This window comes from Phalaenopsis equestris, unplaced genomic scaffold, assembly GCF_001263595.1.
Source record: "Phalaenopsis equestris unplaced genomic scaffold, ASM126359v1 Scaffold000297, whole genome shotgun sequence".
Classification (NCBI taxonomy): Eukaryota; Viridiplantae; Streptophyta; class Magnoliopsida; order Asparagales; family Orchidaceae; genus Phalaenopsis; species Phalaenopsis equestris.
Genome location: NW_018164739.1, coordinates 1,170,825 through 1,242,913, shown reverse-complemented (window position 1 = coordinate 1,242,913; position 72,089 = coordinate 1,170,825). Strand labels below are relative to the sequence as shown.

At 33.7% G+C, this 72,089-nt stretch overlaps 3 protein-coding genes and 1 long non-coding RNA gene across 4 annotated transcripts in view; all 4 read left to right on the top strand.

Moving 5' to 3' along the window:
* Positions 1-9,125, top strand: part of LOC110025416 (proline-rich receptor-like protein kinase PERK1) — a 12,408-nt gene extending 3,283 nt beyond the window's left edge. The window contains exons 5-8 of the mRNA XM_020725878.1: positions 253-329; positions 4,205-4,349; positions 5,286-5,447; positions 8,667-9,125. Of these exons, the coding sequence (XP_020581537.1) occupies positions 253-329; positions 4,205-4,349; positions 5,286-5,447; positions 8,667-8,975 (693 nt within the window). The 3' untranslated portion in view covers positions 8,976-9,125. The remainder of the gene's footprint in view (positions 1-252; positions 330-4,204; positions 4,350-5,285; positions 5,448-8,666) is intronic.
* Positions 9,126-15,628: 6,503 nt separating this feature from the next.
* On the top strand, positions 15,629-33,747 carry LOC110025358 (ras-related protein Rab7). Its single transcript, XM_020725801.1, has 7 exons — positions 15,629-15,892; positions 16,006-16,032; positions 16,131-16,230; positions 32,149-32,295; positions 32,371-32,451; positions 32,536-32,681; positions 33,366-33,747. Exons 1-7 carry the CDS (start codon positions 15,840-15,842, stop codon positions 33,430-33,432), a joined length of 621 nt encoding a protein of 206 aa, XP_020581460.1. The 5' UTR covers positions 15,629-15,839; the 3' UTR covers positions 33,433-33,747.
* A 381-nt stretch (positions 33,748-34,128) lies between these two features.
* On the top strand, positions 34,129-39,250 carry LOC110025244. Its single transcript, XR_002294108.1, has 3 exons — positions 34,129-34,241; positions 34,392-34,467; positions 38,989-39,250. It is a non-coding gene; the product is annotated as an uncharacterized LOC110025244 (long non-coding RNA).
* A 23,198-nt stretch (positions 39,251-62,448) lies between these two features.
* LOC110025382 (probable WRKY transcription factor 65) lies at positions 62,449-64,239 on the top strand. The gene is made up of 3 exons (XM_020725836.1): positions 62,449-62,784; positions 62,879-63,031; positions 63,601-64,239. The coding sequence occupies exons 1-3, from the start codon at positions 62,738-62,740 to the stop codon at positions 64,202-64,204; spliced, it is 804 nt and encodes a 267-aa protein (XP_020581495.1). The 5' UTR covers positions 62,449-62,737; the 3' UTR covers positions 64,205-64,239.
* Positions 64,240-72,089: the final 7,850 nt, after the last annotated feature.

Below are 72,089 nucleotides of genomic sequence, written 5' to 3'. Positions count from 1 at the left end.
ACATTTATATGCATATCACTCAAATCTTTAACATCACATCAAATAAATCAACATCACTATTTTTTAAAAGTGAAATACGCCATTTCATGCATAGGTTTATGACACCAAGGTATTATAACTGTAAATATCAATCTTTGGATGTTAGATATGTATATGCATAGGAATTGTGTGGTTTGTATGTAAATTTCCCTTTTTTAATCAACTTCTAGGAAGTATTTACTTACCACTTACAAACTGGAGGAATATGTGCAGGTTGCTGATTTTGGTTTAGCAAAGCTTGCGCCTGATAAAAGTACACACATTTCCACCCGGGTCATGGGAACTTTTGGGTAAAAATCATCTTCCTACTCGATTTTAAATTATCCCTGTGTTTGTTTTTGTTGTTGTTGCGAGATCTAGATATACCAGTTGATGTGGTATATATATAAACAAACAAGAGAACTATCGACGAAGTGAAAAATAGAACGAGAAAAAATCACACCATAAAAGAACAGACAGATTTACGTTGTTTGACAAATTGCATACGTCCACGGAGTTGCAGAGTATTTTACTACTTGAGGAATTTACACCAGTCAATCACCTCGACTTACAAGAGGAATCTCTCACTCTCATTTTATTACTCTCTCTTCTTCTCTCTCTGTTTTTCTCTCTCTACACCGAGATATACTGAAAAAACTCTACACTGAGATACACCGAAGAAACTATACACTGAGATACACCGAAGAAACTATACACTGAGATACACCGAAGAAACGAAGAAACTATACACTGAGAAAAAATAATAAAATAAAAATAAAAATAAAAATAATAAAAAAAGAGATGAAGAAGACAAACTTACAAGAGAAAATTTTTCTTTACCATTAAAATTTTTAATGAAAAAAACCACCACGAAGAAGCCTACGGAGAATAATCTTCTTCTTCTTTCTTCTTCCTTCTGCTGCAAGGAACTACTTATTGCACTTTCCTTCCTCTATCCCGAAGAAACCGAAGAAGAACTCAAAATGTGACTTCTTTTAAACTGAAAGGAAAGTCGTACGATACCTTTTATCACGAGAGTGGAGGCGGGCTTCACTTCGTGGGAACAGGGAGCAGGCGTCGGTTTGTGAAACTAAGGGAGGCGGGAACAGGTATGGGCTTTCCTTTTTTTTTATTCCTTCATAAGCTGCAAGTCTTCATCATGCTTTTTGAAAAAGATGGCGGGACCCGTTATTATCAAAACAGTAGGCGGGAGAAAGCAAAGAGGCGGCAAAGCAAAATTTCCAAGATTTTAACCACCCAGGCAACAGTGGGTCGGGCTCCACCGTTCCAACAATTCTCCCATTTGGAGACCGGTACGCAAACTACAACATCTCCTTCCACAAACGGATATCCTCCACTGGTTGTGTCGCCTTTTTCTTTAAACATGAATCCTCCACCATAAATCCTCCAACTTGAATCCTCAAAGCCTTTGTCTTCACTCCATAAAACCAACTGAAGCTGTGTACAACTTTAACTTCTTAAGAGTAACACCCCCAGTCAACATATCAGCATGCTCCACATAGTTTTGCACCTCCAAGCTATTTCCTGGGTCACTCTTGTCTCTTCTTACAATTCCCACTACATGGGGAACATCCTGTATTTACTGAAAGTCTTTTTCAACAAGTCTTGTCTTGTACTTTTGTACTGTCATCAAGCTCAGTCTTCACCCGGTACACCCACATGTTGTGTAATGTCTTCTTCCCAATGTCTTCTTCCCTGGTGGAAGAGTTCTGTCAGCTTTCACTTGCTCGAACTTTCATCTTGCAAGATTTCTTCATAACTCTGTGGTTTTCCACCATCTGTCTGTTGAACAATAGGAATGAGTGTCCCGGACCCACTATCTTCTTCACTTCCATCATCAACAAAACTATGAATTGTCAGCAACAATGCATCATGTGCTTCTTCAGATACCACTTTTGCATTATCATTCTCTATCTTCTTGGGATTCCTACAGTTTTTTTTTATGTAGTCAGCTTTGCCACAATTCCAACAGGTTGTCTGCTGACCAAGTTTTGATTTTGATCTCCCTTTATTTGAGTTCATGTCATGTAATCTCCCTCTGAAATCAATATTTAGTGTCGAACTCGAACCTGAAATCTCGCCAGAATCTTTCTTGTGAACTTCTTCAGCCAAAATCAAATCACGAATATCATCGTATTTCAGTTTAGATTTACCTACAGAACTGCTAACTGCTATTCTCATGGCTTCCCAACTTTTTGGCAACGATGACAACAATATCAGCACACACATCTCATCATCAAAATCAATTTCAACAGACGAAAATTGATTTGTGATAGTATTAAAATCATTTATGTGTTGAACAACAGAAACACCTTTTACCATCTTCAAGTTGAATAACTTTTTCATCAAGTACACATTATTATTCGTCGATGGCTTTTCATACATACCTGATAAGGTTGTCATGAGATCTACAATTATCTTTTACTTGATGACGATGCGTGTAACGAACCTCGATAGAGTCAATCAAATAACCCCCAGAACTTGTCGATCCAACAAATTTCATTCAGCCTCATCCATCCTTTTAGGTCTTTTCTCCAATAACGAAAGATGAAGTTTCTTCCTATAGAGGTAGTCCTCTATCTGCATCCTCCAATAACCAAAATTTGTATCATCAAACTTCTCGATCCCTGAAACCTTCACTTCTTCTGCAGTCATCATCTTCCTCAGATCCGAACATGTCTCTGATATCAGTTGTTGTTGTTGTGAGATCTAGATATACCAGTTGATGTGGTATATATATAAATCAAACAGGAGAACGATCAACAAAGTGAAAAATAGAACAAGAAAAAATCACACCAGAAAAGAACACACAAATTTACGTGGTTCAACAAATTGCCGACGTTTATGAAGTTGCAGAGGATTTTACTACTTGAGGAATTTACACCAGCCGATCACCTCGACGTACAAGAAGAATCTCTCACTCTCACTTTGTTGCTCTCTCTTCTTCTCTCTCTGCTCTTCTCTCTCTACACCGAGATACACCGAAGAAACTCTACACTGAGATACACCGAAGAAGACAAACTTACAAGGGAAATAAACTCAATTTCTCTTCTGCCACAAGCCACCACGAAGAAGCCTAGGGAGAACAATCTTTTTCTTCTTCTTTCTTCTTCCTTCTGCTGCAAGGAACTACTTCTTGTACTTTCCTTCCTCTATCTCGAGGAAATCGAAGAAGAACTGAAAACATGACTTCTCTTAAACTGAAAGGAGAGCCGTGCGATACCTTTTATCGCGAGAGAGGAGGCGGGCTTCGCTTTGCGGGAACAGGGAGCATGCATCGGTTCGTGAAACTAAGGGAGGCGGGAACATGTATGGGTTTTCCTTTTTTTTTTTGTTCCTTCATAAACCGCAACTCTTCAACATGCTTTTTAAAAAAGATGGTGGGACCCGTTATTATCAAAATCGCTGGCGAGAGAAAGCAAAGAGGCGGCAAAGCAAAATTTCCAAGCTTTTAACCGCCCAGGCAACAGTGGACCGGGCTCCACCGTTTCCAACAGTTTTGAAGCTAAGGAAATTAATAGGATGAACAATATATGAAGAAAAAAAATAACACAGATCCTCATGGAAAATCCAAGACGGGAAAAATCACGAACAGAGGAAAATAAAGTCCATTATCCTTGAAGTAGAGCACTTATTTAGCGGCCAAATCTTTTAATATGGGAAATCCTAATGAAAATATCATAAGTATAGGCATGTACAAAACCTAATAAAAATAACTTTAAAATTGGTTGAATCAGCCTGAAGACAAACTAAATAGGCCAAAATATTCCACAACCTTGGTAAGGTTAGTGGAGTGTTCAGGATCAGCATGATCCCTCTACTACCACCACAGATCTAAAAAAAAAATCCCATATTGTTCTTTCACTAATATGTCACACTGCGAGCTTTAAGGTTTGAATCAAACTAACTTGGGGGTACCATATTTAACAGAAGGTGCGAATAAAAAATTCTCTAGATTTCAAGTACCAAGAAATAAAAAAATAACAAAAATAGAAGGAAAAAGATTCAACAACTTGAAACAAATAAGAATTTTATACTTGTTCGCCCAATTGGTGATTATGTTGTTCTACTGTGATTATGAGATTTAAATTATGTTTTTATTTAGATCTGCCTGGTCATCTGTTAGCTAATGAACCTATTTATGTGACTCAAATGCTGACTGCAGGTATTTGGCGCCAGAATATGCTTCTTCAGGAAAACTTACAGATAAATCTGATGTGTTTTCTTATGGAGTCATGCTATTAGAGCTAATAACCGGAAAGAAACCCATCGACGCAGCTGTATCCTTGGATGGAAGCTTAGTTGATTGGGTTAGTTTCCTCTTCCTACCCCATTTTACCTGTACTGGCTGATGAATTCCGTACTTCAGCTGCAGTTTATCGGACCTTTTTTGGAATTTTTCAACATATTAAATTTCCTTAATTTATTTAGGCTCACAAAATGTTCATTAATGTTTTGAGGGAAACATCTTTGAATGCTGTTAGGTGCTTTAATATGGATCTGTTAGAGTTCTGCTCTTTAAAAATGTCTCTATATTATTATCATCAATCCTCAGTTCTTAGTCCAACCTTATTTATTCAACTCCTTTTCTGTTAGGATGCTAATAAAACTACAAACTTATCTCTTATTATTAGCAATAAGGTCTCAAAGTTATGTGAGATTAATAAACTGTATAGATTCAATGCATTCAAATATTCAAAGAGCATATACACTGGAATAATCATGTGAGAACCAGTTGAAAAGCTTAAATAAAACTTTCATCTAAACTCCTACATAAAGCAAGCAATCTTTCCATTTGCCCGTTATAAATCTTTCAAGCCAATGTTGAGTGTCTGTCTTCCATTATGTGATTGTCTTTATTTGAGAAAAGTTTCAAGATAGTCCTCGACTCTTTGCGTGAGGTCAATTTAGCCCCAGAGTCTATATAAGTATCAATTTAGGCTTCGGACTCTTTTAATACGGGCTGAAATAATCTCCGTGGAAGATTATTTCAGCCATAATTTAAAGATTTTGGGGATTCATTTGACACTTTTATAAATTTTGGTATGAAAATGACCCCATTTAAGTCGGGGGATTATTTTGGCACTTTACGCAATTTTATTTTTATTGTTGAACCTTGAAATTGACATATGGAGATGAATTATGGACATTTCATAGTTATACTTTGTTATACTTTCCAAGATTTACTTTGTCTTTCTACTAGTGATCATTTCAGCTATAATTTGTTTGTCTCCTGTTTGATATAGGCAAGGCCCCTATTAACAAGAGCTATGGAAGATGATTACTATGGTGATTTGGTTGACCCACGCCTTGAGAGAAATTATAGTATGAAGGAAATGAAACGGATGATCGCTTGTGCTGCTACTTGTGTCCGCCACTCCGCAAGACGTAGACCTCGAATGAGCCTGGTATTCCATTGATCAATATGAACATTTTTACAGCTAATACTTTTTCACATAATTTTTTTTTCTTATTTGTCATTCATCTAAAATCCATTTGATAAATTTAAATAGTTTATCTTAATATACAACACAAATAGTGATGAGATATTCATGGGCCATTTGAAATTACTTCAAATTTTTAATTTTTTGTTGTAATTTTGTTTAGTTTGTATTTTAATTTGAAATAAAATATGTTTTGCTATTTGATTAAAGTATGTTGTTTTTAAAAACACTCAAAACACCTAAAAGTTATTGCAAGTTTTTTCAAAAACAGGTTAATTTGTTTTTAGAATCAAAAAATAAAAAATATGCAAAAACACACAAAACCAACATTTTCAAAAACAAAAGCAAAAGAAAAAACAAAAACAAAAATCCAAATTGAACCAAAACAAACTCTAAGTTTCAGAAATTTTTATGCCATCAAGTCAAACATAAGTGGGTGAGTTATTTTGATAAACTTTTCAATGAGTTTCTGAAAATACAATCAACTTTAGTGATCTTAATATCTTTAATAATAAAAAAAATATTTCATTTTTCTTGTCGCATTATTAAAAGTGAACTTGAGAAAACTTTGAACAAAACTAAGGGTGGAAAATCTGTAGGACCTAATGATATTCAAATTGAAGTGGGGAAATATTTAGGAGATTTAGGAGTTTCTTGGCTTACTAAATAATATTTTTAAAAAAATTAAAAAGAAGTCTGAGAAGTGGAGGAAGTGTATTTTGATACCATTTTTAAGAATAAGAGGATGCACAAGAGTGTGCAAATTATAGATGAATTAAGTTGATGTGTCATACTTTAAAATTATGCGAGAGAGTAATTGAACATAAGTTAAGACGTATTACAAAGATTTCTCATAATCATTTTGGATTTATATCAGACAGTTATATTATGAAAGCCATACATTTACTGAGAGGTTTGATAGAGAAATATAGAGAGAATAAGGAAGATTTACATATGATTTTTATTGATTTAGAAAAAGCTTACGATAAGATTCCAAGACATATCGTTTGGAGAGTTCTAAAGAAGAAAGGTGCTGACATGACTTATATTCAAGTCATTAAATGTATGTATGCTAGAGTTGTTAATTGTGTTCAAACAGAAGGAGGATTGATCAAATATTTTCCTATTTCAGTTGGATTACATCAGGGATCTGCTTTAAGCCCATATCTATTTTGCTTTAGTTATGAAAGCTCTTACTGGACATTTACAGGAGGATTTACTGTGGTGTATGCTTTTCGTTGATGATATCCTTCTCATGGATAAGACTAGAGAAAGTGCTCAGGAAAAGTGCTCAGGAAAAACTTTCAGGAAAAACTTGAATTATGGAGGTCTACATTGGAATCTAAATGCCTCGTTTGAGTAGAACTAAAACTGTATGCATGGAATGTAAATTTAGTAGTAGTAGCTCTAGTGACATCGTTGTAACTATTGGTGGTCAAATTATTAAAATGTGTGAATGTCTTAGATATCTAGGGTCTATTGTTCAAAGTGATGGTAATATAGATGAGGATGTTATTAGTAGAATTCAAGTTGGTTGGTTGAAATGGAGGAATGTTTCGGGCCTATTGTGTGATAGAAAAGTATCGCTTTGACTGAAAGGAAAATTTTATAAAATGGTGGTGAGACCTGCAATGTTGTATGGCATGGATTGTTGGTCTTTAAAAGATAAGCATAAAATTAAGTATTGTCGAGATGAGAATGCTTAGGTGGATGAGTGACTCTACACTTAAAGACAAAATACAAAATGAACATATCCGTGATAGGGTTGGTGTAGCTCCTGTGGTGGAAAAGATTAGAGAGAGTTGTCTTAGATGGTCTAGTCACATTAAACATCGACTATCTAATGATCTGGTTAGGAGAATAGAGGTTTTAGATTTGACTTACGTTAAAAAAGACAGAGGTAGATCTAAAAAGACTTGGGTATATTCTATTAAAAAATGATCTTAATTTATTAGAATTAAATGAAAATATGACATTCAATAGGATGCAATGGAGAAAAAAGATTCATATAGCTGACCCACTTAGTGGGATAAAGACTTGTTGTTGTTGCAAGTCAAGCATCAAGCCTTAAAAAATAGCACTATAATGGATTACCTAAATAGTGAAATAAATATTTCATAAATTGTACAATATCGGGTATTCAAATCAATTAATATATATATATATTATAAGACGTCCATTATTTTGTAACATTAGAAAAATAACTACCAAGATTTTGGAGTGGATTCATAAAAAAAATAATAGCAGTGAATTTGGATAATCTCCAACAAATATAGATTTGGAAAATGAGATGCCTTTCTTCCATTACAAGTAGAGAAGATAGGAAGTGAAGAATGGTAATAAAGAATAAGGAAATAGTATCTGCTTTACTTGGAAAAATAATGGTTGTCGATGATTAGTCAGTTAATTATTATTGGCATGAAAAATTGTTGGGGAGAGATATGGGCAAGGGGGAGAGATATGGGCAAGGGGGAGCGATTGATGCTTTCTGCTGATCTAGGCTGTATTCTTGCTCTTTTATGCTCTTTGATGAATGGTTCCTTGATTTGCAAAATAAGTTAAATTTTATCAGAATATCCTGATACATTTTTATACAAGAATGAGAAAACAGATAAATCAAAATTATATGACAACCATTAAAGAGCAATGAACATTTAAAGAAAAACATAAAAAAAACAAAAGATAAAAAATAAAAAAACTAATTTTTGTTTACTTGTCCTCTGTTATGAATGTTTATGATTTAATTTTGAATATGTCTTCCTATCATAACAAAAAAGGAATCAATTTTTTACGCTTAATAATGTTTATCTTCACTGTTAATGTATAAAAGTTCACTTTTTGTCACTGGCTTAGCAATTAAAATAACATATTTTGTACATTAAATCAATCTTACATTAGATAAAGGTATTTACATACATACCACCCAATTCCAATATATTTTCATAACTAGCACCTTTATTTTTTACATTTCTCCCATCCAAATCTTTCATATCACAAAAAAAAAAAAAACCACTATTTCAACTTTTAAAAAGTAAAATACATCTTTTCATGCATAGGTAAGGTGACATATATGTCAAATTAAAGTTTAAATATTAGATATGTAAATACATATGAATTCAATGGTATGGAAGTAAATCTTCTTCCTATTAGATATTTCTTCTAATGACATAATGAAACCCACAGGTTCTTCGGGCTTTAGAAGGAAGTGTTTCCCTGGAAGACCTGAATGAAGGAATGCAACCAGGCCAGAGCAGTATGCATGACTCCTATACTACTAATACCAGTTCTGACTGCGACTCCCAAAGGTACAATGAAGCAATGCAGAAGTTCAGAAAAATGGCACTGCAGAGTCAAGTTTATACAAGTAGTGAGTACAGTGGAGGAACCAGCGAATATGGCCTTGCTCCCTCTCTAACAAGCAGCGAAGGCCAGAACACACGAGAAATGGAGATGGGAATGATGAAGAATATTCATAGCTTTAACAGTAACTAGCCGTTAAGACTGAACACTAACTTATTTGAAGAGCATTCATTTCTTCGGAATTTCCGAGGATAAGAAAACCGGAAAGGGTAGAGCAAGGGATGTTATTATTTCGGTGTTCTGTACAATCTCTGTGGAGTTATTTCAGAAGAAATTATTGAACAGCCAACAATTTGATTCATTTATATTACATGTAAATTGATGAGAAAAAACTTAAAACTTATTTTCTTCGTATGGATATTTCTCGGCTTCAGCTAATGCTGCCATAGTTTTACAGCATAAATTATTGGCTTGAGTTACTCAGAATATATTATGGGCGAGGATAATTTTTTTCTTGTTCAATTGTAAGAAACTTATTTCTATTTTTCAAGATCATCGTTATCCGTAAGAGAGGGATAACAGATATTTATAATACAAAACTAAAGAACATTCACCAGATGATTTGGGAGAGTTATTCCTCAATGGTCCTTTCTTTACCCCTGGTGCAATCTACTTTTCCTACTTTGTAACTTTACTATTGAAAATCAATGCATTGTTGGAATGTCATTCGGCTAATAAGATCAAATTTGTGGAATTATACCATAATAAACAAAAAATTAAGCAAGGAAAGATGCAGAGAATATAAAAGTGAAAAGAAGGAATAGGGTCTATGCTGACCACTTAAAAGAAGATCAAGCAGTAGAGGAATCAAGCTGTTCCAGCAAACTTCAAGCTTCTTTGCTTGCCCTAGGATTCTGAAGTTCATTGAGCAGTTAGGGATGTCAATTTATAGGCTCTAAATGTGTAATAAATTAAACCTTGCATAATCAAGCCCGGATAGAACAGGTCCGTCCCGACGCCGCGAAAATCGCGTTCTCCACCTACTCACGATTGAAAGGAGATGAAATTAGGGCATAGGATGTCCCTCTGGTTCCTTCGCACAGCCATCAACCTTCTTCCTCCTCCACCAATTGAGCAGTCACTCCTGAGCCTTCATCTCTTTCAGTGATAGGCTCGACTGCGCGCGCGATCTTTTCCTGCACCACTTCTTCCCTTTCAGGAGCGGTTCTTAGTTTATTCCAAACCCTGAGTCCGTAGCTACGATTTGTGTATTGGAATGTATTTGGAAGGGCCGAATTTATGACTAGTTATTTTTTTTTTTAGTTATTTTTAGGTTATTTATGGTTATTTTTCATAAATTTAAAAAATTTAGGTTATTTTCAATAATTCTGAAATAACACAAAAATAAACTGAAAATAACTCAGGAATAACCTCCGCGGCACATAGAGCTACATCAGAAGTTCGGACAAAAAATGCGCTCTTTTGACAGAGGTCGGTGTTTAATAAAATTATATTTTATTTATGTTCTCAAAAAATTGTGGTTGAAATTTACTTTTTTGTCATGCTAATTGCGATGGCCGCTAGAAGGCTAAAGTCTTCACTCTTTCAAAATTATTAATTTTATTGATAGTCATCTCAATTTTTTAAATAATTATTTATTTTTCAACAATTTCACAGCTACATCTTTAAACAGCTGCAGCTTTCTTAAAGAAACCCTCAAATTAGTATTTATCTGCACATATCTCATCTATGTGTAGGCTTTAACAAATAATAATTTACGTGACTAAGTCAAGCACAAAGATTATAAATATTGGTTTAATAAATTTTGAGATATTTAAAATTTCAAAATTATTTAAGAATTTATTTTAAATTTAAATATATTAGTTGGAACATGAATTTAATATTAGATGTTAGTGATATAGTTATTAAACTAATTAAATTTTAATTTTTACTTATAATTATGCTAATATATGATTATTTATTTATTTAAATATTAATTATTAATAAAAAAATTTATTATATTTATTATTAATTAACATTTCTTTAATTATCAATTTATTAATATTTATTAAAGTAATTAATAATTATTTAACTTTTATTAAATTAATTAAAAATAAATATTTAATTTATTTTAACTAAATACTTTTTAAATACTTGCATGTAACTTTATCTAATTATAATTAATTAGATAATATATAAATTAGTTACTAGTAAATAATCAATTAAATTAATAAAATTAACTTAAATAAAATTAAATTAAAGCCACAAACTTACCATCTCCTTCCCCTCCTGTGCCCTAAACTCTCACCTACATCTCTCCCTGCTCTTGATTTTGCCCAGAACCATCATATTTGTGATTGAACCCTCACATTATAGCCACAATTAGAGCAAAATTTTGATTTAAGAATATGTGAGATTTAAAGATATCAATTTTATAGAAAAGTATTACCTTCAAAATTGAATTGATATGTAAATAATAGGGTTTTTTCTACCTTTTATAATAAAATGGGGGCAATTGTTCATTTTTTTATTGTTGTGATTAGAATGATTTGAGTAAGAGCATGCATAATGGACTTATATGAGCTCCCTCTGTAAACTTTATGCACTAATATGACATGGATGATTCCCCGACAAAGAATAAGAAATGAATGTTGCGAATATGAAAATTGATATACTGTTCAAATTGACAGTTTTTCATGTTTGACAACAAATTGGATTTGATACTCAAAATTAATTGCTAAACTAATTGCTCTTAATTCCTTCCTTAAAATCTTCTACAGCTTTCCTTGCATGAATCCTACCATCTATAATTTGTTGCAGAAGAGAAATAAAATAATTAATGTGCTTCATTAATTATTTGATTTATTCCTCAATGGGCCTAATGACATGATTGAATTAATAAATAGACATGCTACAACTCCCATTGTAATCTCCCTCAGGCGTTGGTTTTACAGGGAAAGGAATTTCATGTTACGGCTTCCTCCTTCGGCATTGGTTCGGTGCTCTGCATAAGGGAAGAAAGAAATCGCAAGCTGATGTCTTTTTATTTCTTCCTCTGTGCGGCTTGCAGGTAGAGAGAGAAGGGGGAGAGATAGAGGAAGGTTGAGAGAGAGAGAGAGAGCTCTTCATTTTATTTGTCGAGGCGATCGACGGGTGTAATCCTCAAGTTAATAAAATCATCTGCAACACTGTGAACGTAGGCAATTTGCCAAACCACGCAAAATTATGTCGCCTTTTTCTGGTGTATTTTTCTCATTCTAATTTTCACTTTATTGTCGTTGTTTTCAGAACAACTGGTATCAGATCTGTGGTTTTGGATCTAAGGAAGAATGATGGTCGGAGACTTCAAGAAGTTTAATGACAAAGATTTTGGTTACTAGAGGGTGCAGATAGCGGACTACCTCTATGGAAAGAAAAATTCATCTTTTGTTACTGGGAAAGCAACCGGAGAATATGGACGAGGCGGTATGGAATATGTTAGGTCGACATGTTCTGGCGGTTATTGGATTGACCCTGTCAAAATCTGTTGCCAACAATGTCATTAAGGAGAGGACTACTGCAGATTTCATAACAGTTTTATCAGATATGTATGAAAAGCCATCGGCGAATAACAAGGTGCACTTGATGAAAAACTTATTCAACTTGAAGATGACAAAATGTGTGTTTGTAGCTCATCATCTGAATGATTTCAATACTATCACAAATCAATTGTCGACTATGGAAATTGATTTTCACGATGAGATACGTGCGTTGATATTGTTGGCTTCATTGTCAAATAGTTGAGAAACCATGAGGATGACAGTTAGTAGTTCTGCAGGTAAATTAGTTCTGCAGGTAAACTGCAGGTAAATTTAAACTGAAATATGATAATATTCGTGATTTGATTTTGGCTGTGGAGGCGCGCATGAAAGATTCTGGCGAGACCTAGGGTTCGAGTTTGACACTAAATGTTGATTCCATAGGAAGATCACATGATAATAATTCAAACAGGGGAAGATCAAAATCAAAGCCTGGTCATCAAGCGGTCTACTGGAATTGTGCAATCTTATCTTTATTCTCACTCTCTTTCCCCTCGCTCTCTTATATCTATATTGGTTTTGAACTTTCACTTGTATCCTCTTCCTTCTTCCCCACTATCCCTTGCTCCCCACCCTCACTCCTAATTGGATTCAGGGGATTCCTTTCATACATCTTCCCACCGGGAGTTGATGTGAAACATGTTGCAGGTGACTTTGGGAAGGTATATATGACTGATAGAAAAACTCTAAACGTGGTGGAGATGCGAGACATTGATATTGCACTCCCTAACAAGAGAAAATGGTCATTGCAAAAGGTCAGACACATTCCTGAGTTGAAGAAAAACCTCATTTCTGTTGGGCAGCTCAATGAGGGTGGTCATTCGGTAATGTTCTCGGATAGCACCTGAAATGTTACCGAAGGAGCATTAGTACTGACACAGGGTAAAAAAACTAACACACTATATATGACTAAAATTTTACTCAACACTGTTGATACTACAGTTGCAGAGAGCACTGCAGACATGTAACATTGAAGGCTTCTACACATAGTCAGAGGGGCATGAAAGAACTTCAGTCCAGAGACAAGCTACCAGAGCTGAAGTTAGTTGATCTTAGCATGTGTGAGAGTTGCATTATGGGGAAACAGAGAATGTTAGTTTCTCGCTAAAGACAGGAAAATTGGATCTTGTACACACATATGTGTGGAGACCTTCTCCAGTGACATCTCTTGGAGGCTCTCGTTACTATGCCATATTCATTGATGACCACAGTAAAAATGTAAGGTTTGTTGATTTATCAGATGTCACAGTGCAGGAAAATCAGACATGACAGCTGATAGAACTTATACCAGGGAAGAAGACATTGCACAACAAGTGTGTGTATCAGGAGAAAATTAAGTTTGATGGCAATAAGAGGTACAATACTGGACTTGTTAAAAATGCCTTTCAGCGGAGGCAGGATATTTCCTATGCAGTGAGAGTTGTAAGCCGATACAAGAGTAACCTAGGAAAGAGCTTGGAGGTACAATACTATATTGACGCTGATATGTCGACTAAGAGTGTTACTCTTGAGAAACTGAAATTGTGCTCAACTTCATTTGGTCTTATAGCTTGAATATAATGAGTTTTGAGTTGCAGAGGTGGCAGATATCACATTTATAGAAAAGGACGATGCAGACAGTGGATGATGCATCCAGTGTACCTGCCTCAAAGTGAGAGATTTGTTGCGAATATGGAAACCGACCCACTGTTCAAATTGACAGTTTCTCATGTTTGGTAGCAAATTGAATTTGATACTCAAAATTAATTATTAAATTAATTACTCTTAATTTCTTCACTAAAATCTTCTACAGCTTTCCTTGCATGAATCTCGCCATCTATGATTTGTTGCAGAAGAGAAAATGAAATAATTAATGGGCTTCATTTATTATTTAATTTATTCCTCAATGGGCCTAATAGTATAATGAAATTAATAAATAAGCATGCTACAACTCCCCTTGTAATCTCTCTCGGGCGTTGGTTTTACAAGGAAAGGAATCACATGCTACAACTTCCTCCTTCTAGTGTTGGTTTAGTGCTCTGCGTAAGGGAAGAAAGAAATCACAAGCTGCTGCCTTTTTGTTTCTTCCTCCGTGCGGCTTGCATGTAGAGAGGAAGGTAGAGAGAGAGAGAGAGAGAGAGCTCTTTCTTGTAATCGTCGAGGTGATCGACGGATGTAATCCTCAAGCTAATAAAATCCTCTGCAACTCCGTGGACGTATGCAATTTGTCAAATCAAGTAAATATATGTGTCGCCTTTTATGTGTATTTTTTCCATTCTAATTTTCACTTTTTTTCCGTCGTTTTTCACAACAAGGAACTCACCTAACAGTAGTGAAATACAAAATATAAACTCAATCAAGTCCTCATTCATAAATAATTATGAATAATATTTTCTTTGAAGAATATTCTTGTCCTTCTAGCTTAAAATGATTGGTATTATCTCAAAAAAACTCAACAAATTAAATTCCCAGCTCTGGGATGGCTGCATAGGCCAAGTATTATACCGATATGAAAAAGGCATTATTCCTTGGGAAATAAATTCATAATATACTACATCCTTAAGATTATTTAATAAGATGCAGATGCCCCAAACAGAACTTTAAACTCATAAAAGGGTGTCAATATTGATTACTAATATTAAAATATGCTAATGTCAGTATAATATGAAAGAGTAGCAATATCAGTTATAAATAAGAAAAAATACAAATATAAGTTATAATTATGAAAATGTGTCAAAGTGGGCATAACTGATCAATAAAGCCCCTAATAAAGAAAGAACAAATTAATAAGAATAATGACCTGCAGCGCCTCATTAAAATGAGGTAAACAAGTAATTTTATCACGAGTCTTCTATGATTATAAATAGAGAAAATTTTATGAATAAAAGGAACGATCTTTTCATCTGGACTATTCACCTTGAACTCCATTCTCTCTCCCTCTTCTTTCCTGCGTTATATCCCTGGAGACGTGTTCCAACCGACTAATCATGATTCAATACATAAAATCTTCATGTTGAAATATAGAACATATTAACTTCATTTCATCATATATTGTATTTCTAGGGTGTAGTTTTTTTGACCGGATGTGTCAGATGTTTCTTTAATTTTTGCTATGAGTGTTTTATAATGTCAAAGTATAATTAAAAATATAAAAGGTTTATTTATCCAGATTATAATATTACGAAAGATAACAAATTATATATATATATATATATATATATGAACTATTTTTATTATAAAATATGATTAAGTATTTGCGTAAGATGCATAAAGCATTTCGTAAAAGAAACTAATCATTTTTGAATCCCCGTTCTTTCCTCAAGTCGTCGAGCTCCGGAGTATCCGTAGTCACAGTCTAGCGCGTTCTTCTTGTTTCGTCTTATAGAAATTCTATCCCTATAATTTTTGGACAGAAACCCTAGATTACTTGGAATTCGAAGGCTCGATCTGTCGCTCAGATCTGATTATCTTGTGGCGTGACCATTTTGGATTAAAATCCATGGCATCGCGAAGGAGAATGCTTTTGAAAGTCATCATTCTGGGCGATAGCGGGTGAGCTTTACCATATTTTGTTTTCTTTCATGTAATCACTTCGTTGAATACTTCTTTTTTTTTTTTTTTTTTTTGATGTCTCTAATTTCCGGTTTTGACTTCGTTCTTGATAGGGTTGGCAAGACATCGCTTATGAATCAGTAATCTATCGTTAATCCGCTTTGATTTTCATTCAGAAATTAATGTATGATGTTTTAAATCATCTGATTGTTCGGCTGACTCCAAACCATGTCATCAGGTATGTTAGCCATAAATTCAGTAATCAATACAAGGCGACCATAGGTGCTGATTTCCTTACCAAGGAAATTCAGTTTGAGGACAGGCTTTTCACGTTGCAGGTAAGTCTTACAATTCTGAGGATGGCGTGATTTGTTTTTTTGTACCATCGTCAACACTTGTCCCACATATAATTCATAAAAAAATGTTGGACATGAAATTATAGCAAGTTCATTTGTAGTATTGGCTGTTGTATTTTCTACAATGTTAATTTTGGAATTCGTGAAGTCGGGAGAGGCCTTGCAATGTGGCAGAGAATTGGGGAGGTCGCATGGTAATACTCATGATGACTTTTTGAGCGCTTTTTTCGTTGGCCTAGCAGTAGAAACTTATACCTTATTTCGTGGAACAAGGAAAAGGTGTTCAATTAAGATGTGAAGTACTTTTATTTTACCACCATCTCGGGTTTCAAGATTGAAATTGGGATATTTGTAAGGGGGATCGAAATGATGGACAAATTGAAATAAGGATGCTTTGAGAGTTAGGGTTGGATGGCGAGGTCAGTTCAACAGATGACGTGGCCACATCGGTGTATTAGCCGAAACAATGGTGGACTGCCCTGGGTTAGTTCAGTGTAGGCCGGTTAACTTTATAGCTTCTAAAGTGGACGAGCCAGCTGTCACACCCCGAGCCCGGAAGATGGTACACCCCGACAACGCAAGACATGAGGAAATGATTTGAATCTATTTTATATTTTCAAAGAAAGGAAGACGGTCCTACAGGTGGTTTAATGAAATCTGTTATGCAAAAATTTAAAATTAGTTTGACAAATTCAATAAATAACAGATATCCATTAAAGTATAAACGACAAAGGGAATGCGACATGTAGTATGAAAAAGTAAGGAATAGTCACTAGGTGATGCAGGTGGATTTAGTGTGTTAATTTTGCAGATATTTTTCATTATTACAAAATACACATTACAAATACAATAACAAATATGCATTAATTCCAACAAAAATAACTTTAGTGAAAACAGTTTTATTTTTTAAAAAATTTTAAACTGTCAAATCCTCTTTAAAAATAACGCAAGTATACGTATCACTCAAGTAATAAAATGTTCTAATGGAGTTCGAGATATCGATCCCACAGGGAAGTTGAAAATGCATATATGTAAATTCTTAAGATTATAATGTATAATACAATTTTTAAAACTACAAAAAGTAAAGTGCGAAATTTGAATATTAAATACTAGAGTAAATGTCAATTAAAATGCAGTTGAAAGACAAAATTAACTAAACTAAATTGTAAACTATCAAAAGTAATCTTACAAAAATTAAACAAAGTTTTTGTGACAAAAAGTTCAAGTTTAAAAAAAACATCATTCCCATATATAATGAGTATATAGATTGTGAATAAATTAAAATCATTTGAAAAAATATATAAAAATTATTTTGTGCCAAATAGGAGCAATCCTATTCTTTACCCTCTTTCGAGTTTATAAAGAACATTGACTAATCCAGAGTTTGGTCTCTAATTCTGTGGTTAGGCTGGGAGGATACCGACTGCCACTCCATAGCTCCCACTACTCGCTCACCTAAGGGCTAACAATCTCGCATCAAATTCCAATCTTAAAATCTCCAATTCTGTATCCAACAAAGTATATTTCCCTATTTATTTGTACCCAACTCTATGAATGACGTTCTTTTCTATGAAATCAAATGTGATTCTCCTCTTTGGAACCGCCTTGCCGGTCGATTTTGATAATTGGACTCTTGTGTTTGCCAACCCTATCGTTCCGGCCTCGACCTCGTGTGCGAGTTCTGGAAAAACTTTCACCATCTCGTTGCAGAGTGGTGAGGGCTCGTGGAACTAGAATCGGTGGGTCTTCATCTTGTGCTTCTTCCGGCTCCTCCACTTTGTTTGGTATGATGTTTCTAGAGAAAATTGCTTTCTTCGGAGGCACGTAGTAAGCGTTATCTTCGTGGATTCCCACTTCATGCACAGAAAATGGTTGCAAGTCACCTTTGTGCAATGCTGCTGCCCCTCATGCCAATACTTTATATATTGATGTAAAGGCGAAGGAACCATCCCATGCTCGTGGATCCATGGCCGATCCAGGAGAGCATTGAATGAAGTCTCAAAGTAGATAATGTGGAATTTTGCAGTTGCTACTAAATCACCGACTTTCAACAGTAGCGTGATTGATCCAAGGGCCCTCTTTCCTTTCTGATTGAAGTCTCTTAGCGTCATCTTGTCGGCTGACAACTTGCGAGCGTCTATTTCCAGATATGCCAATGTGCGTAAGTTCATTATATTGATGGACGCCTCTGGATCCACCAACACTCTGGAGAGTATATACTTATCAATGTTGACCGAAATGTACAGGGGGCGATTATAATAAGTAGTACCAAGCAACAAATCGTCATCTGTGAAGGTAATCTTTGTTTGTACCCCCAACGAACAAGCCTCATCTAAGGAGGTATCGGCGAGCTGAGCTAGACAAATCTCTGGATCGAGTAAAGTCTTAACCAGCGCTTCCCTTATTTCCTTTGACAGAATTAGGGCGTTCATAAATGCCCAACTTAGCAGGCAATTTCCTAAGATGGGCTAGTACGTTGTAATCCACTTTGTTACTCGGTTCCCCGACCTTTCTTTGAACGGTTACCTCTTCCACTGACGGGACTGGCTCCTCTTGGGTAGTAGTCTGTTTTGCATTTACTGCTAGACTTATTGTTGAGGGTAACACTTTTCATCTTCTCAAATATACCCCTATTATTTCCTCCAAATCTTGAACCGATTCCGAAGACATCATCTCCGGAACTGAGACTATGAGTTCCTTGGAGATTTCTTCTGAGTCTGAGGGTTCTAATTCAATTGCTACCGGCGACCCCTGAAATTCAAGAACAACCGACTCACTTTCTGAACTATTGTAACTTGTGCAGTCGACGTTTTCCTCTTTATCATTGCTGAACTCACTGAGATTTTGTACGATTTGAGAATTGTTATTAGAATCAAAATCAAGACCTGAGCTATGTTTACTGTTTTCAGTTGTATTACTATTAGAAACAATCAAAACGTAGCTAAAACTGAAATTCTTTGCATTATATGACCCCAGAGGGAGAAAAAAATAATCATACAGATTCAGCAGTTTGAGGGATTTCTCCCCCAAATCCGAAACAGCCAATCTAGGAAATACAACCCCTAGTCCACCCTTCGGCCTTTCGATCTCCTTATCTTCTGTGGCCTTCTCCATCTCCTTTCGAGGCAGCTCCTCAACTTCAACTTATAGTGCCCATCTAGCTGGACTTGAATTTTGAGTTGCCACTTGTCCCGGGGCATTTTGAATCTCTTTTAATATCTTCTTTGAAGGCTTCGTCCATGCTATGCTCCATCTGTTGTCAGCTGTGTATGGGTCAATCAAAACAGTAGGATCAACTGAAATCATATTGATAGAACTCTTTTCAAGTTCTTTCATTTGCTCTTTCGGGATCGTTATGTTCCCTCTTTTGAGGTTGACCTCCAGCTAGTTCTTGAAGGAGAAACAACCCTCTATGGTATGCCCAACCATTCTATGATACGTACAATACAATGGATGATCTTTCTTATCCACCTCCTCTGGTCTCTTCGGCGCAAACAGTTGAAATTCAGGCTTCTTGATTAGATTGCGGAACATCTTCCCCATTTCTTCATCCTTAAAAGGGTACACTTTACTAAAGTGATCTGCCATGGTCGGGGGTCGTCTCCCATCTGTCTGACAGACTCCTTGCTGAAATGACTGTTGGTTGTTCTGTTGAGAAATTTGATAAATTTGCTTAGGCTGTTCAACTTGTATTTGCATTGGCTGCTTACCTTTGTTTACTGTCGTAACGGTGCCAGATTTCTTCTCGAAGGTCTTTATTGGTTTTGACTTTTCAGTTTTCTCGAGAAAACCAAGCTGCTCAGCCTCTTCTTGAAGACTTCTGGCCTTGCTCAGTAGCTTTTCAAAGGTTTTAATGGTAAAACCCTTAAGAAGAAACGCAACTGGGCCGTGAATGCTTTTTAGTAGGATTTCAATCATATTCTGCTCCTAAAGCTGTGATTCTCACTTCATGCTTATGTTCCTCCTTCGTAGAATGTAGTCCACCAGAGTTTCGTCTGGCTTCTGTCTCTCCACCACGAGATTACCGACGGTAATGTGGTGCTGAGCTCGAGCAAAACCTTTCACGAAAGGTCTTCTAATTCCGCGAACGTCTTTACAAAACCATTTGATAGCTCGACATACCAATCGAAAGCGACTCCCGAAAGGCTGCTAACGAATTGGCGGAACAACAAAGCGTCATTACCCCCGCGTTGCAGCAACTCGCTCGGAAGTGGGCAACATACTGTCGAGGGTTTCCTACCCCTTGAAAGTCTTGAACTGAGGTGGTACGAAACCCTTGGGATATTGGACAACATCGAACTTTTCAGGATAAGGTCTACCCTTCAGAATTGACGCTTCCCCTTTGGCCTGAGTCAGGGCTTCTCTCACCTGCTGTTCTATCATATGCTTGATTTCCTTTTCCAGACTTTGAACAAAATCTTTCTTTGGTTGCTCCTCTTTGTTAACATAAGTGAATTCTTTTTTATCGTCAGCAATTTGGACAACCTCTGGTTGGTTTACTTCTGCAGGTGTCAACTTCGGGGGCTGAGGTTGACTCTGAGTAGTCATGATTACGGCCATCATCTCCTCCATCCTTCTCTCCAAACACTCAACTTGTTCATCTTTCTGTCGAACCTCCCTTTGCAACATTTCAATGACCCTTCATCTGTGGGTTCTGAGACATCTCGCAAGGATGAAGACGCCCTAGTCCTGACGACATTTATTTCTGCAAAATCCTCCTCCATGTAACTCGTTAGATCTTCTTCACCCCTCAACTCGTCCCTTCTTTCTTTAGTGATTTGCTTGATGTTTGCTCTTAACTTCTCCAAAGTAGCCTCAATAGATCTTCCTTTAGTTACCTTAAGGTTAATCGACGATGGTTGAGAAGTAACTTCTTCTGGAGTAATCCTTGGGGCGACAGCTGACACCTCCGACTTGGAGTTCTTTTTAGGATCTTCAGCCTCAGACTTTTCCACAGGAATCGACCCAATGGATCTAGGCCGCCACTTTATCTTTTTTGGCACTAATGCTGCAAGGCCGGATGGCCTACTGTCGGTATCAGCCCGTCGGTAAGTGGTGGGCCTCCAATCACGCGGGCTAGACGCATCGACGAATGGTTTTTTACTAAAGTCTAGTTCTTTTGCCGGAGACAAAAACTCTTTTTGTGTAACAGGGAAGGTCCTTGGCCCGAGACGAGACTTGACCGGCCGACGTTCCGTAGATTTTCTATAGGTGGCAACGGCACCGGTGTGGATGGCGGAAGTAGTCATGCGTTCTCCCAAGCGGAGCTTAACAGGGACACAATGCTGTAGTGTCTTTTTCGTCCGGGCAGACCCATGGAATCGGTGGATTGGTTCATCCTTAGAATCTTGACTTGCACTCGGGGGGAAACGGCGCACCCCATCCTTCTTAGCAACCTAGCAACCGAACATTACATCTTCCATAGATTTTGAATAAGGAGGCAGCAACAGGGAACAAAATCAAGCCCCCAAAATAAGTTCCAAAAGCCTAAAAAAAAAAGAACCAAATATTACATTCAACATATATTTCAAATAGGGAGGCAACAACAAGGAATGAAATCAAGCCCCCAAAACAAGTTTTTCAAAACCTCAACCTTAAATCAATACAGCGAGGAAAACCGTAACCTTACAAGGTCGAAATAGCTTTTAAACTCCAACATACAAGTATAGATGTGATAAGAACGCAAGGAGGAAGCTTGCACATGCATAAGAATTGTACCATGCCTTTCTTATAAGTCTACATTTTTAGCTAAACATCATAGAGTATTTAAAACAACCCCAACAGTATGCAATATTTAAACTAGGGCCAATAAAAACCTTAAAATAACTTAACAGTTAGAGAGCAATCTTAACGTGATATGCCAGCCAAACAATTAAACCACAACATGCGTGAATCACGCACTGTCTCTGTTGAGCAAAGAAGAAAAATACGCATAGCCCCCCCTGTCGAGCAGAGGAGAGAACAAGGAAGAAGAGAAAGTATCTTGCCTGAGCTTCTTTCAAACAACAAAAGATAGCCAAAGAACTCTCAAACACCAAGTCCACAAGCTCCTAACTGAGAAGAATTTTGGCAGAGCCTCCCCCAATTTTCAAATTTTTGTGCCCTCTCAGAAACTCCCTCCCATCGACTTTTTACAGGCGCAGGAGAAGGAAAGAAGAACTCGTGGACTTACCTGAGTGAAGCAACCCCCAGCATAAAGAAAACCACACCGCAACCAAGGCCACAGAGAGAGGAGTTATCGAGAAGAAGGAGAATTACCACATTATTGACCCAGGGAACAAACACACAGAGTTAACCTACCGCGAATTGGTTTTTGCTCAGCGAGACGAAGTAGGACATGTTTTGGGAAGCCCAACTCGGGTAGAGGATGTCGACGGAGACAGTCAACTCCTCGTCACACGAAGAGGAGGAACCAAGGGCAGCCGCAAGCTAGGGTTCGATTCGGGTCTAGGCCCTAGGAAGGGGACAATGAGCTCCACGAGAGGAGTCAGGGCTCCATTTTGGGACGAAACCAAATGGCAACCGCAAGCTAGGGATTTTAGGGAAAATAAAATCCCCCAGCCAACCTATCCCATGTTTTTTTTTATTAATATATATATTAATAATATAATATAAAGTATTTAAATCCCCAGTTCCACGCACTTCCGCTCGTGCACGAGACCATATCAAAATGGGTGTCTCCTTAGCTAAATCTGACGTGCCGGACGCGCCGGCGCTGTCCGTTTTGTTATCCGAAGCCGCCTGAATGACTAGTCGACGGTTGGGTTGAAAACACGTCAAATTCAAAATTCTTTAGAATTATCGCTTGTGATCGATCGGTCTAGCAATTGATTTGAGTTTGATCAATCGCGAAGCCTTCCACAGGTGCAAATGATGTGAATTTTGATAGTTGCGTGCATCGACGCATGAAATTTGGTATTCGTGCATCGTGAAAGCGTGCGGAGGTCGCAATGAGTTTTCCCATAGTTTCAGATCTTACGGGTACTTGACTCGAGCTTCGTCACGCTTGTTTTAATCGACTGAACTAAGTGTTAAGGGTTTAAAACCGGTCATATGAAACTGCAAGGAGTCAGGAAGTGGCTCGAATTTCTAATTGATGCGGGTCTCAGACTAGTCCTCTAAGAGAGTCAGTAGGAAATTCTAAAGCTAGATCCTGGACTCTAATAAGAGTAAGAGAACTCACAAAAAATGAGGTCAACATCCTCATGCAAAATCCAAAGTGTCTCTATGGTTTTATCCCTATTAAGTATTGAATTGTGGATAGTAGAGTCACATATTTTTTTCTTGTATGCCCCAACAAAGAGGTATTCAAAAATTACACTCAGAATGACCCAACAACGATTTATTTGAGCGACAACAAGATCTGCATTATCATGAGAAAGAGTGATGTGGATATCAAGTTGCCAAATAAAATAATTTGGAAACTTACTGAAGTTAAACATGTTTCAAGTCTGAAGAAAAATCTGATTTCAGTAAGCTAACTGTCAAAGTCAGGTTTCATAATTATTTTCACTGGTGATTCGTGGAAGATAATCAGGGGGCAATGGTGATGACTCAGAGTAACATTGAAGATCCTTTACTTGATCAATGAGATGACATTTTGTTGATGTGACTTAACTAAGTTTGATGCATGTTTTTGACACTGTAGGCTTAGCAATATAAACGAGAAATGTATGAAGTCCCTACTTTCTAAAAAAAAAATTTAGGGTTTAAATTTAGTAGATTTAGATTTCTGTGCATATTGTTTATATGACAAACAAAATGAAGTTTCTTTATCTAAATGTGGGGCAATGATGAAATCAAAAAAAAAAAAAAAAAAAGTGCATATTGATATATGCGGTCATACTCTAATTCAATATATTGGGGTTTCTCACTACTTTGTTACATTTATATATGATCACGCTAGAAAGGTATGCATTTACTTATTAAAATAAAAATTTGAAACATTTCAAGTGTTTAAGAAGTTTAAAGTCATGGTAGAAATTGAGACAAACTTGAAGCTAAAGTGTCTCAGATTAGATAAGCGGGACGAGTATCGTGATCAAAAGTTCAGGAATTTTTTTGTTACAGAGGGGATCAGACATGAATTCACTGTTCCAAAGACATCGCAACAGTACGGTGTGACTGAGTGCATGAATAGAACAATCTTAGAGCATGCTAGGAGCATGATATTGCATGCTTGTTTGCCAAAACAATTCTAGGCTGAAACAGTGAACACTGTTGCTTATTTGATTAATCGAGGTCCATCAGTACCTTTGAATGAGGACTTACTTGAAGATGTCTGTAGTGACTATGAGGAAAATCTATCTCATCTATAAGTGTTTGAGTGTTCTACATATATTCATATTAATGCAGGGTCCAGAAGCAAGCTTGACTCGAAATTTGTTAAGTGCATCTTTATTAGTTATGACTCAGATGAGTTTTAGTACAAGATTAGAGATTATCACAATTAAAAATTTATCAGGAACATAGCTGTTGCATTCAATGAAATGGAGATGTGAATGACATAATCAAACTTCATTACTAGACGTTAGTTATTTCTGAAGGGCCCAAATATGTTGAGATAGACGACATTGATGATCAGGAGAGTGGATAGAGAAGAATTGCTTAATCTGATGAAACACAGTAAGTTCCTTAGTCACCTTTTACTAAAGTCATGTTTTTTAGTCATCTGCTATTAAAATCGGGAGGTCCAACAGAGTGATATGATCTGTACACAATTCTTCTTTTTTGCATTATTTGTTGCAAACATATAGTGGTGAATATTTCAAATAATGACAACTTTTAAGGAAATGAGTATTTCAATTCAAATTGTATAGATTTTAATGCAATACAATAGAAGAACACCTCACGCACTGTAAAGATCTCCAACTAATATTCTTCTATTTCTTCATTCCCCTCTTCCTCTTTCACTTTCACTAGCTCTTTATTTAGCTATTTTTGCTAGTGCAGCTTTCATACGATCACTGAATGCAGTGACCATCTTATTTTATGCGAAAATATTACGTCTGGATAATCAGATGTGCAGACGACGCTGTGGATCACACCACGCTTTATGCACAATGGGGTGGTGCAATTCACGCCATCATCTGCACGTCTGAACAAAGGACGTAATATTCAGGGGGGAGTTGGGACTGGGCTCTGGAAAAGAAAGTAATTATGGAGTGTTTGTGAGCGGCTTTGGATTCCGTTCTACCACGTAAAATTGTTATTCTCCATAAATTTGAAGTCCTTGTTAAATCTATATTATTGTTTTATTATTCTGAATAAAATATCATTAACATTTGCTAAATTCTACGTTATTCAGCATGCACACCTTCATTAACTTCTGTGTTTTGTGCTTAAGAAAGAAAATTTATGATCAGCTTTTGTAAACTCTGTTTTTTCGTTCAAAACAACATTACGGATATATACAACAAATTTGTCGCGTTAAGATTTATTTTTAATTATTTTTCCTCTATAAAAGGAAAAAAAAATTTCTTCAGCTATTAAAGCAAGCTTGTAAGCACCCAATGAAGAAACCATACAAGAAAAGCCATTAGTCCTGCTGAGCTTTAGAAGTAACTTTACCTTATTTTGTTAGGAAAATTTTTCATCATTGCCAGCAAAGCTTTCTTGTGCATGTGTGGTTGAATAGCAGGGCAATTCTCCTTTGGCAGAAAAGAGACAAAAAAACACACAGCTTAAGACAAATAAAGTAGCGATCACACGTCTGGATGGGCCGTTGTGCCATTCAAGACGGCATGGTTGCATACAGACTGTCGTCCGTACATGCGATCGGCTACAAGTAATATTTTTTTTTCTCGCGCACAGTGTGTATTCTCTCTGCCAGAGGAGAATTGTCTGTTATTCTGAAACTTCACACCTTAGTAATATTATTCACTCAACTCCGTTGTCGAACTTCTGCACTTATTGACTACTTATATGGCTGAAAAGCAAATAGAATGGCATGGATATGCTGCGGGATATGCTTTGAACAGAATCTATAGCAATGGTCCTAATTCCCATATCCTTCCTCCCAAAAGCAAATTATGATCTATTCCATCTTCAACTCAAAATTTATTCTAGTTGCTTTCAAAGTTGTCATTATCATTTATTAATAAATGATTATTTGATGCCTTTATTGTATCCAACAAAGTTAACAGATTTTTGTTTTAGTTTTTCAATACTAATGTGGAATGTTGAGTGTAGAAGGAGCTACATGAACATTCAAGTTGAATTAAAAAAACTTTGGGGAGTTGTTAACATTGAAAAGGCATTCCACTTAGTAATTCCTGCAAAAAAAGTCATGTGAAATGTTTATATTATGATCTTCAACTCAAAACCTGTATGGTTATAACATAATTATGATTGAGATGTTGGTTATGCTTTTGATTGATTATTTCTATGGCTTTGTTAAGCATTAAATTCTCATGGTTTGAATACAAATCTATTTTAATAATTTGAAGATTCTTTATGTGGTGCTATCATGCTTTCAAAACAATGTATTGGTGCTCCTTTTTTTTAAGCAAAATCATTATCATTTTAAAATAAAAAGGAATGAGTCATTTGAGCTAGAAGGAATCATATTTGTAATCACTTTTTGCGATATATTACTTATAGGTTCATTGAAGAATGCACAGATGAAATGGAAGATTCTATGGATCTTCCCTATTGATGCTATTTCTCAGTCTGCATGCATTAGATAGATTTGCAAATCCTCTTACCTTTATAATTTACGGTTGAAATTAAGTGCAAGTGATAGAGGCATATGCTCATGAATAAGTGCTCATGAGTAAGAGATTTTTTGATATATTTGAAGGATAGGCTCCATTTTTGTCTGCCCTTCAAATGCATGAAAAATCATCCTCAAAATTTATAATGCACCAATCACAAAATTTTCTTAAGCTAAAAATCAAATTATATTAATTTCAACGTTAATTTAACTTGAAACAATCAACGTGTAAAAGTCATGAATTAATTTTTGCAATAAAAATTCAAAGTTTTGAGATATTGAAGTGTGGATATAGATGGTATAATTTTTAGAGTTAAATTTCATAATTAAAATGAAAAATATTGTTAGAGTGTTGTAGAACTATCATTCATATATATTGATAGGTATTGTAAAATTCAATTTAACCAACTCTTAGATTGTTTATATAATTCTAAGTGTTAGGCATGTGTTATATCATATGTCGATTTGAGATTGGTAGAAACTTTTAAAATTGATGACACAAATGAATAATGAAAGGAGGAAAAATTAGATTAGATAGATTGTGGTTATAGCATCTATTAAAATTAAAGTATATGTTGAAATATAGTATTTTGGTTTAGGAATAATATAAAAAAAAAATTAAAGCTATTAAAATATTAGAAAATAAAATTAATATAAAAAAATTAAAGAGGTTTAATGCTTCACAAAACACTCTGTTGTAATAAATGAACTAGAATTTAGATTCATAAAACTAACCAGCATTTGGCCTATATTTAACGATTATGATGATGTTGATGCATGTAATATGCAACACGATAAAAATTTTTATGATGATAGTTCATTGTGATATGTGATTCCATGAAATAAAGTTTGTTTAAAGATGTTCATATATGCCATTCATTAAATATGCAAGTTATCTACTTAGATCGCTTTTTGTAAGCATTCATCGTGACTTTCTCAAAATTAAGAGTAAAAAGTTGGGTTATTTAGGAAACTAATCTCCTTTACATATAATTGCATGAATTTCATACTTTTCTTATGCTATAATCATATAGATGAAGCATTTTAACTGGAAGGTTTGCATGCTTATTAAGAGAATAAAAATAAGTAGTCATTTTTGAAATAAATCTTTCATTATATGTTTAATTTGTAGAACATGACTTTTTTTTCTTCCTATGGGCATTCTATAGTTCGAATCAAGGTGCAATTATTTTTCTGCATTTGTTCCTTAATATTTAGAGATCAAATCACATGGAGTTCCAATAAATATTGGTTAAAATACATGCTACAAATTGAAGGAAAGAAATTAATAGAAGATTACACCAAAAAACTCCACAAATGCAATCATGTGAAGAGCAACTCACATATGATAAAACGGCATTAAGAGAATTTTTTTTTTAATTTCCATGTTTATGTTTGTAGAAAAAGTCTACTAATATAAAGTGTTCCTTATTACATTAGTACAAGCAGTCTGCACAAATCTTCTAAACTCATATTTGAAGTTCTCCAAGTGAAGTGCCTTAACCAGCTTTACAAAAGCACTCTTATAACATTTCTACATGCGCCATAAAAATAAAAATATAACTTATAATAAAGTTTATACATTGAAAAGAAAGAAAGTGAGCAATAGAATTCCAAATTGATGCATTATTTATAAATAGACTTTAATTATTGTAAGTAGCTTCCCCATCTCATGAAACCAAAAACCAAATTGATGTTGTGCAATATGGGTACATCACAAGTGCTGTGACTAAGAAATAATGGATAGATTTAAGTACTTATATGTGCATAGTTCTTTTCTAGTCATATTTTATGTTTAAGACAGCGTATTATTGTAAGATTGTTTTTTATATTATGTTGTATGTTGGATTTATGTCTTTGTGATGTAAGTCAGATGATAGCTTTAGGGAGATTTCATGAGCCATATTTAGAAGCTATATTAATTGTCTACTTTAACTTGCTCTCGAATGTGATTAATTTTTCGCACGTACAAACCACACACGTAATATTTTCTCTCGAAAGAGGTAAAGAAAAATAAGGAAAAATGAAACCCTGAATCTCCCAATATATCATTCAAGTTATTCCAATTCCTCAAGAAATAGGAATTTCTAACAATAAAAAAAAGAATAAACCAATATATAATAGCATATTAATTCAATAACATCAAAAGAGCCAGCTAAGATAATAAATAATTGTAAATATTTTCACATAATGGTTCAAGAAAATCCCCATTCTTCAACCTAATGCAAATAGCCAAAGAATAAAACTAATGAAAAATATTTACAAAAGTACACTAACCATGTTATAGATTTAACCAGGGTCAAAGGCCACTTCTAAATTTTTTTTACAAATTTCATTTTTTAAAAAAGAGGCGTGGCACTTTTTCAAAAAGGAGCATTTACATATATACTACCCAATTCTTTTGTATTTACATATATATCTCCTAAACTATACTTGCTACATTTAAAAACACCAAAATTTCTTATATCATCATTTTAACCTTTAGAAGTGAAATACATGGCCTTTTCATGCATGGGTAGGGTGGCATGTGTGAAAGTTGAAGTTTAGGTGTTAGATATGTACATACATAGCAATTCAGGAGCATGAATGCAAACCTTCCTAAGAATTTTGGCATGACCAAAATTGGGGCATTTGGCATTTACATAAATACCACCCAGTTCCTATATATTTACATATCTAACACCTGAATTTTACTTTTACATTTAGGCTATCAAAATCTTTCATATCGACACACCTTGAACAAATTTCCAATATCCAGCACAAATCTCAAGGCATCACACGGATCTCAATGCTCATTTTTGGGAAAGAAATATTTAAGCTTTTTGATAAAAAGTCATCAAGAAGTCTGATTTCAACAAACTTATAGTCAAACTGACTAGCTTGACAAGATGGATCCAATGATACCAAAATTGGTCCAATTTAAGACAATCAAACCATTAAACCACTTTTAGAGGCTTACAGAGCATGTTTAGAAAGTGAAACAAATGCCGAATCCGGTGAGCTTATGGTTGAATCGAGCGTCTCGACAAGACAAATCCAACAAGCCCAAGATCGCTTAATTTTGATATCGTTAACGCACTCGAATGTTCATCAAACACTGTTTGAGTAAGATAACCTCTCAGAGCTTTCCGATTATAATGATTCATATTTCTTCATTAATTGCAACCGAGATTATAAATAGAGTCTCACCCATCTCATAAAAAAAAAAAATTGAAGCCTAAAGAGGAGAGCTTGAAGTCTGAAGAAGAGTTTTAAACTTGAAGAAGAAACTGAAGTCCAATATCAGCTCGTTGCTGATAGCTATCAACTGCCACTCGTAGGCTGCCGCCAAACATCATAGTTCACCGCCCACTTCTTTCAACAAGTTCAAACGTGCACTAATGTTGTAAATTGAAAGATTTTGTAACATTTTTCTGGCTGTGAGACAATGGACTGTACTTGTAATCTCTAGTTTATAGTAGATCTCTTTAGCTAGGCATGTCCCATGATTTTTTTTCTTTCTGGGTTTTCAACGTAAAAACTTTCGGTGTCTTTATTAGTTATTTTTTCTTTCATCTGAATATGTGTTGAATTTTCGTACAACTCTAAGACGATAATCTATTACTCTACTGTCGTGAATTTTCTACAACGCATCACATATCTCCAAAAAAATCACCATTTTAAATTTTAAAAAGTGAGAATAAACATTTTCATGCATAAGTAATTTGGCATATATGTAAATAGTGAAGTTTAGGTGTTCGGTATGTAAATTCTCTTATTCAAGTTACTGCTGCAGTTTAATATTTTTACAATTTGGTCTGGTTTTAAATGTTTTGCCTGCTGCTATTCTCTTAACCTTGTAAGAGTTAAAGCTTTGTTTGGGATGGCTTTTTGACTAATTTGTGGTAGAAAAATTATTCGATAAAATAATATCAATTTGAATGTCAGCTTTTGATTTGCTGCATGTTTTCAAAGGAAAATTTTTATATATAACACCCAATTCCTTCATATTTACAAAATAGTTATATTTTTGTACTATGAGAAAAGATTTGGGTAGCATATATATAAAAAGTAAAATTTAGATGTTAGATACTTAAATACATAAGAATTGGGTGGTAGATACATAAATGCCTTTTTCTTAATTATTATGGCTTAAAATCTGTAAATATAAAATACCAATGTGACATAAAAGAAAGGAGAATAAAAAAAAATTTCAGATTTTTGGAAAGACTTTTAAAATAAGTTAGGAGAATAAAAAAAGATTTCAGGTTTTAAGAAAAACTTCTAAAATAAGCAAAGAGAATAAAAAGGAGATTTTAGATTTTAGAAAAGAGTTTTAAATTAAAGAAGGAGAATAAAATTAAAATTTCAGGTTTTAGATAAGGATTTAAAATAGGAAAGGGCTTGGGAAGGAAATGTGAGGCGGAGAGAAAGGAAAGGTGAGGAAGGAAAGGGGAGGGCGAGGAAGGAGGAAGGGAAGAGAAAAGGGGAGGAGGGAAAGTAAGAAGGGGAAGGAAGGGGCGGCAGCCCCCCCTCCTTTGAGGACCTGCCTGTCCTCCCTCGAGCCCCATGTAAGATTGCCTTCCTCTTGAATTTTAGTTATCTATTTAGGGTTTTGGGACAGATCGTCTACCTCTTAAATTTTATGTGCTTATTTTCATGTATTTGGGTTGTGTTGTTTTGTTTTGATGAAATAAAATATTTTGTTTTGCTCTAATTTCTGTGAAAATTGTGTTGGGTCGTATTAGTGCGGCTTACGAGATTTTCATAATCATTAACATTGTTATTGTTGCAAGCGCTATTATTAAGATTGATAAATTTACTGTAACGACTAGCCACAACAATTCATCAAATGTGCATTTAATCTTTGCAGCTAATCAAATGGGATCAAACATATTATGTAGTGCTAATAGATGCGTGCTTGATCTAAGTCGTTGCATTAAAAGCCGCTAAATTCCGTAATTAGCTGTTGCATCATGTAGAGGTTCTTGAGGCGTTGCAATTTTTTTTCCTATAACATGCACTCCTCTTAATTTATGTGTGGATCTTAGTACTAATAATCAATTTTCTCGTAAGAACACCACTCTCTAAGTCATTAAAAATTTTGTTTAATGTTTGAATTTCGAAGATGATGGTCAATTCTTTCAGTTTTCATACGGCATTTTTTGTCTTCAATCTATTTGTTTTTACCTATTTTCATTCATTAGATATGGGATACAGCCGGGCAGGAGAGATTTCAGAGCCTTGGCGTGGCTTTCTACCGTGGTGCAGATTGCTGTGTTCTTGTTTATGATGTTAATGTCATGAAGTCATTTGACAACCTAAACAATTGGAGGGAAGAATTTTTAATTCAGGTAAAATCATTTTTCCACCTTTTTTCTCTTTTAAAATTTTAATATACAATATCTTTGCATGAAAAAATATATCAGGCTAACCCATCAGATCCAGAGAACTTCCCATTTGTGGTTATTGGAAACAAGATAGATATTGATGGTGGCAACAGCCGAGTGGTATCATGACTCACTTTCAATTTTATTTGAGCTTTACAGGATTCGCAATTCATTGAAACCTAAATCATGCTTCTGGTTTTACAGGTTTCTGAGAAGAAAGCAAGGGCTTGGTGTGCCTCAAAGGGTAATATTCCCTATTTTGAAACATCAGCTAAGGAGGGAATAAATGTAGAAGCTGCATTTCAGTGTATTGCCAAGGATGCTCTAAAAAATGAACCTGAGGATGAAATGTGAGTGATTTTGAGCCCTCTCACTTTAATTTACCTTCACTATTTTATCATTTGTATGGTTTCCTCCCTTACATTTTTTCTCCCCATCTTCAGTTCTCCTTGTAAACCTTGAATTAATCATTTACCTTTTGAAGATGAACAAGAATTATGCAAGGGGTATTGTTTATGGTGTATGAGGATATCTGATATTTGGATGATGGAAATTCATAAAGTTTAATTTTCAAGATCATATCAGAAAAAGTAAAATTATCATAAGACTTGCTTAATATTAGTAGAAACACCAATAAAACTATGAATTGTAAAGAAATTCCCTCATCAACATTAGAATCTCTGGTTTTAAGCACAAGATTAACAATTTCCACCCCTGACATCACAGAATCTGCTGTTTTAGTATTCAAAATTATGACGGAAAACCTCTTTTAAAATCACAAAAGCTCCTTCAATAAAAAAATGGTTATGCCTTGTTTGAATATGAATTTTCTGTATGTTGTACAAGTAAAAGCTAGTTTGTCTCTGTAAGTATCCTATGTTTTGTGGAGCTACATTTAGGTGCACGGCATCTGTATATAATTGATAATTAAGAAGCTAAATATAAAATTCTTTATCATTTTTATATGAAGCGGTCGTATGACTTTCCTTATGAAATTAGTATTATTGACATGACATCTCTTGTTGTTGATGAAGATATCTCCCGGACACCATTGATGTTTCCGGCGGTCAACCGCAAAGATCATCAGGATGTGACTGCTAGAACCTGTGCTTTCGTCCTTCCTGGTCCGCTGTTGTCAACTAAATTGTTTAGAAGATTGTTACTGCAATCTATATCCTTGCTATTTTCCCTTAATAGGCTTACTTGGTTCTATTTTCTTTGGTCTTTCCAAGTTCTCTGTTGTTATATTTGTAGATAATGCTCAAGAAATTGATTAAGCAAACTCGATTTAACACCTCTTAAACTGTAAAGGATGTGTAAAATGCATAATGTTTTTTTTTTTCGGGGTGATTCGTGTACTGCAGTTTTACCAGAGAAAACTGAATATATGAGCACTACTGCTATTGTTTTCGGTGAGTTTTTAGCATTTATTCTCATATGAGATTTTTTTCGAAGTCTCAACTTCTTCGGCATTTATGGCTGTTTATGTTATCAAAATTTATTTTATTTATCTTTTTTTAGATATGTTATTGGTTTGATATAATTAGTCACAATCAAGTTTTAAAATAGAAATTATTTCATTGCCGCCGATACTTTTTGTTATTATTATTGTCGATGTTTGCTCATATACGCTAAAAGCATAGATCGCGTTAATTTAACTTTGGAAGATGAACTACTCATTGCAAATTGCACTAAAAAAGTGACAAAAACAATAACTATCAATTGAGGCAATTATGGAATGCATCACATGATGAGATTCTTGAATTTCTAGTGATAGAGGTGGTAATCTATGAGCAGGTTAGTGAAGTGACATTAAGTATGGGGAATTGAGTGAAGCAAAAGGCTAATAACCTCTATTTGCTAGCCTCCAATCACAACCTAGCATGTCTCAACAATGCCCATGCCCCATGGTATATATTTTTTTATTTCCAATCACAACTATCATTAGAGCTAGCGTGGACTTCATGAATCTTCAAGAAATCCTTCTTAGTTTTGTGGAGTTCTTCTTCTCATTATTCGGAATCACTTACTGATTTGGTAATATTTTCTTCTCCGTCTAGCTATGAGGCGAAGAAATTGAAGGGCCCAACTCCACTTTTATGGTGCGATGCAATGCAAAATTGTGTTCTCCCCCCAGTAAGTTCACTATTATCATTGATCAATACTTCAATTTAGAAAACTTCAGCCATAATGAGAGATGAATGTTCACAAGGCACTTTCTCCTCTCAAGGTTTTTATGGCGGAGGTTGATTTTCTTATTTAATCCTGTAATCATCAATCTATAGTAAATTTTTATAATTGGCTTAAAACTGATGGGCACCACAAAATTTACGGCGATAGAGTAATGGTTTATCGTCTTAGTGTTGCACGAGATTTCATCACGCATTCAAGCCCTCTGCCCGGTCTATTGAGCATGTTGAATGTGAACCTTTAGATTCTTGTTATTTAAGAAATGAGTCATAAAAATGTCTAGATTTATTAGGTTTTCAGCATATGAATTTTAGAACTACAAAAGCTTGATAAAGCTCTTTGATTATATTGTGAAATGTTTTCATCCTCATCATCAACAAATAACGAAATTAAACTTAAAACTTTTAAGTAAAGTATAGGTTTACTCCTTTTCTTTTTAGCAAAATGCGACACATAATTTAAAGAGGCATTTGCATACCTAACACACAATTCTTATATATTTAGAAATCTAACCCCTAAATAATTATATGTTATTTTGACCCCCAATTAATGAACTAAGGTAAAAGGGCAATTTTGTAATGTGGCACCGCCACTTACCATATCTCACCTACCGGCCACCTACCTTCCACCTACCACTCTCTTGCTTCTATAAATAGAGAGGGTGTGAGGCTTAGGAGAGCAAGGGGGAAGAGAGAAGAGATCTTAAGCTATAGATCTTAAGCTACCACAAAAGAGGAGAGAATAACTATAGAGTTAGAGAGGAGGAGAGCATCTTGAGGCCTTGTATCAATGTGTCGCTTGAGAGGGAGGCCATAGAAGGAAGATGAGGGCTCATCTCTATGTATAAGCTATGTATTCTCCATTTCTTTTACCTTAGTGAAATATTTGATTGATTCCCTCCCGTGGACGTAGATCCAATTGGATCGAACCACGTAAACGATCTGTGTTTGCTTGTGTTCCTTTTTCGTCTCATTTTCTATGCCAGGAAGTATATATCTCACAACATTATATTTATAAGCATACCACTTAAATTTTTAACATCACATCAAAAACTCCATTACCACTCACCTTTTCTTGCATGTGTTTTTGACTCCAAGGTCCTATAATTGTAAATATTTTTTTGGTGTTAGACATGTATGTAAATAACGATGAAAGATACATAAATATAATATTCTTGAAGATTGAATGAGCATTCTTCTTTTGTGAGTAATGATCAAGAAAGATAGGGAAGAAAAGCTAAAGACATAAAACTAGAAGCTCCTCAAGCATAGTTCAAAGCATATCCTGTAGCACATCCCAGCCAATATCACACACTTCTTATGTATTTACATATCTAACCTCTAAAATTTCATATTTACATTTTATAGTGTCATAAATCTATATATGAAAATGTATATTTCAGTTTTGAAAGATAAACAATGGTGATATTTTTGATATGATGTTTTAGAGTCGGATGTTATGTTTGTAAATATAGAAGCTTAGGGGTTAGATATGTAAATAAATAAGAATTATGGGGTATGTATATAAATTGAGTCCTGCATGTGTAAATAAGAAAGTTTAGCAATGAAAACATAGCTTGAATGAATGTCCCCTAAAAATTAAAAAAACCAGATGTTTTAAATGTGGTAAAAAATTGAACCAAAGCTCCTTATCAATATTTATGAGTATAAAACATATGACTATCTTTTGGTCGGACATAAAAAAAAAATATAAGCAAAATATTTTGGAGATTAATATTTATATTACAAAATGATATGTAAAGTTATTATTTTTTAATACCAAAATTATTTGTAATATATCTTTAATCAAATGTCATTTTCTTTCGATCATGTTGAAAAATTATTATGTCCAGAGTGCAGATGCAACCTACGTCCGGACAACGGATGCGATACAGTGAGCGCGATTTTGTTATCCTTCGCTCCGTCTGGTGTATCTAAGTAGATAACTTGCATATCTAATGAATGACACATATGGACATCATTAAACAAACGTTACTTCATGGAATCTAATATCATAACGAACTACCATTACAAAAATTTTCATTGTGTGCTACATATTACATGCATCATCATCATTATCATCATTAAATATAGGCCAAATGCTGGTTAGTCTTATGAATCTAAATTATAGTCCATTTATTATAACAGAGTGTTTTGTGGAGCATTAAACCTCTTTAATTCTTTTATATTAATTTTATTTTCTCGTAGTTTAATAGCTTTAATTATTATTATTATTATTCTTAAACCAACATACTATATTTCAACATATACTTTAATTTTAATAGATGCTATATCCACAATCTATCTAATCTAATTTTTCCTCCTTTCATTATTGATTTGTGTTATCAATTTTAAAAGTTTCTACCATTCTCAAATTGACATCTAACATATAACATTTTCTTGACAATCTAAGAGTTGGTTAATTTGAATTTGACAAAACCTATCAATATCTATGAACGATAGTCTATCATTCTACAACATTCTTACAAAATTTTTCATTTGAATTATGTAAATTTAAGTCCAAAAATTATACCATCTACATCCACTCTTTAATATCTCAAAACTTCGAATCTTCGTTGCAAAAATTAGTTCATGACTTTTACACGGTGATTGTTTCAAGTTAAATTAAAGTTGAAATTCATATAATTTGATTTGTAGCTTAAGAAAATGTAGCCATTGGTGCATTGTAAATTTTGAGGATGATTTTTCATGCATTTGAAGGGCAGACAAAAATGGAGCCTATCCTTCAAATATATCAAAAAATCTCTTACTCATGAGCATATGCCTCTATCACTTGCACTTAATTTCAACCGTATATTATAAAGCTAAGAGGATTTGCAAATCTATCTCATGCATGCAGACTGAGAAATAGCATCAATTGGGAAGATCCATAGAATCTTCCATTTCATGTGTGCATTCTTCAACACACCTATAAATAATTTATCACAAAAAGTGCTTAAAAATATGATTCCTTCTTGCTCAAATGACTCATTCCTTTTTATTTTAAAATGATAATGATTTTGCTTAAAAAAAGAAAGGTGGAGCACCAATACATTGTTTTGAAAGCATGATAGCACCACATAAAGAATCTTCAAAGTTTAAAAATAGATTTGCATTCAGACCATGAGAATTTAATGCTTGACAAAGCCATAGAAATAATCAATCAAAAGCATAATCAACATCTCAGTCATAATTATATCATAATCATACAAGTTTTGAGTTGAAGATCATAATCTAAACATTTTCACATAAATCTTTTTGCAAGAATTACTAAAGGGAATGCCTTTTCGATGTTCATAACTCCCCAAAGTTTTCTGAATTCAACTTGATTGTTCATGTAGCTTCTTCTACACTACAACATTCCACATTAGTGTTGAAAAACTAAACAAAAATCTTTTAACTCTGTTGGATACATAAAGGCATCATGTAATCTCTTATTAATAAAAGTTACTGCCAACTTTGAAAGCAACTAGAATAAATTTTGAGTTGAAGATGGAATAGATAAGATGGAATAGATCATAATTTATGGAATAGATCATAATTTTCTTTTGGGAGGAAGGATATGGGAATCAGGACCATTGCAAAGCATATCCCGTAGCATATCCATGCCATTCTAATTGCTTTTCAGCCATATAAGTAGTCAACAAATGCAGAAGTTCGACAATGGAGTTGAGGGAATAATAATACAAGGGTGTGAAGTTTCAGAATAACAGGCAATTCTCCTCTGGCAGAGAGATTACACACATTGCACGAGAAAAAAATTATTACATGTGGTTGATCGCATGTACGGACGACGGTCTATATGCGGTCATGTCTTTCGTGAATGGCACACGGCCCATCTAGACCGCTGTCGTCCAGGCGTGCGATCACTACGTGTTTTCTTGTCTTCTTTTCTGCCAAAGGAGAATTGCCCTGCTATTCAACCACACATGCACATGAAAGCTTTGCTGGTAATGATGGAAAATTTTCCTAACAAAATAAGGTAAACTCACTTCTAAAGCTCAGTAGGACTAATGGCTTTTGTTCTCTGGTTTCTTCATTTTGTGCTTACAAGCTTGCTTTAATAGCTGATGGATTTTTTTTTTCTTTTTATAGAGGAAAATTAATTAAAAATAAATCTTAAAACGACAAATTTGCTGTATATATACGCAGTGATGTTTCGAATGAAAAGATAGAGTTTACAGAAGCTGGTCATAAATTTTCTTTCTTATTAACTCGGTTGAATGAGCAGGTAAAGCTTTTTTAAGTACTGTCTCATGTGGCTGTGCAGTATTTCTCACCATATAGCTCGATTCTCTTGACATATATTTTTTCATTGAATTTTGATGTTGTGAAAGCAGGAAACACAGAAGATAATGAAGGTGTGCATACTGAATAATGTAGAATTTAGCAAATTTTAATGATATTTCATTCAGAATAATAAAACAAATAATATGGATTTAACAAGGACTTCTTTAAATTTATGGAGAAGCAGAACTTTACCCAGAAAAACCGACTCCAAAGCCGCTCACAATCACTCGATAATTGCTTTCCTGTTGTTTCCTGAGCCCAGACGTGCAGATGACGGCGTGAATTGTGCCACCCTATTGTGCACACGGCATGGTGCGATCCATGCTGTCGTCACCTCTGATTATCTCGTAAGAATGATGGTTACTGCATTAAGTGAGGATCATTTGAAAGTTGCACTGCCAAAAACAGCTAAATAAAGAGCTTGTGTAGGTGGAGGAGGAGGAGGAAGAGGGGGATGAAGAAATAGCAGAATATTTGTTGCAGATTTTTAGAGTGCATGAGTCTGTACAAATTGAATTGAAAAAATCCTTTCCTTGAAAGTTGTCATTATTTGAAATGTTTAATATGAAACTGTTAAATGATTTTATATTATAATTTGAATATTTTCATGCATGTTGTAAGAAAAATTTGTGCGTGTAGAATTCTATAAATATATTTTGTAGTTTTCTGGCATCAGTTTTTCCTACATGGACTAAAATGACATTAATGTATGAAGTATATGGAGAGTGAGGAGTGTATTAAGAATTCATTATGATTTTAGAATGTGGCTTTAGAATAATTGTACGAAAAACCCATTATAATTGTATTTTATGTATTAAATATGAAGCCTTTTTTTACTATATGATCACTTTAGAATAAAATGACATGCTCTTTGAGCTTAAAAGCTTCTGAAACAATTTTTATTTCCTTGACCAATTTGTGTTAGCCTTAATAATTCTCCTAATTTCTATCAAACATAACATTACATAAGCATTATGCACTCATCATTAAGATACCATGAATGCATAAAATGTGGTTGAGGACGAAGAAGTTGTAACAATGAGAGGATATGAACAAGGGAGGAATCCTTGGTATGACAAATCAAAGATCAAACACCACAATTTAGAGAAATATTGCAATATTTATACAAAATCAAGAAGTCTATAGTTAGGAAATTAAAAATAATAATTGTATTGCTCATATCCAAATGTTAGACAATCTATTGTTCTTATTATATATCAAGCATGCATACGAGGGTCAAAGATTATCCTTGGATCGATGGCATGGGATTTAAGCATCTCTGTTTTGCCAATCTCCAAAAATTATCAACCAAACACAATATAAATAGATTTCCTCGCATTATTTGTCCAAAATAATTTTGTGAATGATTAGTTTTTAGTGGGCATGAAAGGAGAATCATTTCATACAAAGAAAAATACCATGCAACAACATTGTTAGACTCATCCACACAGATATTTGTAGACCCATAAATTCAACATTGTTAGGAGAAAACTATCATTAAGTAAATTTTATAAAATGATTATAACATAAAAGGGTTGGTTTACCATGGGTAAAATTAAAAGCAATGGTAGAGAATTAAAGGTGCTACAAAATAAAGGCACTTTGATTTACCATGGGTAAGAATTTACTTCTAGAATTTAAAGGTTATTGAAAGGAGAATGAAATTCAATGATCTTTGTTGGTGATAAAAGAAAATTTGAACTATTTTCAATATGATTTATGTTAACAAATGTCCAAGAATTTATCCAAAGTATTTTAAACTAAAAATGTCGATTATATGTTATATTTTTAATAAGTATATGTCAAACAAAGAGTATGAAGAATTTAACACCATAAGAAGCATGAAGAAAGGGGAGTGTTTTTGTCACTTTTTCTCTTTTATTTTTGAATGAGTCGTCAGCTTGTATATCATCGTATACTTCCTTTTTCTGAGTAAATCTATCTTCCATATCATATGAATGATCTAGAGAAGAGAAAAATAAAAAAATATAAATATATACAACAATGAAGACAAACGAAAAAAAATACGTGGAGAATTTTCGTGAAGAAAACTTTCATGATAGCTGATCCCGTTACTGTTTATATGCAATAGTATAACGATGTCTTTGATGATATTTTTCACTTATTATTTCTTACTTTGCAAGATAACAAAAAACTTGATCCTGAAGAAAATAAGAATTTAACTTTTTAATTTATATATATATTGGGATACTACGCAAGTATACGTATCATTATCAAGTAATATAGAACTTTTTAATTAAAACTTGAATATCGAACTCATTGAAAAAATAACAATATGCACTATTGATCAATAAACTTTCTATTTCGAAAAAAACAATCACTTAAACTATAAATATTTTTATAATAATTAAAATTCAAATATTTTTGGTATTTTTTGTATTTTGACAAAACAGTAACAACTTTTAAAGATAACTTGAGTTTATGTAAAAGAAAAGTACTTAATATGAAAATATCTTTCTCCTTATCATGAATCAGTAATAAGTAAAGGATTTCTGTTGTGGAAGTATGCAAATTGTGTTGTGCCAAACATGAGCAATAATATTTTTTACCCTTACCAGAGATGTTATATAGAACATTGGCTAATTTAAAGTTTGAATAGTTCTAAAGACCGGCTAGACAGGGAAGATACCAGCTCTCACTCTAGAGTTCCCTCGATTCCCTCCACCTGGGGGCTAACATCTTATATCAGAACCTAAAACAATAAACCAAGTTGGGGGTTTTAACCTGTCACTTTAAATCTCTCTAGCTCTACACCCTTCAAAGATTATTTCCCTATTTATTTGCACTAAATCATATGAATTACATTCTCATTCATACAACCTCATGTGATTCTTTCCAATTATTGACTGAGACAATACCAACCTGGTTCTTACATGTTCTCACAATAAATTGTAACATCTAGATAGACCAAATCAAGAAGTAAATGAAGTGCATGGAATTAAATCATCACAACTTCTTCCAACATTAAAAATTCATACTCTCCACAAATTCCATCCAACACTTTAATTACTTATCATTTTAAGGAGAAATATAAAGAAAACTACTCAGAATCCATGGAGAAAACAAAACTACACTTTAGTTTAAAAGTAGAAATCATTGTCAAACCAACAAGAAGTCTCAATTAAAACCAAAAGTTATTTAAAAACAAAAGATAAAAACTTATGTCAAATCCTCCACCAAACACTTGAAGTTCCTTTAAATCTCCTCTCTTTTACAACACTCTTACTTTTAAAATAAAACTAAAAACAAAAAGGATAATGTAAATTTGTGGTGCATGGAAATCTCTAGAACTTCTCAGAACTCCCCATTTCCCAAGACTTTCAGGACTTTCAAGCAGACTTTAAAAAGTCTTAACTTCCTTCTTTTGTAATTTTCCAAGAGGTGTCTTAGTAACTCTTCAAAATGTGTCTAAATTCAATGAATTCTCCAAATGATGCCTCCTTTCACAAGTCTTCTAATTATATTTTCATTTTTAGTGGTCATAACCACCCTCTTTAGCCAATAGGTGCCTCAAATGTCCCTTCAAAATTCAACAAAATGAAGTAAACTGTCACATAACTGCCTCTGGCGCTTAAGCGCGGGGCCTCTGGTGCTTAGACTCGGCCTTCTTTGTTTCATCGGCGCTTAGGCGTCAAAACTCTTTTGCACCATTTTCACATTTTTGATCTAAATTTGATCATTTTTCACTCATTTTAGCATTTTCACCTTTCTACTTGTACCTGAAAGAAAAATACATAAAAACCTTCCGTTTAAGCACAATATCTCAAAAATAAGTATAAAAATGTGTCTAAAAACTCTATATATTTTAGGTTATTTTAGGTGTATCAATAGTCGAAATGAGTACATTCAAAACAAGATCGGATCAAAAATGCCTTTGAAGCATATCAGCGAAGAAGGCCTACGAAAGCAACCTACAACCATAGATTCAGGTGCGTGTGCTTATTCTAGGGTGGTCAAGAGCAACTCCCAATGGACGCATTTACATCTTGTAGGTTCCCTAAGAAAACTCTCGCTTAAAGAAATCTTGTTTACACTTCTATAATAACTAGTATAAGGTTTCACAAAGGATGGTTATCTCACAAGAGCGTTTTGATACCTTCAAAGATTCCGTTGACCCACACAGGTAGAGAGTAAATCTTTCACAATCTTATACGAGTGTCAGCTTATCGGTGACACCAGATCAGGTCATTCGGGTAGAGGGTAAATCGCCGTATCTCAAACTAGTGATCTATTCACAATCTGAGCCTATGGGAAGACATCAACAAAGTGTGAAAAGGAGTGATATGGCTCAAAGGGGGGTATACAAATGAAGGAAGGAGTAATCCTAATCATGTAGAGATAACCGGGTCAGGATAACACAGATCCGTCATCCAATGCTACTGAGACCCCAGGTCTATCTGGTCGTGAAGGTAGCTAACCCAACACAGACAGATACCCCCTTATCAACAATCCATGATTTGCGTCATCCATGGAGACCTCGATAGTCTTAAATTTAAAAGAAGAAAACTTTAGTGCTATGTATGTAAGAAGAGTAGAGGTGAGACTTATACCTGTCAAAGTGACAAGGATGTCACTAGAGTGAAAAGAAACGAGAGGTAAAACTATGGAACCGGAATGCTCTAACAAATGAATTACTCCCCATTTGCTTAGAGGAAGCCTCTAACACCCTAAGCGCACTTGATAACCACTTAAATAGAAATCTATGTTGGGTTAGTCGGGTTGGAGAAGCATGGGGACTTTTCCTCGGGACATGCCAAAAAAGCAATTATCTATCCTTAAGCCTAGAGGCCCTATTAACTATGACTTGGGAGAAGGTCATGCTATGCAACCAATTTAAAATCCGGTCTAAAGGTCATGCAAGAAATAAAAGTGGAAATTTTGAAAATCCTTAATATTTTATCCTAAATTTTAATTAGTCTCAAAATTTTATTATTAAAATTTGTATACATTTTATAAAATTTTAAGTTCTAAAGAGCTTAAGTGATTTGCACGATTCTCAGACAAAATCACAACATAAAAAGGGTGAAATAACTTCAAGCACATAAGCATAAAAAATGGTAAAATAATACAAATACAAAATAATAAAAGATCGGTTGTTGCTGGGTCAGCAACATATCCCAAAAACAGAAAAATGCTGTCTGACACTGCATAAGTACATACCTTGACCTAACTCTTTGTATTAATAAGATTTAGAATTAAGGTACAAGACACGGGAAAATAACTCCTGGACCTCGTGACATTGTTTCACCCGTGCCTGGTGCCTCGGAACCCATGTCTGTACCTTATTTTTAATATAATACTCTCCTAAGGACTCTAAAAATTATATATCAAAAAGTGAAAAGGACCTTGATCTACATGAAAACAACATTAGTAGTATAGCCAACCACGTGCAACGCATATGAGCCATGTCTGGCTGGAGGAGCTTAGCAGCGCCTGCAGAAAATATTTAGTCCTAATCATTACTTGCTCCTCCCTGTTACACGTGTGAGTGTGTTTAAGCATGGCTCCCTGCAATATACTACTGCACACATCTCAACATCGGTAGGTGTTCCTGGCTAAGGCAACCAAACCAACAAAGAACTATAGTTAGGACATTAAAAAAAGACTACCTAGCATCCTAGTCCTTAGCCAATCACACCATCTAATGTAGTGTCCAAAGATATCATCTGAGTAAGTGCAGGGTTATGTCAGAAGGCTACCATATGTTTTGATGAGGTCACCATCACCGGCCCCGTCCTAAGGATTTAGAATTCTAAGAGATGTTACAAGATATAAGTTTTGAAAATTTTTTTGAAATTTGATCTAATGTATGGTCTAAGCTAAATATGCAAGTAGTTTTCAAAATAGATTTTTGAAATATGATGCATGCAAGTAATAAAAAATGTAAATTTCTACACTTCTTAAGATAGTTCCTAAGAAATAGAAAGCCTAAGTGACGCCTATTAGACTCCTTGGAACCTTAGCACAACATACATATATCGGTCCACAGTGCGATAGCTAGTATTACCCATCGAGACATCCTCACGGGCAATACTAGCTGCCACGTGTGACCAACACAAGATCACTCAGCTAACCAACCAACTTTGTCGTAGGAATAATCGAAGAATGCACATACAAATGCAATATGATCTAATGTAGTGTGATCGTCCTATCAGGGGTAGGAATGACCAAAAGATGGGAAACATTCACTACTAGTGTTTGAATGACATATACTAATGAAGAATGCGCCAATAGTGTGGAATGATACATGAAATGCATAAAACACACGTGAAGTTGAGTGTGTGACTCGTGTTGAAGTGTCAGTGACCCGGAGGTGGGTGTGCCGACTCGCAGGACTGGTGCCTACTTGTTGTGCTCTCAGGTTTTAAGCTCCTTAGGGGCTATTTTAGACGCTTAGGTGCGTGGGGCTAGCACTAAGGCACCGGTCTAGCCTCAAAAACCCTGCTTTCACTAGAAATGTCTGACAGAGGATTTTATTGATCCGAAAGCTATGGGGAATCAAATTTGACTGAAATATAGCCACATAGCCCTACAAATGAATATTTTTTATCGGTCATCTATTAGGGGATTCATTGTCGGTACTCACCCCAAACCACAGTGCGTGTGCGACATTCTAAACCCTAACCTTCCCGAGAAAGATATGGGAAGCTTCAATGAGTTCCTTTAACTACAAGAGGATTCATGTGGATATGATATGGTCTCCAAACATTGGAATGGGTGTCGAACATTTCTCAAGTCCTAGTAAACCCATCCAAGAACAGATTCTTCTAGGTAAGGTCAAATCATCGCAGACCCTAGTTTCGTGCCCTCAATATGTACCATAAGGCCTTGTATGGGTGTCTTAGGATACAAGATGCTATGAGTGAGCTGTGAATCTTTCTGAACAATTCAAATGAACACCCTACTCACGTGACATCAAAAATTGACGCCAATAAGGAGACTAGCTAGAGTCCCCCACGTGAAGCTCTTAAATCTTTTTGACTATGCTCATATCTCAAGTCAAACAAAAATGAAACCAAATAACAAGATTTTTAAGCATATCTTGATTATGTAATGCAAGTAGAAGTCTTAAAATCTCTGATTTAATAAAATTAAAATTACATGTGAGTCATGGTATGAAATTTACTGAAGTGGGGCATATAACTAAGGGAATATAATATAGAGATTGACATGCTTGAAGAAGAAAATATTTAAGCATGAAACGTGTAACATCATTCATTTTTGTCATTTTTTATAGCATTGAAAGCAACAAAGACATATCAAATTTAAATGAATTTTTATTGTTAATAATTTTGAAAAAAAAATGTGTAATTTTTTTTAAATATGAAAGTTGCTTGAATTATGCTTATGAATTTTATTGGCAACATTTAAATAAATATTCAACAATAAAATTAGAAATTTTTGGAATATTATCTTCTATAAACTTATTCATTACTAACATGCAACATTTATTTGATATTTATTTTATTTTTGAAAAGAAAATTCAGCCAAATATATTCAACTCTTTTCTCACAATCTTAGATTTTTTCCCTAGCAACATACTATACTGCAAATGGATCTTAGTTTCCTCCATTAGTGAATCCTTATCTTCTAATCACCTTATTTCTTTTTTGTTTTGTATATCATTTTTTTATATGTCATTATTCAAAACAAATTGTTATTATTGATTATCCATAAGGCTTCCAAGGTCATCTTGGCCACTTCAACTTTCCTCAACTTCAAGACTACCCATGCGCTTCTTAAAAAGCTTAAAAAAATTGCATCTTAAGAGTTCCTCATCAATTCTTAATAAAATAATTGTCAAACTATATATGAATATCAAAGAGTTTCATATCAATTGTTGGTAAGGTAAATGTCTAATAGAATATCTTTGTAGTGGGAACTAGCTAGAGTAGTGTGAAACTTGTCGCTAGACTTGATTCCACCACTATATAGAAGCCAAAATTAAAGCATCCAAACTAAAAAATGTAAAGAAGCCAATCTAATGTGTAGTATACACTTTTTCTATCTTTATATTAAAAATTTATTTTTCTAATGTTGACTTTTTATGATCATAAGAAAAATATTTATAATGATGTAATCTTTAAAATAATCAGTTGTTTTATATTATTAAAATTATGGTTTGATATTGGAAGCTTTAAAAATGTATCATTCATGAATCTTGCTAATTAAGAGGATAAGAGCAGGTCATTGGTAGGATTCTCTAAAAGTTGCATGCTTCTTAGAAAAGATCATCAACTTGGTAGATATTCACAATTTATAATTGACCAAACAGATGGACATAAAGTTAGATAAAAGAGGATGATGTTACTTGTAATATTTTGGATCACATGCTCTCAGGTGTATATGGTGTTATGATTGATAAAAAGATTTATATTAGCATCAATTATTTCTCACACTTACGATTTCATGCAAAACCTACAGTGAACGAAAAATAATAGTCTCTTAATAGGTAAAGAGCCTTTACACTGATATTATCTTATATATAATGCCCCTTTCATTGACATAATCTTTTGGTCTTCTTCTTCTTGACAAGTATACATTTCTATCATAATTTCCCACAAAACACTTGCATAAAATAAAAGATTTAATCAAGTCAAGTAAAAGAAAAATAAAAATAAGAAAGAGTTATTACATGCAATGTAAGGAAATCAAGCATATCACAACACTAAAATATTGATGGATCTAATTCAAAGTAAACAAAGCCTCTTCTCCTTTTAGCTATAACATTTATTATATTTCTATAACTAGCCAATAATGAAACATGGGTAATACTTTGTGATTCATTTGAACATAAATGGCTAAATTACAACATTAAATATTTTTAAAAATGTGTAATTTTTTAATGAATATAATATTTATAGAGAAACATAAATATTTAAGAAATTCACTACAATCATTTTTCATAGGTCCAAAACTTTTGCATTTTTATTAAGCATCACAATACTAGTTGGAAGCCAATGATGAATTTGCATATACCAAGAAACTTTATTTGAGATCCATTTTGCCTAATTGATTTTATATCATTTTCTTAATATAAGTAATATTATAATTATCAAAATTTATATTAATGAATTACTTTTAAGGTCTTATAAAACACTTAAACATATTTTATTTTAGGAAGTATATAATTTAGTAACATAACTAAAGTAAAACATAATTATTTCCTTCAATATTGTTTTATCCTCACTTATTTGTCTCATATTCCTTCAATATTTTGTATTGCATATTTCTTACAAATGAAAGTCATAATAAAATTTTTTTAATTAAAAAAAAAATCAATCTTTATGTAGTTCATGATGTGTGCGATTTTCTTTCAAACAAATGTAAGAAAATATCGTTCACTATTTATTATTAATCATGTATATCATTTGATTATTCGACATCTTTATTTAAAATTTTAAATGAAGGAATATAAGAGTAGCTCAAATCAAGGATGCTCCAAGACAATAAGGCAGTAGAAGAAAATATGAAAGTTGTCCTTGATTGGCATAATCCAACATAGCAATGTTAGTTGATGACTTAAATAATTGTAATTATGTGAATATTTTTTGGTATAATACATTTTATTAATATTTTAGTATTTAAATCTTTAAATTTCATTTAAAAACTAATTATAAAAGAGGAATGTACAAAAAGAAGCAAAAAAATATGCATATTATATATATGATGGGTTTTGAGAACCCACATAGATGATAACAAGTGATCATATATTTATTTTATTTATTTAACCTATTATAAAACATAAGATATTTATTAAAATCATTAATATTTATATTAATTTTATTTAGTCTACCAAGGATTTGTTGTAAATGTGAAAAATTAATACGTGTATAAGGATAGTTTCTAATCCTTTGGACGTCAAATAATAATGGATAATGCTTGCCAAAGTTTATTTACTTTTATTAATACGATCTTTTGATTTATTTTATTTATTATTAATTCTAGTTCATGCATGTGAAATGCTCATTGATGATAGCTTGACACCAAAGAATGAGAATATAAAAGCAAATGATAGAGTGTTTATAAATATAATTCATTTTAAACACTATGATAGCATAGAAATCAAAATATATGGAGTTACTCTTTATATATATTTTCCCCAATGTTCCCCTTAGTCATCATGTAACAATAATAATGGCAAGTATAGAGTGGTGATACTTGAGAGTTTATAAAACATTGTAGACTAACATAAACAATAAGTTGTAATTTATGCATTAATTATCAACTTATGTGCCAAAGAGCACCCTCAAGAAGCTCACATATGGTAAAATCCATGAGCTTTTTTTTTTTTGAGTTCTTAGCTAGAATAAATGTATTAAAATTTATACTTTAATATCACAAAGAGATGCAAAGCTCTAATGTTCGCTTAATTATAGGGCAAAAACTTATATTTAAATTGATCTTTATGTACCTTCTAATTAGCTTACCCACACACACAAATAAATAAGATATAGCTAGTGATAATGTTATAACTAACAAACATAAAAAAAATAGATAAAAAGGATTGTGAAACACAATAAGGACAATACTATCATCTTAAGCAAAAGTTATAGGTACTGATAGTGTTATAACTAGCAAACTCAATAAAATAGATCAACGGGATTGTCAAACATCAAAGAAACACAATAAGAATGATGGTTATTATATAGTTAACTAAGTGTAAGTAAATCAAGTTTAAGCATAAATAAAATGAAACACTCAATAACTATAGCACATTAAATAATTATTAAATCTCCATATATGCATCTCAATCTACTTGTTTTTAATGATTTTATGTTTTTATTATGGCCAATCATTTAGTAATTGTTATAAAAAATTGCATTTTGTATTTTTTTGGCAAATGGAATTGATTGTTCATTACATTCATTACAAAAAAGTGCATTTAGTGAGGTTGGAGAGAGTGAGAGAGAGAGAAAGATAAGATACTTTTATCTATTATAACTATTTTGTGATTATTATTAAGATCATGCTTCTTTCATTTATCATATTTTGTACCATCAATCTATAATTTTTTCTATACTTCTACAGTTTAAATTTGTAAAATGAGATTTTCTTGGAAAGATTCTTAATGGCTATCTTGGACATGAGTGTGTTAACAGTAGGCAGCTATGAGGCATCGGCCTGGTAAACATGTTAGAGAGTTGATATTTTCTTGGTCCTAACGGGCATAAACTTGACAGTTCCATCCAAAATTTTATCTTGAACAAAGTGACAATCAATATCGATATGGTTAGTGCGTTCAGAAAAGTTAGATTATAAGTTGTATGTATAGTTGCTTGATTATCACAAAATACAAGAATTAGAGATTCTATACACGCCTTGAAATTCTGCAACAGTTGAGTTAACCATATTAGCCCGCTTATTGCTGTTGCTAATACCTGATATTCTGCTTCAACACATGATCATGATACAATATTTTGCTTCTTGTCTTCCAAGACACTAGAGCATCTCCTAAGAAAACACGAAATCCTGTGACACATCTTTGTGCATCACAACATGATCCCCTAGTCAGCATCTGTGGAAGGCTTCAAGTTCAAGAATAGATGAAGAGAGAAAATGAATTCCTTGACCTCATGCTAATTTGTTATATATGAGTAATAGATGGAGTTGAGATGATATGTAGGTGATTGAGTTGAACACTGACTAAACTCATGGATGGCAAAAGTTATATATAACTCATGGATAATGTGTGAGATAAATTAGCTTCCAATAGAATGCCTCCATCCATACCTGCATCTTCTAAGGGGTATAAGGCATATGAAATCGGGCCTCTCATTTATCAGTGCTTATAATAGTCTGAAATAATTTATGAAACAAAATTAATGTGCATCTGAGGTCCAATCCACTGCCAAAACAACAAAAAAATGCAGTTGTTATAATCATTGTAATTATAATCAATGTAACTAATAGTGGTTATAATAATTACAATTATATAAAACTTATTAGTAACAAATATAGTTGCTACATATATCAATATCTAAGTTCTAACTAGTGCTCTACATTTCTGCATGCATCATATGTATTAAGTTAATAACTTCTAAATGGCAAATTAAGGAGAGATAGAGAAGTGTTTATGGATGTCCACGTTTGCCAGTGAAGAGAAATTGCTGGGCAAATCTCCTTTGGCGGCAAGCTTTTAACACTCAATTTTCATACTCTAGGAGAGGAAAATTGACGCATTTGCAGCCTTCTGCCAAAGAAGAAATTGCCCAGCTATTCACTCTTCGCCATTTCTGCAGCTCTTCTTCCCCTTCATTGGGGTAACATATATTACATTCTATCTCTGGAGTCCAACAGAGGCCTTCAGCCTTGTATTTAAAGGCAAGGATGCTGAGGAATATGCCAGAGCTGCATTGCAGCATATCCACCAAATGAAGCATATATATTTTGTATTTGTTACCATAATTGCTAGATATATATGCAGCACTGAATACATACATTAATTTACCATAGAGAGAATATTTAGTCGTTGCAACTGGATTTGCTTATTAGACATGGTTGAATTTGATTAATTTTTGTTAAAAGCAATTCATGAGTTATTGATTGTTTTGAGTGAACAGATCTGCAGTTATTAAATGAGATTAGTCGCATATAAAACTTCTGGTTTTAGGCAGGCTCTCGAGATGAGGGATGCAAAAATTGGTTAGCATGGTTCTTATAATTAATTGAGTCAATGAATTTATTTTAAATTTTGTTGTGTTTCGGAAGATTCACGGTGATAGAATAGTAATTTAATATTTTAGTGTTGCAAAAAGATCAAACACACACACATATAAAATATAAGTAACAAGAAGATACGCAATAGTCATTCGAGTTTAACAACCATAATTGGGCTACAACAACTGTATTTTTTTACGATATAATTGATTGTTATAAAGGCAATAGTTTGACATAAAGTCTAGAGTCGGTGGCTACAATAGCGTCAGTTGGTCATAGAGGCCATAGTTAAAAGTTGTAATAGCAATCAACTTGATAGACTGTAGTTGATCACATAGGTCGTGGTTGGTAGTTACAGTAGCTTTGGTTAGCTAGAAAAGCCACCATAATGAAAGGTTGTAATGACAACAGTTGATCACATAGATTATAGTGAAAGATTGTTATGATAATAGTTGAACACATAGGCCTAAGTGGAAGGTTGTAATGATAGTAGTTGATCACATTGACCCTAATATAAGTCTATAATGATAGCAATTGTCCACAAAATCTTCATATGAGGTTGCATTTATAACAATTGATAACATAAATAGGCCGCAGTGGAATACTGCAATATTAGCAATTGATCACATAAATTGTACTGGAAGACTAAAATGATAGCAGTTGGTGATAGCGATTGACCACGCAAGGCGTAGTAGGAAGCTAACTACAACAGTAACTGGCAACATATACCATTTTAATTTGATGTAAAAGTGTTAGTTGGGCACAGAGGCTATAGTTAATGACTGTAATAACAATAGTCGGTGATGTAGGCCGTAGTAGGAAGCAAAAGTAGTAACTAATTAACCACATAGGCCATAGTAGGACACTGCAAAAGTATCAGTTGGCCACCAAGGCTATAGTGGAAGGTTGTAATGCTAACAATGCTTGACCACATAGGTCATAGTGAGAAGCTACAATAATAACTAGCCACATAGGCCATGGTAGGTCACTACAAGAATGTCGGTTGGCAATAGAGGCTATAGTAGAAGGCTGTAATGAGCAATTAGTCACATAGAATGAAGTGGGAAGTTATAATTTTGTAACCAGCCATACAAGCCATAGTAAGTTACTATAAGAGCATCAACTATCCACAGAGGATGTAGTGGGAGACTATAATGACAGTAGTTAGCCTCGTTGACTGTAGTGGGAAGCATTATTGGTAACTGATTACATTGGTCATATTAAGCACTACAAGAGAGTCAGATGACCATAGAGACTATACTGACAACAGTTAGTCATGTAGGCCATAGTGAGAATCTACAATAGTAACTGACCATATATGTTGTAACTGCAAGAGCATTAGTTGGCCACATATGCTTTAGTTGGAAGTTGTAATAATGTTTGTTGCTCGCATAGGTTGTAATTGGTATTACCCTAATTGATGCAGGCTGCAACCCTTCTCTTGTGTCTTATTATTTTATGTCATAAATAACACTTGTTGGTACACGAGGTATAAAAAACTTGATGAGTCTGGGTTATTTGAAGTTTATTTGACCCTCCAATTAACTACCCAATTCCATGGCTTGATGTGGGCTTGATTGGACTTAAATTGAGTTATTTGCCTTGTTGAGATGGTCAATTTGACTATAAGATGAAATTGGAGCTAGCACTGGATGATTTTGAATTTGAATAAGAACATTTTTTTGCTAAAAAATGTCTCAAATCATGCCAAATGATACAATTTTGTGATATCATATCAACATTAATATGATATATGATTATTAAATCAGAACTTTGTTATACTTTATTTATAATAAGCTTAATGACTTTGAATTACAATGCATGCTATCATTTTGATTAACTCAATATTTACTAAAATTTTATCATATTTATTATTATAGAAGATATTCATCCTTATTATTCTACCTTTATTATTATTATTATTATTATTTTCACAAATAGCCCTTTATTCATATGGATATACCTCCCTCATTCTCTTACTCCACCTATCAACAACCATGCACTAAAAAGCAACCAGCAGGATTTGCAAATCTATCAAATTATGATATAAATAGAGCATCCTTTGGGAAGATCCAAAGAATGTACCCATTGCATTTCACCACTTTAATATTTTTTTTAACAAATGTCATTGCATAAAGTGACTGAAAATTATATGATTCCTTCGCTCAGAGGACTAATTCCCATATGGTCAACCAATGCATATATGCTCTTTTACTCCAGAAACTACGTTAGGATGACAGACGTACAAACACGACAGCGTGGATTGCTTCATGTTGTCGAATGCACGGTGTGGTGCGATTCACGCCGTCATCCACAAGTCCAATTTACCTGACATAATGATTTCTCTTTTCACTCGTACTTTATGTAGTTGTATGAGTGCATGCTAATAAACAGTCGCTACCCCTGGTATTTCTACATCCATATGTGATGTATTAGTCATTACATATGTTTCTTTCACATATGCATTATGGTGAGTGAAAGGAACTTTATGCATGTAAAAGTAATATTTTCTTTTCTATTTTCTTGAAATTTTTAAAAATTTACATAATTTTCCATTTCATTATAATTCTGAAAAGAAACATAGTCAAAATGATGGCATTTAATTTGCATGTATTTTGTTCATTTTTAAATGCATCAAACCAAACCATGCCCCCACAATAAAAGACTAGAAAACTTATGATTTCGCTGCTGCTTTTGGATACATTTGTAAGAAAAATTTTGTAGTTGAAGTGCTCTATTATTTTTCAGATATTACACAATCTATATGATAATAAGGAAGGGTGAATTTTTAATGTCTTTATAATGCATATTCTTAACTCCTCATTATTTAGTACTTCAATAATAAATATTCAATTTGTGGCTTTTTAAATAATAATAAAAATACTATGCCATTGATACAATAATATTTTATTGTTTTTTTTATCAACAAATCAATAACATTTTACTACATATCTCAATGGTTTCTCCTCTTTTTAAGTAGACTTGTTAATGGGGGTATGGCTTTTTTTAGAGAGTTAATAAGGTTTGTAATGTGGGGATTTGGGATTAGAGGACATGTGAAGGAAAAATTATTATGTGTGGACGTCTGGATGTACTGACAATGATGGAAGGTGAGGTCACAACATCATAAATTTAAGTGTGCGTAACGTATAACTTGGCTTTCTCATTCCACCATTGTATGCAAGTGTGGTGTGGTATGTACTGATTTCTCAATGTGAAGGGTTTGAACAAAAGATGCATGCATTTTTCTAATGTGGAAAATTTTTCTTATTTGTTATGAAAGTCTCAACGCTCCAAAATATATAATTGCTAAAGAAAAGCCACTCGTACATTTCTCCCCTGTATACTTGGATTTGAATATATATATTATTCACAAGTAGTATTCATGATTCACACACTATCAACAAATTTTCATCATCCACACGGGTCTGGAAGATTGGCATGAACCTTGGAGCATTTTTTTTAGCAAGAAATAGTCAAACTCCAAATAAAGATTATGCAAAACTATGATTTCAACAGTCATAATCAAACTGGTCAGCTAGACGAGGTAGTCACAATGATACCAAAATTAGTTTAATCCAAATCAAATTAATCCAATGTCATCATATTAAACCACTCGATAAGATGAATCCAATAAACCCAAGATTTTAGCTCAATTTTGACATTGCTAAAAATTTACAATACATCGTCCCAACTACTCCCTGGGTCGTCTGATTGAGTGGTCTGAATTTCATCCTTATTTGCATGGAGACTTGTCACAGACTCTATAAATAGAGTCGCACACCATTCATGGAAGAAGGGTTGTACCATGAACCGGGAGAAGATCGGAACTTGGAGGAGAAAGAGTTGAGGTCAAGTGTTCTACACTAAAAATCCAACAAACACCACTCACTCCTACAACCGTTGACCACCATCGGCTAGCTCTTCCACAACTGTCGATCACCATCGGTCACCGCTTGTCAGCTATCGTCGACCACTATTAGTCGCCCCTTGGTCGGTGAAATGAAGTTGCTTACATAGTCACAATGTACGCTGCAGAGCAAAGACTAGCCTTGGGGAGTAACGAAGCTTCCTATGGAACAACACACTCCACAGACGGTGTAATAATGTAGCACGAAGATAGTATAGCAACAACCCGAAGACGGTGCAACACCAACCCCTCACATAGTATAGCGATATACCCTGAAAATGATGCAACGAAGAAGTGTCCTTATGATGTATTTGGCATTTATTATAAGTTATATCAGGCGTGATACTTATGAAAAAATTGTTCAATATGTTAAAAGAGAAAAAATGTTACCCATGACAAATATAAGAGGGTGCTAGATTTGTAAATAGCAATGTTTCGGAGTAAAAATTAACGAAAATTTTGAGGACGGGAAAAAATTACGGAGCTATATCACACCAAGAAATTCATTATGATGTAAAAATGGGGAGAAAATTAAAAATTACACCGCAGTTAAGTCTTTTCACACATTGGACACACAATTAGGGATGCTAATGATCCGATTCAGCTCGAATAGATTTAATGCGACTCAAAATCAGCTCGTAGCTCGTTATATTCGATTTCAAGCTTAGCCGAGTCGAAATTGAATCTAACTAAATCTGGCTCGAAGTTGAATCAAACTGGCTCGAATTGAGTTAATTGGATTTATTTCAGCTCGGAATCGGCAACTTGAAATCAGCTCAAAATTAGCTTGTGACTCGTTATACTCATCTACTTGAGAGAAATAATAAAAGTTATATATCTGATGATTTATCTCACATTCTGTTAAAAAAAAGAAAAAAAAATCTTAATATTTTAATTTTGTTAAATAAATTTTAAAATTATGTTTATTTTTAAACTTTTTATTTCTTTTAAATAATGAGTATTAAATTATTAAATATGCCACCTAAATTCATACAAAAATAACTGATTTCTTGGGATACACGCGAGTTATGGTGCAGAGTATTCGATGAACTATACGCTAATTTAAAGCCTCAATGTCAAATATATATATATATACCCCAATAACTAACATTTAGATATTTTATGAGTTCAATGCTTTAATATTCGTGCCGTTGATCCATCAAATGTTAGAGGACCACCATCAATCCATACTTTGAATATCAATCTATGCATTATTCAAAGTATACGGCCATTATGCACGCGTTAAATATATAATATTAATGTCAACTGCTCCCTTATAATATAATAATATTTGAATACATTTCTTGTCTTGGGAAACTTATAATGAGGTTCTTAAAAAATATGAAATATTCTTTGCTTCTGCCACCAAGCAATGGTTTGTTCGTCGGAGGAAGCGGCGCAAGAATTGGTCATGGAGATATATACGCACGTGGTGTCATCTTTTCAATTCCCCAAAAGCGTAATAAATTTGTGGGATGCAACCACTTAATTTCCATGTATTTACATAGATAACCAGAGTCAAGTGGTCGACGAGTGGTTTCTTGTTCTCATAAAATGAACTCTTATTTATAAAGAAGATGATACAATATAATGATATTACAATGATGCGCTTGCTTTAATGATGGATGTATAAGATATTCTAGGTATTTTAAATATATGAGAGTATCGTTGGGTTGTTCTCTGGCTCGTTCGATTGAGCTTATTTGCATTCAGCTTGGTAATGTTGATTCAGTAGGCTAGGCTGAGTCGGTGTTGCTGGTTGACTAAGATTGATTGGCTTCAGGTCGGCAGGACTGATTCGATCGGCTAGACTTTGCTAATGGGTTGATTTAGTCTGGTTGTCGGCCTTCAATCCCTTGATGTGAAGCTTCTGTCGGCGAATCGAGCCTAGACTATCGGGTTGATGGTAAATCATTGTAACCCAATATGTAGCTTATTGCTCAATGAGGAGAGCCTGTGAGATGACTATAAGACTTTGTTATGAACTATTTGGGCACTTCTATACACTTCAGGACTAAAACAACTCATATAAATAGTCAGGATTATTGTGGCATTCACTCCATATCTAACACGTAAACTTCAATTTTATATGCTTGAAAAGATATATTTTATTAATTAACAGTTAAAATAGTGATATATTGACAAAGAATTGGATGGTATAAACAAAATAAAAAAAAAAGTAAAATTTTGGTGTTAGATATGCAAATACATAGAAATTGGGCGGTACGTATGTAAATGCCCCAAGATTTCTTATGCATTAAGAACTTTATACTTGATTGTTAAGACAATCTAGATACATGGATTGTTTTTGGTCAATCATAGTCGGCGGTGAAATCAATCAAAAACTCTTAAAGGATAGAATTAAATAATTTTTTTTGAGTGAAAAATTCACAGTATTTTATTTTATTTTATTTTATGCGCTTGTGTGTGTGTGTGTGTGTCTATATATATATATATATATTTTGATGGGTGAGTTACTATATGGATGATTATAAAAATATAATTTTTAAAAGTAAAAATTTATATAATATAATATAAATGTTGTATCCAAATATATTTATATTTATAGTGCAAAGGTGAATTTTATATATATAAGAACTAGCCATGTTCATACCATTGACCCATGATGCTTCTAGCTTGCTTTATATTCCTACTATATTTAGTGCATAATTTTCTTGTTGTTAAATCATTTTAGGGCATAGAGTGTCGTATAGTTTGTGAATTCATACAATTTCGGAGAGACCTTATGAGGTGAGTGAAGGAGGTGGAAAGGACTAGAGGATTCTCAGAAGTCCTACTTCTGTTACCCTGCCATCTCCCTTAAATCACTCGCATGGCTCTCGCCATTATAGAGCTAAAGTAAAAGAAAAAGGATTTGAATGATCCAATGTTTTTATTTTACTTTCAAATCCTTGAAACATTTTTTTTCTATGTTAAAATGACTCGCCAATACCCTACGATAGGCCGAGTAGGGCCACGCCGTTATTTAAGTTGTTTATTATGAATTCTCTAGAATAAAATAATGATAAAAAAATAAAGAAAACATTTAGATTTGCTTCCGCACGTATTTTTACGTGCATTATCCAGACATAATAATTTTTGGTTTTCTCAACTCTCAAATAATAAACAAGAACGACCCGATATGTTAGAAGTTATAAAAAGTAACTATTTGCTTACACTTACAAGAGATACAAAAATGTTGGGACATTTACATGCATTCCACACAATTCTTGTTTTTTTACATATCTAACCCCAAAATATTCATATGTACATTCATACCACTCAACTCAAATGTTTGACACCACTTGAAAACTTATCACAAAATGAACCTTTTCATTCAAAGATTTATAACACCTAGAAATGTAAATACATTAGAATTGTGTAATCTATATCTAACTATCTATCAATATATATATATATATATATATCTGGAATTGTACTGGTTGGAAGATTTTAACCGATGGAATTTGGAAGGCTATAGTCAGGGGATGAGTGTTGGAAGAACGATAATAGTCAGATAAGTGTAATAGGATAATAGTATTCAAGTGATTGTACTTGAGTGATGGCAATTTGATGGGCGTGGCCAACTTGTGGCAATACAAAGCTGATGGTCAGGTGGTGACACTTCAATAACAAAGATCAGATGTTTGAATCGCTATGGTTTAATGGCGACAATCATGCAGTGGCAACGGTCCAATTGTGGTAATTAGGAGGCGGTCTAACACTAGTACTTCCAAACATTTGAATTCTTCACTCTCTAATCTCAATCCCCCACGTGTAGGACACGCTTAAGCTAATTCATATCTTTTTTCTTAAAGTTAGACCGTAACTAGAAATTTATCACAATATCTAGCCAGAAGTGATGGGTAAACGTAGATTTCAGAGGAAAAACTGCCAAAACATAGTTTACCCAAACACATAAAACTGCAGTGCGGTACCACCACCACACTGTCGCCCCAAACAGATCCTTAGCCCTATCAAAAAGGTTATAAATATGCTTCCAAAGCCTAATCTGGAGTAATCTAGAATTGGAGTGGGTTCCTCTTTGATGTTCATGTGTTCATATCATCTCATCGTTCAATTTGACTATAAATTTATTAAAATAGAACTCCGACGATCTCAAGTATGATTTTGGAAAATTATAACACGTATATTATCTCGAGAATTGTGTTTAATCAAGTGGGATTTTTGATGTAGTATCAAAACTAAATAAGTGTAATGATACATTTTATTATGCAATGCACTACCTTTTATGTCATAGGGTAAAGCAAGAAGCACATGAAAAAATGTTCATGATGTTTTAATAATACTAAGAGACAATGAATAGCTAGATATTTAATTTATCATGTGAGTGCAAGACGTGCTTCCCACATAACATAATGAATCATGTTATAGCAAATTTTAAGGTAAATGTGTGATTAAATAATGTAAATAACATTTCAAGCTTATTATGAAGTCCCATTATATTAATGGGATGTTTGGTATGCTGAAAATGTAATATTAAAATGTAAAATGAATAGGAATAATATATTATTATTTAAATATTAAGATTCACAAATATACCTCTTAATTCCTAATAATTTACATATCTAACCCCTAAATTTCAATTTTTACATATATGCATGCCATCTTAACCATACATTGAAAAGATATATTTTACTTTTCTAAAGTTAGTATATATAGCAGTATTTTTTATGTGATTTGAAAGATTTGGGCGGTATAAATGTAAAAAGTTGAGGTTAGGTATTAGATATATAAGTGCATTGGAATTGGCTCGTATGTATGTATGTAAATGACCACATATTTTTATAGGTAAAAATATTATTTCTTTATTATTATTATTATTATTAAAAAGAACTTGTTGCGTAATGCATTTCAGAAATGGAAAAATTAATGCGTACAGACATCACATACAAAATTTGCATTTGGTGTCTGATTTTGACCGTGGAAAAATTAGAGTGGGTCTCACGCTAACAATAAAAAAAATTAAAAGATGTATTTCAGTGGTCCTGATCGAACACCGCACGTTCTCAGAAATGATTGTAAATTCTTAGGACTAATTTGAGATTAATTTTATTTTTAGTTTTTGGTTTATTTTCTCTTTAATTTTGAAAATATATTTGTTTAATGTTTTTTAAATATATTTCTATATTTTATTTCTAGAAACAAGTAAATAAATTTTTTTTAAAAAAACTCAATATAAATTTTAAATATTTAGATTATTTTAAAAAATAATTATATTTTAAATCAAATATATTGAATATATTTTCTTTCAAATCAAAATAAAATAAAAGTGAAAAAATAAAATTGATCCCAAACAACCACTTGAATGAATTTTCAACAAATATTTATGTTTTAAAACCTTAGCTATATATTCACTAAAATTGGGTAAAAAAAGCAAAAATTATTTTGATGATAAACAATTTGAATTTTCAATTTTCTGCATTTTTTTTTATTTTTAAGTAATGATTTATAACTTGTATAAATTAGGAAACTATGAATTTACTTGTTGAACAACAAATGAGATTGTTCATGACCATAAAGAAACAAGTTGTATTATGCTTATGTTCAATTCATATAACTTTTGAGCTCTTAAAAAATATTCAAATTTGTTTGTTTACAAATTTAAACAAACAATATCAGGTTTTAATCGAGCCGAGTTTGAGCTGTTCATCAAATGCATTGGTTCATTACAACCCTAGTTGACAATAAGATCAATGTATATCATAGTTCTTTGATATTACATTTTGTTTCGCCAACAAGCTAGGCTAAAACTCACATCACTGCCAATCTCAATACCCCCTATCAATAATAACATGTTACTTGTATTTCTCAACAAGGCTTTCAAATGCAATTCCCAAAAAAGTAGATGGTCATAGTCCCCAACAACATAGATAATTATCATTGCCAAATATGTTGATGTCCTCCACTACTAGCAACAGTAGTGTTGATGAAACTATTGTCAATTATCATCATTAATTTTGATACTTATAATGTCAAAAACACTGACACATATCATCGTCACCAAAGCCAATCTGTTTCTATTGAAATATTCTTCATCATCACCAATGATAATATTTGTTATTGACAATGAGAACGACATCCATCATCGCTACCATTGTTAACACCCGACAAACATATCCATCAACTATGGCACATGTCTTCTTAGTCATTACCCTTCCCTCTTATGGAAATAGAAATATAGCAAATTATTAAACATCTCTTGATGATAATTTCAGTGCCTCGTTGTCTTCTAACTTTGAACATGAAAGTCATTTTTAATAATTCTACATTAACACGCTCTCTAATTACTATCAAATTCAATCTTTGTTAATTATCACTCATATTATTTAAGTCATTTTAATTAGGTTAAGTATGTTGATATATTTCTTTTCAAGTCATATAAGACATATGAAAAATTTACATTCATAAAAATTTTCTTCAACATCAAAATGATAAATTTTCTCTTTATAGCAACATATATTTTAACACTCGAGGAGCATTTACGGTCATACCTCTTAATTTTTACATATTTACGTATCTTAGCTAACAACCAAACTATCATATTTTCATAAATATCACCCAAGTAACTTCAAAAAAACTTATTTTAGTACTTGAGCTTTAAGAGCAACTACAATTAGAAAGGATTAATAAGCTCGAACCCTCATCCAACAAACCATAACATCAAATAAAATATATCATTACCTCCAACTTCTTAAAAGCAAAATTTACATTTTTACTCTTAAGTTTTAACACCAAAATGCCATAAATGTAAATATCAAACTTCAGCCATTATTTACATAAATACATAAAAATTGTGTGATATTTACATAAATCTCCCCAAAAAAAAAAAATTAAAGCATTAACAATAATTCTAAAAACTAATAATATATTAAGTAGACAATCAATTATTTAAAACATCAAACATGATCAAATTCACATTTAAAATTACATCAACACATCTTAAGCTAATTATCTTTTCAATTAATGACCATATAATACTACAAGTGGATTATAAAAAAAAGCAAATGGAGCCCTCAGCGGTCGCCCTCCCCCTCTGTTTTCCTCCCTCGTAACATCACCTCACAATAAAACACATCCAAAGTCTGGATATTTGCCCCCACGTCCCCATCCCCAGCACTAAAAAGTCATTAAAAAACCTTAATTAATCCCTTACTTAACCTCTAATTAAATTTAAAATTAAAAAAGAAAAACCAGCACATGCTCCGAACCATCCCCTGATTTTCTCTTGCACTGTACGTATAATTAATACATAGATATGAACAACAAGCCCTATTAATTGCTCCGCTTCTCCCATCCTCCTCATTCATTATCCATGGAAGCCGTAGCAGACCTGCAGCCCGTCTCTTCTCCAAAGAAAAGGTGAGTAATTCTGTTCTGCAGATTCGTTATATCTCTTATTAGAGTGTTTGGTTAATTTTAATTACTTATACTTTTAGTGATTAATTTGGATTAGCCGGCGGTCGGTTCAGAAGCGGGTGGTGTCGGTGCCGGTGGCGGACGGTGATGGAGGGAGGTCGAAGGGCGGCGGTGAGGCTGCGCCGCCGTCGGATTCATGGGCTTGGCGGAAGTATGGCCAGAAGCCTATTAAAGGATCGCCTTATCCGCGGTGAGCTTAGTTATTGTATTGAATTGTTGCAGGAAAATTAAAAATACAGTTTTGATCGACAGCATGAATGAATCTCAGATCTGTTTGAAGCAGATTTTTGCTTTTGTTGCTGAAATTAATTTTTCACAGCAATGATATATTGTAAGAAAATAATTATTTAATCTTTTTAATAAAAGAATATTCATATTAATCATGATAATTTTAAAAAAATATTTATTGGGAGAGGTAAAATTGAAGCTTTTATTTTGAAATCGTAGCATTATATAGGAATTTTTATTGTGCTAATTTTACAAATTTGTACTTTTTATTTAGAAAATTGAATTTTTTTTTAGGTTGGATATGTAAAAAAGTGATTTTTCAAATGATATGTATGAAATAAATCTTCATTTTATTTTCATAAATAGTTGTAAATATCATCATTGAATCATTAAAATCATGTGATTTAGTTTAGAATAAATTTTATTTGGTTTCAATTGAGATAAAAAAAAATCAAATTTAATACAATTATAAATAAGTTTAATTAGAATTTCATAATCGAACTTTTTTTTTATTTTTTCTTTTGCATGCAGGGGGTATTATAGATGCAGCAGTTCAAAGGGTTGCCCGGCGAGAAAGCAGGTAGAACGAAGCCGTGCAGATCCCACCACCTTCATCGTAACTTACTCCGCAGATCACGACCATAGCTGGCCGGCGACCGCCAAAACTCACCGCCGCCACCATAATTCGCCGGCGGAAACCACCGGAGATATCTCTCCTCCGCAATCTGATAACTCAAAACCGAGAGAAGCGGAGAGCAATCCTGTATCTTCAGACAACAGCCTGTCGACGGATCTAATGGTGGATGAATCGGCTGAGTTTATGATAGCAGACTCATTCGGATGGTTCGCACAGGTGAGTTCGCCGTCATCAACCTCGCCGGCGGCGGCGGCGGTCTCCGACGGGGAGCTTTTCTGCAGCTCTTTATTTGGATTTGATGACAATGATAAGTTAGGCGGGGCGGCAGTGGATGAGGAGGAGGAGTCGCTGTTTGCGGGATTGGGAGAGCTGCCGGAGTGTTCGATCGTTTTCCGGCGAGGATTTGGAGAGCGGCGGTGGAGTGGGGAGGAAGACGGAAAGCGGTGCGGAATTGAGGCAGATGAGTCGGCCGCTTCGTGGTTCGGGAGTTCGAGGTGATTTCAGATTGCGCCGCCGCCGCCACCGCCGCCGCCACCCCCCCCCCCCCCCCGCCGCCACCGCCTGCGGCAGCAGAGACGCCGGAAACGGTTATCATGTTCTTGCATTCTTGGTCGTAAATTGTTTTTTTTTTCCATTATGAAATTTATATCATAATCTATTTCTTTTATAGTTATTTTATTTTATTTTATTTATTTATTTATTGTAATTTTGGGGGGACTGCGCCGTGCCGGCTATTTTTGGATTTATCTTAGCCGTTTCTATTGGATTAAGCTGGGGGTAAAAATGGTTCAATCTTATTAATTTAAAATTAAAAAATAAATATTTTTAAGTAGGGCAGTTAAAGATCGCTTTCAGAGCATGGATGGATTTAGTGCGGCCCTATGTCGAATTGTGTCTTGAAATTGGATGGTTTGATTTGACTTGAAATCAAAATGAGCTGGCGCAACTTTAGTTATTCGGATTCGGTTCATCTTGGAATCGGCTCAATCTGCCTCAAGATTAAAACTAAATGGCGCAAATTGAGTTATTTAGTATGGTTTGAATAGATGTAGTACGACTTGTTATAGTTTATTTCAAGCTCAGCCCGTTCGAAGTTGAATCGATTATGATTTTGCTCAAAATTGAAGCTAACAGACTCAAATTGAGCTGTTTGAATCAGTTCCAGCTCGAAATTGGCTCGTGAGTCATTATATTCAAGTTTATTGTGCATTAAATATTTTTTTTTTTATAAATAAGAAATATTGTGATTAGATCTGGAGCCAGTTTGAGCAGATTCGTATATGGCTCTAAATCGGCTTTGAAAAATCTTCATCCAAAGTTTTGGCTCATAGCTTGGCACTTTTTTTTTTTTTTTTTTTATTTTTACTATTATCAAGCCAAAATTTGGTTTTAATTTCATCTCGATTCAAGCCAAAATTTGGATCGTTTTTCGAGTGATTAATGAACTTAGAGCTAAATTCACTGCCCTATTTTTGTAAGTGGTATTTATATAATGCAAGCCACCGTGAGAGAAAAAATATTGTGTTATGTTATGTTGATGCCCGCATTCGGACAATGAATCAGATGTGACCACGCTGCTCTGCATCCAAATGCGACTTATCTGGATTATTATCTTTTTTAGGGTTTAGGATTTAGGGTTTTAGCATATCAAACAAACATATTTTAATGATAATAATAATAATAACCAAAAGATCTTAAGGTAGTTCATGATTTTGCATATGATGGTGAGTTTCTAATTAAATTGTGCTCAATAAATAAAAAATAATGAAGTGACAATTACATACATATCACATAATTTTTAAATATTTATATATCTAATAGCTGAACTTTTAAATTTATATAAATAACAGGAAAATATTATATACATAAAAAAATATCACTATTAAAATGTTTTATAAGTAAAATAAACATTTTCATGTATGAGTTTACGACAACAATGTTATAAAACCAAATATGAAAATTTATATGGTAAATATATGAATACATAAAAATTATAACCCATATCTTAATTCAAAGATGTGGCCAAAATGAATACTTTTTTTCAAAATCTCTTTGCTCATTTTTTTTGAACACTTGTAACATTAAAAACCAAATCAAATGTAAGAAAATCGAACATATAACCAACTTAAATGAAATAAAAGCACGACATACTCATAAATGTATCACAAGATGGTTGCGGATAGGGCTGTCAACGAGTCAAGCTCAGGCTCGGCTCGTTTGATACAAGCTCTTGTTTGGAATTGGCTTGTGTTCGAAATGGCTCGTGAAGGGTGTGTTCGTGTTCGACTCGAATAATATTTTCCAGCTCGAGTTCGGCTCGAAAATGGAGGAATCGGGAGAGGTAGATGTCTCGGAAGAGGAAGAAGAAGAACAAACCCTAAGCTCTCGCCGCTGAAACCCTTTCGCGATTTTGAGAGGAGAAGGATGACTCGGAAGAGGAGGAGAGCAGCAAACACAAACGCCAAACCCTAAGCTCTCGCGGCCGAACGCCTTTCGCGATTGAGAGGAAAGAGAAGAGTCTGAAGAGGAGAGGCACCCAACCCGAGTCGTGGCTTAGAAGTAACGATGTAGGGTTTTTAAATTTTATACTTATATATTATATTATATTAAATATATAATATTTATATAAGTAATATTTATTAATAATTTATTATATTTTACAATTTATAATATTTAGTTTTATGAATATGTATTATATGTGTGCGTTTATTTATTTATTTATTTCATTTCGAGTCGTGTTCGGCTCGTTCATATTTCGAGCTTACAAATTTGTTCGTGTTCGGCTCGTTAAGCTTAACGAACGAGCTGAACACGAGCTGTTCGGAAACAACGAGCCAAATTGACAGCCCTAATTATGGATGGCATACATTAATAATGTTTCTTGTTGCAATTTGATCCCAAGTTATAGTCTAAATAAAAGACTATCATTGATGTATATTTGAAAAAAAAAAAAAAAACTACATTTTGAAACCAACTATCATTGATGTATATTTTAAAAAAAACTACATTTTGAAACCAACATGCTACGGGATCTTTATATATCCGATAAATTACTACAAATTTAAATAAAAATGACTTTTTTTAGTAGTTCAATGTTATATTATTATTGGGTTCATTTATCATTAGAAATGATAATCAACATATGATTTTGTAGATGGCCATGAACATGTTGGAATGAATAACTCAAGATGGTGAAGATTCTCTTGAAAGAATGGGAGTTAGGCTACTAGAAGTTTAGTTGAATAAAGATAAATATAAGAATATCTAAAATGATATATGACACTATTAAATAATGGCTTGACTCTAGGGTAATTATCTCGGCTCTAGCATTTTGCATAAGTTTCAAAATGTATTTTTAATTATGTATAATACGGGTGTATTCAAATAAACTAATTGAAAGAGTTACATCTTATGGGTGATGTTATGAGACATGGATAAATCACTTGTGAAAATGCTATTAAGAGCCCAATCACTCAGAATAATCGAGCAGATAGACACTTTCTTTCTCCATTTTTTTTTACTCAGAACTATTTATGATACAAGTATTGTCTCAAATATAATCGTGCATTTACGAGTCAATTTTTTTCCTTACAATAAATATTACACATCAAAAATATATACTAACAAGATGTCCGTGTCACAATTTATGGTCTCTAACTAAAAATAAAACTTGAACTAAGAGAAGGGAGATAGGGAGGATGAAGAGGGTTTAAGAAATTGAGTTGAAGTATTTTCTTATGGCTTGAGGTGATGGTAGATGTAGACTTGTAGTTAAGAGAGAGACAGAGAGAGAGAGAAAGAAACAGAAGAAAAATGTTAGAATAAATGAAGCGTACATTAATAAATGACTACCATTTACTTAGACTTGTGTGACGGAGCATAACATCTAACTTCAAATTGAATAACACAAGTCAAACTTTCTTTGCAATAGCATACACTCTTTTAGAAGAATAACTAAAGGTGATATAAAACTACGGCACTTGTTGAATGAAGTACTCGGAATGCAATAAATCTCTTTCAAGTCCTTCTCATTGCTCCAACTGTTTACTTGTATTTGCAATAAATCGTTTGCATACATATTTACACATTTAACATCTAAACATTAGTCGTCACATTTATCTCTTCTCACCCGAGTCGTATCGTCTGCATTCGTTGTTTAGACATATGGACGATAATGTGAATCGCATCAAGCCGTATATATAATTGTATGATTCGCCGTGAGTGATGTAATATATTTTTTTCCTTGTAAACTGCTGTACCTTTTAAACTTCGCTTCCTACCGTACCATTAATTATCTTAAGCTCTATTATAAAAATGTATTTGCAGAAGCCAAAAGAAAGCGTAGGAGTTCTGCAAAGAAAAAAGTTGTGTGTATCTGGTTTAACTTAATTCCCTTTTTATGTCTGCTTCTCCATTCTTCCCGCTCATAGTTTTGTGTGGATCAGGTTGACGGAACAAGATCAATGGGCACGTGTTTGTGTGTGTGTGTACCTATATGTTACTCAAATTTATGCACTGAAGTTATAATCTTATCTTATTTAAGTATAATAGAAAATGACATGGTATTATAAATTTTTATTATCTGAAATGAATCTCAGGGCGTGACATTAATGTCGAGCAACTTTTTGAGAACTTTTTGAGTGATGAATATTCAAACTTCAACTAAGAGTTATAGAGAACTCTTATTTCAGCAAACTTATAGAGTTATAGAGAACTCTTATTTCAGCAAACTTATAGTCAGCTGACCGATTCGATGAAACAGATCCAACAATACCAAAATTGGCTCAATCTGAGTCAAATTAATCCTAGATTAAGTCATTAAATAACTTTTAGGAGCTTTTCGAGAATAATTGGAAGGTCAAACAGATTTTGAATCTGGCAAGCTTTTAATCAAATCAAATGTCTATACAGGTTGAATCAAACAAGTGCAAATCGCACAATTCCGACAACCTTAAGACCTCAAATGTTAATCGGACAACACATTGTTCGATCAAGTGGATCTCCCTTGGTCATGTATAAGAGGGGTCTAGCAAGACGAATCCAACAGGTGCAAATCGCTACATTCCGACATCCTTATGACCTCAAATATTCATCAAACGTTATTTGATCAAGTGGATTTCTCTTGGCCTTGTGATCAGGGTCGCCTGAATTTTTTCCTTATTTAAAATATGGACTCTATAAATAGAATCATATCTCGTGTGAAGAGGTCTATACCCTGAGTTAGTGCGAGACTAGAGCCTGGAGAAGTGGGAGCTAGAGTTTACCATTCTGCACCAACGATATAGCGAACGCCTCCCACTCCTACAACAGTTGACCACCATCGAGCACCACTCGCAAGCAGTCACCGACCACTATCGGCCGCCACTTTCTTCTTGCGACGAAGCACCGTGTCAAATGCAATCGACACCGCGAACTCACGAAACAACTTACGAAGTGGTGGATCATATTGAACGTCGTGCCAACCTCGAAGACGGAACACTGAAGCTCCTAACCTCAGGGCAACAAATTCTTCCGCACACTGATAAACTCGAGAAATTATGTTAACTCTTTCTAGCTTGTTAGACTGCAATCATCAACTCATAGTAAAAAGTTTTAAATGGGCAAGACCCCATAGTTTTTTACTCTTCCTAGGTTTTTTGCATAAAAAATTATAGTATTTCTATTAGTTGTCAAATCTTATGAGAGTGTGTGTAGATTTTCATATAACAAACATTAAGACAATAATCTATTACTCTACTGCCACAGGCTTTTCGACACTCATGAGAAATACTAACTTTTTTTTTTAATGTATTCACATATCTAACATCTAAAATTTAATATATATATATATGTCACCTTATTTTTAAAAAGATATATATATATATTCAATTATTTGAGTATTAAAAATCCTTAAGAATTAATTATAAGATCATTTCAATTCCATTTTAAATAAATTTATAATCGAGAAGAGAATATGACTTCAGGTGGTAAGAGCTTATAAATCTGAGTTCAACTAATCTAAATCAAGCACTCGTTAGTATAATTAAAAAAACTCTTGATAAATTTGAACAAATATAAATCCTTAAAATTTAATCTAATTAAAGTCAAAATGAGTGTCTCAAATAACATATAATTTCTTAACCAAATTTACCCTTTTTTATTCACTAAATTGATGGGAATTTTCTAATATGGATATGAGTTATGACAAGTATTAAGAGTCTTCTAAAAAGCTAGGATATATTGGAGCCATTTAAAGTTAGGATAGTTTAAATACTTAGGTTTTATATGGGTTGTTAAGCTTGTTTTACTAGTGCCTAACAGATGCCTAGGCTAGGTCAAATCATGGCTATACACCACTATTATTTAATTAAAACTTTAGGAACCTATTCCTAGGGTTAGATTATGTCCAACGCAACTTTTATCATCACAAAAGGATATTGAGTCTAATAGGTTTCTAGTATAAGGTTGATCAAGATAAAACATAATTACATTATGTGGTTCATATTTGATCAACTAAGGGCCTGTTTAGGGCAGTTGCAGTTTATTAAAAAGCTGTTAAGTAGCAGCTGCGGCGGGAAGCTGTTGTACAGAAGCTGACTGTTTGTTTGTTTTTTGTAGTTTTAAAATAGTATGTTGTTTCTGAGCAAATGACATTTCTACCCTTATATTTTAGTGTTGTTTATAACATAATTATTCACAATAGCACATCTCATACTTAAAAGCAAATATTTAGTTTGAATGTTACAAAAAAAAAAAAAAAAAAACACTACAACAATGCTGCACGGGGCAAGAAGAACATAAAAACCAGAGACCGCGGAACAGTCACAAGGAGCAGGAAGGACAAAAAAATGAGAGACCTCAAGAATGTCGCACGGGGCAAGCAAGAAGCCACAAATGCCGAAAAAATTATCCCACTTGTCACCGGGCATACGAAAGAAAAAACGAAAAACTATAAAAAACCACACCATGTATCGTAAGGAGCAAGCCACAAATGTCAAATCTCCAAACACAAGTTCATTCTAACGCCAATGGTGTAGTGTGTGTTAGAGATTATAAATGGGAGAATGCCACCAGAATAGGGAAGGTAAGAAGATAGGAAAAGCAAAATGCCACTGGAACCCACCGAAAATCGCGATCGGGAGAAGAGAAGAGCTAGGACAGAACTGAGAACACAAAAGCTTAAAGCAAATCACATGGGGTCAAGAAGGGCACGAGGGGATTATACACGAATGAAACGCAGGCTGCAAGGTCCAACCCGCAACCCACATTTCACTCAAATAATCTATAAAGCCACCGCGAAGCGGTTTCCAAAAGCAACAAACCAACGGTTTCCCTGCGAAGCCGGTAAAAAGCTGCCCCAAATGGGGCCTGTCCACCAAAGGATTGCATAAAACTTTTAAGCATATATCAAACATAAGGCAGAAATTAAGAAGCAAGCAAAAATTAGTACGGAAGAGGTAGATCAAATCCAATGCACGTGACAGGTGGGGTGGGTCCCATGCGGGGCCCGCAAAAATACAAAAAAAATTGATAGGCATTATTCCAAACGGCTAACAAGCCAATAATTGGGTTAACATTTTGAATGATTGGCCCCGCCACCTTTTAAAAGTGGCCTCGCCAAGCAGCTGTGGAATTTATGTAGTTGATTAATGCGTGTCGGGTCCTTAAATCATAAATAGGGGCAAATTGTCACGGATAAATAGTCTCACATCAGTTAGTTGTAGGGCCGAAAAACAGATTGTAGGACCGAAAAATAGTATTTAAGTCCTGAGCTGCCCACCTGCGCGTCGGGTCCCTAAATCAAAAAGGTGACAAAATGCTCGCTTTATTTATCATATAATTACATATTTGAAAGGTAACAAAATGCTCGCTTTATTTATCATATAATTTTGTTAGTTTGAATATTTACCATGAATTTATGAATTTAAAGGGCATTTACATACCTACACACTTACCATGGATTTATGAATTTAAAGGGCATTTACATACCTACACACACTTTTCCATGCATAGATTAAGTGGCATATATGTAAATTTTTGAAGTTTACGTCTTAAATATGTAAATATATAGAAATTGAGTGGTATAAATTTTAGTCTATATCTATACTATGAGTTGATATTTCATATTTAATGTATTTCAAAAAGTAGGATCTATTTAGATGATTTCCCCATAGTATATTTGGAGACCTTCTACATGTGATTTTTTTTATATAGGATGCATAAATAATTAATACATGATAATAATTATTTAATTTATTTATGTATTGTTGTGCATGAGTCATTAATAATAAATTAAAAATATGATATAGTGATTGCATATTAATTAACATGAAATATATGCAAACCAACTCATATAACAATACATAAATTCTTCTTAAAAAAAACATAATTAAAGGACAATATA

Excerpts from the sequence above, each read along its gene's own strand:
- LOC110025382 (XM_020725836.1), top strand. The coding sequence starts at position 62,738 with ATGGAAGCCGTAGCAGACCTGCAGCCCGTCTCTTCTCCAAAGAAAAG. Across the intron at positions 62,785-62,878 it reads GTCTCTTCTCCAAAGAAAAG|CCGGCGGTCGGTTCAGAAGC; the intron begins GTGAGTAATTCT and ends AATTTGGATTAG. Across the intron at positions 63,032-63,600 it reads AAAGGATCGCCTTATCCGCG|GGGGTATTATAGATGCAGCA; the intron begins GTGAGCTTAGTT and ends TTTTGCATGCAG.
- LOC110025358 (XM_020725801.1), top strand. The coding sequence starts at position 15,840 with ATGGCATCGCGAAGGAGAATGCTTTTGAAAGTCATCATTCTGGGCGAT. Across the intron at positions 16,033-16,130 it reads AAGACATCGCTTATGAATCA|GTATGTTAGCCATAAATTCA; the intron begins GTAATCTATCGT and ends CCATGTCATCAG. Across the intron at positions 32,682-33,365 it reads AATGAACCTGAGGATGAAAT|ATATCTCCCGGACACCATTG; the intron begins GTGAGTGATTTT and ends TTGTTGATGAAG.